Source organism: Ranitomeya variabilis, chromosome 3 (genome assembly GCF_051348905.1).
Source record: "Ranitomeya variabilis isolate aRanVar5 chromosome 3, aRanVar5.hap1, whole genome shotgun sequence".
In the NCBI taxonomy this organism is placed as follows: domain Eukaryota; kingdom Metazoa; phylum Chordata; class Amphibia; order Anura; family Dendrobatidae; genus Ranitomeya; species Ranitomeya variabilis.
Genome location: NC_135234.1, coordinates 224,427,744 through 224,499,832, shown reverse-complemented (window position 1 = coordinate 224,499,832; position 72,089 = coordinate 224,427,744).

Sequence of the window (72,089 nt, the reverse complement as noted above, 5' to 3'; positions counted from 1 at the left end):
ACTCTCAGTTCCCCCTCCCACTGGGCTGACCACTACAGTTAACCCTGTCTAAGCTAACTGCAGACACAGTGAGTATCATCCTTCTATAACATACTTAAGCATCAAATGCATTTAACCTTTGGAGTGTTAGAGAGCAAACAACCAGCTCCCACCACTGCTACATTTGCACAGTGTAACAAATCCTGTTTTGTTGATACTGGTGCTGATGCTGATCCATCAAACTGACAGCCCTTCTAATGGATAATATTGTGCTGTACTGTTTGTATCACATGCATTCTGCATTTAGTCCAGGGAGGATGAGGGAGTCGCATAGACAGTGGCTGAATACTGTCTGTAGGCAGGGATTAGGGCTGTGCTGTAGAGAGGAGAGTACCTTTCAAGGTTTGGTTCAGTTCAGACTCACCAAACAGATCTTCATTCGCCGAACAGTTTGCCGAATGGTCCGACGAAGGTTCCCGAACTCCATTAGATTCAGTGGGATGCAAATTCAAATGCATAAACAACACCATAAGGAATGACAAAAAGCTTCCCAAACAGCTAAAATTAGAGACAGACACCAGGAAAAGTGGCATCAATTGACTCACAGTAGAAATTTGCAAATGGTAGAGCAGCAGCAGTCAGCCATTGGCCATGCATGAGGTATCAGGACAAGGCCCAGCATTTATGACTTGCAATTGAAGTTTCATCGAGGACCTGATGGTTATGGGAGCGGCGTAAGCCTTCTCAGCTGTGAGACCTCACACCACATGCAACAACTCCAATTTTTTTTCTATTGAAGCCACATTCAGATGGCACAAACATCAGTTTCACAGACCACTATTGGTAGAAAATGTAAGAATAGTAACACAGGTAAATGACTTATCAATTGACCCAGAGTGGAACCTGTTATACTGGCACAAAAGCAGTGAGCCATGGGCCATGCATGAGGGATCTTGATGTGGCCCAGCATTTACAGATTGGAATTTAAGTTTTTACCCCTTTCTGACCTTGGACAGGATAGTACGTCCGAGGTCAGAAGCCCCACTTTGATGCGGGCTCCGGCGGTGAGCCCGCATCAAAGCCAGGACATGCCAGCTGTTTTGAACAGCTGACATGTGCCCATAATAGGTGCGGGAAGAATCGCGATCTGCCCGCGCCTATTAACTAGTTAAATGCCGCTGTCAAACGCAGACAGCGGCATTTAACTACCACTTCTGGCCGGGCGGCCGGAAATGATCGCATCGCCGACCCCCGTCACATGATCGGAGGTCGGCGATGCTTCAGAATAGTAACCATAGAGGTCCTTGAGACCTCTATGGTTACTGATCCCCGGCAGCTGTGAGCGTCACCCTGTGGTCGGCGCTCACAGCACACCTGCAATTCTGCTACATAGCAGTGAACATCAGATCGCTGCTATGTAGCAGAGGCGATTGTGTTGTGCCAGCTTCTGGCCTCCTATGGAGGCTATAGAAGCATGGAAAAAGTTTTAAAAAAAGTAAAAAAAATGTGAAAAAAATAAAAAAATGTAAAAGTTTAAATCACCCCCCTTTCGCCCCAATCAAAATATAAATCAATATAAAAAAATCAAATCTACACATATTTGGTATCGCCACGTTCAGAATCTCCTGATCTATCAATAAAAAAAAAGCATTAACCTGATCACTAAACGGCGTAGCAAGAAAAAAAATTGAAACGCCAGAATTACGTTTTTTTGGTCTCCACGACATTGCATTAAAATGCAACAAGGGGCGATCAAAAGAACGTATCTGCACCAAAATGGTATCATTAAAAACGCCAGCTTGGAATGCAAAAAATAAGCCCTCAACCGACCCCAGATCATGAAAAATGGAGATGCTACGAGTATCGGAAAATGGCGCAATTTTTTTTTTTTTTAGCAAAGTTTGGAATTTTTTTTCACCACTTAGATAAAAAATAACCTAGTCATGTTAGGTGTCTATGAACTCGAACTGACCTGGAGAATCACAATGGCAGGTCAGTTTCAGCATTTAGTGAACCTAGCAAAAAAGCCAAGCAAAAAAACAGTTTGAGATTGCACTTTTTTTGCAATTTCACTGCACTTGGAATTTTTTTCCTGTTTTCTAGTACACGACATGGTAAAACCAATGACGTCGTTCAAAAGTACAACTCGTCCCACAAAAAATAAGCCCTCACATGGCCAAATTGACGGAAAAACAAAAAAGTTATGGCTCTGGGAAAGAGGGGAGCGAAAAACGAACACGGAAAAATGGAAAATCCCAAGGTCATGAAGGGGTTAATGAGGACCCTGTGGTTAAGGGAGCTTTGTAAGACTTCTTAAAGGGGTTGTCCACTACTTTCAATTAACCCCCCTATGTATCCCCCCGGGGCCCCTGATGAATTGTGTAAATACCTTCTTTAGCCGTTTTCGCCTGTGAGCGGCGCTATGCTGGTGCCTGAGTCCGGGTCACGTGACCCCCAGGCTTCAGCCGCCGCTCATTTCCGCCGACGTCACGTCAATTTCCAGACTCTGGAAATTGACGTGACGTCAGTAGCAGGCGTGTCCCCAGGCTCCACAGACAGCAGTCACTCATAAAGAGTGACTGGGCTGTGGGCGGGGCTGAGGCTGCCTGCGGGGCTGTGTTGGGGGCGGGCGGGGCTAGGCAGGGATGTGCGGGCGGGCGCCGGTGCTGTGCGATCGCCGGCGCTTTGCGGTCCCGAGCGCCGGTGCTGTGCGGTCCCGGTCCCCGGCGCTGCGCGGTCCCGGGCGCCGGCGCTGTGCGGTCGCCGGCGCTTTGCGGTCCCGAGCGCCGGTGCTGTGCGGTCCCGGTCACCGGCGCTGTGCGGTCCCGAGCTCCGGTGCTGTGCGGTCCCGGGCGCCGTGCGGTCCCCGGCGCCGGCGCTGTGCGGGCCGGTATGTGCTGGGGGGTGGTGTGTGTGTGTGTGTGTGTGTATCCGTCTCTGTGTGCAGGCATCGTCCGATGGGACAACAAGTCCCATCGGGCTCTGCCTGCTACAGTGGCAGTGAGTGACACATTAGCCAATGATGGGACAGTAGTAGTCCCATCATCCGGCTAATGTGTTGAATGTAAAAAAAAACAACATATATACAGTACATACATACATAGAACACATACAGGACATGCGCCATGCAACGACATGCGCCATGCGACGACATGCGCCATGCGACGACATGCGCCATGCGACGACATGCTGCATGCGACGACATGCGCCATGCGACGACATGCTGCATACGACGACATGCTGCATGCGACGACATGCGCCATGCGACAACATGCGCATACAGTACATACATACAGTACATACATTACATACAGTACATACATATAGACATACAGTACATAAAACATAGAGTACATACTCACCATCACTTGTCACTTTGATCCCCGAAGCCATTGTCATCTGTAAAAAATATTAAAATAATAAACAAACACTATACTCCCTGATCCGCAGAAATCCAATTAAAACGAGTGTCCCACGACGATCTCCCGTGGAGAGCAGGAGCATCAGCTGATGCAACCACTCACCAGGGGCACCAGGAACACAATGAGGGGAGGAAGGTATCCTTCCACAATGTATTCCCCACAATGTATTCCTACGCCCCTGTGAGAAAATAGTCCCTAGTCTCACTTTATGGCATGCTGTATGAGAAAGTTCCCACGCAGCTTTTTGCCATAAAGTGAGACCAGTGAACTTTAGTAACCTCAGTGATACACTGCAGGAGCCATTGCCTCCTGTCAGTGTGTCACTGAGGGTCCTATAGAGCGGTGACATCAACCCTAACCGTAAACGTGACAGAAATACGTGGCACTTTAATACGTGACACTAAAATACGTGGCACTTACATACGTGGCATTTAAATCCGTGGCTGTTGTGATCCGCTTTTTGGGCTCCCCTGGTGGTGGCTGGTGGTACTGGAGGCTTGTGTGTGCTTTTCTCCCTCAGCTCACCTGTTTCCATCAGTTTTGGGAGTTCCCTATTTAGCCTTGCTCTCCAGTCACTTCCTTGCCGGTCATCATTGTAACCTGAGTCATTCAGTTGCATGTTCCTGCTACTAGTCTGCTGATCAGCTAAGTGGACTCTTGTCCTTTTTGTTTTGTATATTTTGTCCAGTTTACAGTTTTGTCTTTCCCTGTTACTGGAAGCTCTTGTGGACTGAAATTGCCACTCCTGTGTCATGAGTTGACACAGGAGTCTTAAAGTAATTTCAGGATGGGTTTTTGAAAGGGTTTTTCAGCTGACCGTGAAGTCCTCTTTTGTATCCTTCCTCTATCTAGTAAGCGGACCTCGCTTTGCTAAATCTACCTTCATACTGTGTATGTCTTTTCCTCTGAACTCACCGTTAATATATGTGGGGGCTACTATCATCTTTGGGGAATTTCACTAGAGGTAAGCCAGGTCTGTTCCTTCCTCTTCCAGGCGTAGTTAGTTCTCCGACTGGCGCGTGGCATATAGGAAGCCGTAGGCATGCTCCCTGGCTACTGTTAGTTGTGTGGTAGATTTACGTCACGGTCAGCTTGAGTTTCCATCACCCGAGAGCTAGTCTGTTATTTTGTGTTTCTGATGTTCCCATGCCATTGGGGAATCATGACAGTATGACCGGCCGCTGTTAAAGTAATTGGCAGAAGAAAGGAGAGTAAAAGAAGTCTGTAGATTTTTTTTTTTTTCCTCTCATGTTTGCTACTTAGTTGGCTCAGTTGTATTTCTGCTCTATTTACAGCCTTGCCTTTCTCTCCTTCTAATCCTTGAATGGCTCTGATCTCTCCGGTTTAAGGATGGACCCTCAGAGTTTGGCTGCAGGTTTTAATAATCTTGCTACGAAGGTTCAGGATTTACAAGATTATGTTATACGTACTCCTATTTCTGAACCTAAGATTCCTACACCAGAGGTATTTTCCGGAGATAGATCTCGGTTTCTGAATTTCAAATGTAATTGTAAATTATTTCTTTCTCTCAGACCTCACTCCTCTGGAGATCCTGTTCAGCAGGTTAAGATTGTGATTTCTTTGCTGCGAGGTGACCCTCAAAATTGGGCATTTTCATTGACACCAGGGGATCCTGCGTTGCTCAATGTGGATGCGTTTTTTCTGGCTTTAGGGTTGCTGTATGAGGAACCTAATTTGGAGATTCAAGCTGAAAAAGCTTTGATAGCACTGTCTCAAGGGCAAGATGAAGCTGAGATATACTGCCAAAAATTTCGTAAATGGTCTGTGCTTACTCAGTGGAATGAGTGTGCCCTAGCGGCAAATTTCAGAGAGGGCCTTTCTGATGCCGTTAAGGATGTCATGGTGGGGTTTCCTATGCCCACAGGTCTAAATGAGTCCATGACAATGGCGATTCAGATTGATCGGCGTTTGCGGGAGCGCAAATCCGTGCACCATTTGGCGGTATCTTCTGAAGGGACGCCAGAGAAAATGCAATGTGACAGAATTCTGTCAAGAAGCGAGCGGCAGAATTATAGGCGCAAAAATGGCTTGTGCTTCTACTGTGGTGATTCCGCGCATGTTATATCAGCATGCTCTAAACGTACTGGACTGGAAAACTATGTCTGTGTTAAGCTGGGGATGTCGGGGGGCTCATGGGGACATACCTTTGGTTTCTATCTCGTCATCTATTCCCTCTGAGATTCCGGCATTTTTGTCGGATTTTGGGGATATTTTTGAAGAGCCTAAAATTGGTTCTCTCCCTCCCCAAAAAGAGTGTGATTGCGCCATAGATCTGATTCCAGGCAGCAAATTTCCAAAGGGTCGTTTGTTTAACCTATCTGTACCTGAGCATGCTGCCATGCGAGAGTATGTTAAGGAGTCCCTGGAAAAGGGACATATTCGTCCTTCTTCATCACCTTTAGGAGCTGGGTTTTTCTTTGTCTCTAAAAAGGATGGCTCGCTGAGGCCTTGTATTGATTATCGACTCCTGAATAAAATTACAGTCAAATATCAGTATCCGTTGCCGCTGCTTACTGATTTGTTTGCTCGTATAAGGGGGGCTAAGTGGTTCTCCAAGATTGATCTCCGTGGGGCGTATAATTTGGTGCGAATTAAGCAAGGGGATGAGTGGAAAACCGCATTTAATATGCCTGAGGGCCACTTTGAGTATTTAGTAATGCCTTTCGGCCTTTCTAATGCACCTTCAGTTTTTCAGTCCTTTATGCATGATATTTTCCGTGAATATCTGGATAAATTTATGATTGTGTATTTGGACGATATTTTGATTTTTTCTGAGGACTGGGAGTCTCATGTTCAGCAGGTCAGGAGGGTTTTTCAGGTCTTGCGGGAGAATTCTCTGTGTGTAAAGGGTTCTAAGTGTGTTTTTGGGGTTCAAAAGATTTCTTTTTTGGGGTACATTTTTTCCCCTTCTTCTGTTGAGATGGACCCTGTCAAGGTTCGGGCTATTTGTGACTGGACGCAGCCTACTTCTCTAAAGGGTCTTCAGAAATTCTTGGGCTTTGCTAATTTTTATCGTCGATTTATAACTGGTTTTTCTGGTGTTGCTAAGCCTCTTACGGATTTGACTAAGAAGGGTGCTGATGTTGCCAATTGGTCCTCTGCCGCTGTGGAGGCCTTTCGGGAACTTAAGCGCCGCTTTTCGTCTGCCCCTGTGTTGCGCCAGCCCGATGTCTCTCTCCCCTTTCAGGTTGAGGTCGATGCTTCCGAGATCGGAGCGGGGGCGGTTTTGTCGCAGAAAAGTTCCGATTGCTCAGTGATGAGACCTTGTGCGTTCTTTTCTCGAAAATTTTCTGCCGCCGAAAGAAATTATGATGTCGGTAATCGGGAGCTTTTGGCCATGAAGTGGGCATTTGAGGAGTGGCGTCATTGGCTTGAGGGTGCTAGACATCAGGTGGTGGTTTTGACTGATCACAAGAATCTGATTTACCTTGAGTCTGCCAGGCGCCTGAATCCTAGACAGGCGCGCTGGTCGTTTTTCTCTCGGTTTAATTTTGTGGTCTCATATCTACCAGGTTCTAAGAATGTGAAGGCGGATGCCCTTTCTAGGAGTTTTGAGCCTGATTCCCCTGGTGATTCGGAACCTACAGGTATCCTTAAGGATGGGGTGATATTATCCGCTATTTCCCCAGATCTGCGACGTGCTTTGCAAGAGTTTCAGGCGGATAGACCTGATCGCTGTCCACCTGGTAGACTGTTTGTTCCTGATGATTGGACCAGTAGAGTCATCTCGGAGGTTCATTCTTCTACGCTGGCGGGTCATCCTGGAATTTTTGGTACCAGGGATTTGGTGGCTAGATCCTTCTGGTGGCCATCTCTGTCTCGAGATGTGCGTGTTTTTGTGCAGTCTTGTGATGTGTGTGCTCGGGCCAAGCCTTGTTGTTCTAGGGCTAGTGGGTTGTTGTTGCCCTTGCCTATTCCAAAGAGGCCTTGGACGCACATCTCTATGGACTTTATTTCTGATCTTCCTGTCTCTCAGAGGATGTCTGTTATCTGGGTGGTGTGTGACCGTTTTTCTAAGATGTTTCATTTGGTGCCATTACCGAAGTTGCCTTCCTCGTCTGAGTTGGTTCCTTTGTTTTTTCAAAATGTGGTTCGCTTGCATGGTATTCCTGAAAATATCGTTTCTGATAGGGGTACCCAGTTCGTTTCTAGATTTTGGCGGGCATTCTGTGCCAGGTTGGGCATTGATTTGTCTTTTTCGTCTGCCTTCCATCCTCAGACTAATGGCCAGACGGAGCAAACTAATCAAACTTTGGAGACGTATTTGAGGTGTTTTGTGTCTGCGGATCAGGATGATTGGGTTGCCTTTTTGCCGTTGGCGGAGTTTGCTCTTAATAATCGGGCTAGTTCTGCCACTTTGGTTTCCCCTTTCTTTTGCAATTCGGGGTTTCATCCCCGTTTTTCTTCTGGTCAGGTGGAGTCTTCGGATTGTCCTGGAGTAGATGCTGTGGTGGATCGGTTGTATCGGATTTGGGGACAAGTGGTGGACAATTTGAATTTGTCCCAGGAGAGGACTCAGCGGTTTGCTAACCGCCAGCGTCGAGTTGGTCCTCGCCTTCGTGTTGGGGACTTGGTGTGGTTGTCTTCCCGTTTTGTCCCAATGAGGGTTTCTTCTCCTAAATTTAAGCCTAGGTTCATCAGTCCCTATAGGATTTTGGAGATTATTAACCCTGTTTCCTTTCGTTTGGACCTCCCGGCATCTTTCGCTATCCATAATGTGTTCCATCGGTCGTTGTTGCGGAGATACGAGGTGCCGGTGGTTCCTTCTGCTGAGCCTCCTGCTCCTGTGCTGGTTGAGGGTGAATTGGAGTACGTTATAGAGAAGATCTTGGACTCCCGTATTTCCAGGCGGAGACTCCAGTATCTGGTTAAGTGGAAGGGCTATGGTCAGGAAGATAATTCTTGGGTAACTGCCTCTGATGTTCATGCCTCGGATTTGGTTCGTGCCTTTCATAGGGCTCATCCAGGTCGCCCTGGCGGTTCTTGTGAGGGTTCGGTGCCCCCTCCTTAAGGGGGGGGTACTGTTGTGATCCGCTTTTTGGGCTCCCCTGGTGGTGGCTGGTGGTACTGGAGGCTTGTGTGTGCTTTTCTCCCTCAGCTCACCTGTTTCCATCAGTTTTGGGAGTTCCCTATTTAGCCTTGCTCTCCAGTCACTTCCTTGCCGGTCATCATTGTAACCTGAGTCATTCAGTTGCATGTTCCTGCTACTAGTCTGCTGATCAGCTAAGTGGACCCTTGTCCTTTTTGTTTTGTATATTTTGTCCAGTTTACAGTTTTGTCTTTCCCTGTTACTGGAAGCTCTTGTGGACTGAAATTGCCACTCCTGTGTCATGAGTTGACACAGGAGTCTTAAAGTAATTTCAGGATGGGTTTTTGAAAGGGTTTTTCAGCTGACCGTGAAGTCCTCTTTTGTATCCTTCCTCTATCTAGTAAGTGGACCTCGCTTTGCTAAATCTACCTTCATACTGTGTATGTCTTTTCCTCTGAACTCACCGTTAATATATGTGGGGGCTACTATCATCTTTGGGGAATTTCACTAGAGGTAAGCCAGGTCTGTTCCTTCCTCTTCCAGGCGTAGTTAGTTCTCCGGCTGGCGCGTGGCATATAGGAAGCCGTAGGCATGCTCCCTGGCTACTGTTAGTTGTGTGGTAGATTTAGGTCACGGTCAGCTTGAGTTTCCATCACCCGAGAGCTAGTCTGTTATTTTGTGTTTCTGATGTTCCCATGCCATTGGAGAATCATGACACGTGGCACTTAAATACGTGGCACTTACATACGTGGCACTTACATACGTGGCACTGAAATACGTGGCACTGAAATACGTGGCACTTATATAGGTGGCACTGAAATACGTGGCACATGGCACTGAAATACGTGGCACTTAAATACGTGGCACTGAAATACGTGTCTCGTGGTACTTAAATACGTGGCACTTACATATGTGGCACTTACATACGTGGCACTTACATACGTGGCACTTATATACGTGGCACTGAAATACATGGCACTGAAATATCGTGGCACTATGTCAGAAAATGTTCATTAAATGGTTAGGGGTGAGGTTAGGGGTAGGGTTAGGGTTAGGGTTTGGATCCCTTTATCACCCTGATGGTGGTGGGTGGTGTTTCAGTGTTTTTTTTTAAGTTTTTTTCTATAAAAATGCATGCGTTTTTATCGCATACAAACGCATGTGCTTAAAAACGCATGCGTTTACATAGACAGCAATGCATTTTTTGCCGCAAATAAACGCATGCGTTTTTTTGCGGCAAAAAAACGCCGCTAAAAATTACTACAGGTTGCATTTCTGCAAATGAACGCGCGCCTACAAAAACGCATGCGTTGCCGAAAACACGTCAAAATGCATGCGAAAAAACGCATGCGTATTTAATGTTAAGTATAGGAAAAAAACGCATGCGTTTTTTAATGCTAAAACGCAGCGTCCAAAAACGCAAGTGTGAAACCAGCCTCAGTGCCGGAATTGGCGCATCTTACAGATGCGCCATTTCTGGGGTGGCTGCGGACTGGTATTTGTAGCAGGGGGGGGACCAATATCCATGGCCCCCCTCTAGGCTATGAATATCAGCCCGCAGCTGTCTGCGTAGCCTTTCTGGCTATAAAATATATGGGGACCCCACGTCATTTTTTGGGGGGTCCCCCTATTTTAATAGCCAGTAAAGGCTACGCAGACAGCTGCGGGCTGATATTCATAGCAGGCTACAAATATTGGCCCCCGGCCGTCGGCTTTCCCCCTCTTGCGCAGAAAATTGCGCGGGAGCCCACGCCGTTTTTTTCAGTTTTTTATTAAATTAAACGCTCATTAAGGCCTGTTTCACACTTGCGTCGGCACGGGTCCATCGCTATGCGTTGGGCCGACGTACCGACGCACGTTGTGAAATTTGTGCACGTCGTGGGCAGCGGATGCAGTTTTTCAACGCATCCACTGCCCATTCTGAAGTCCGGGGAGGAGGGGGCGGAGTTTTGGCCACGCATGCACGGTAGAAAATGGCAGACGCGACGGACGTGCCAACGGTCCGCCAAAACATGACGCATCCGTTGCACGATGGACGCGACGTGTGGCCATCCGTCACGATCCTTCACTAATACACGTCTATGGGTAAAAAACGCATCCTGCGAGCACATTTGCAGGATCCGTTTTTTTCCCAAAAAGACTGATTGCGGAAAACGCAAGTGTGAAAGTAGCCTTATAGAAACATCGGCCTTTCTATTATATATCTATGGATATATCTATCTATAGATATATTTATCTATAGATATATCTATAGATACATAGATGTATCTATCCATATATTTGGGTGCTTTCACACATCAGGTTTTTGCCGTGAGGCACAATCTGGCGAGTTTTGAAAACAACGGATCCATTTTTTTCCGTCGGATCCGTTTTTTTCTCATAGAGTTTCATCCGTTTTTTGCCGGATCCGTCAAAAAAGATGTTTCCGCCGGATGGAAAACACATACAGAGGAACGTTTTTTCTGTCCGGCGAAAAAACGCACAGCGACGGATCCGGCAAAAAAACGTATGAAACTGAGCTGTGAAATGATGAATCCGGCCTAGGAATCCGTTTTTTTTATGCATGTTTCCATTCAAATCATGCACATTTTCCGTTTATTTACTTATTTCCAAAAACGGTGTAATTCTCTCCTTGGAGGCCCGGATGGCATCCTGAGTGCAGTCCCAAATGTCATGTGCCTCCACAGCCCAGTCTGCCACCCTGGAGTCGGCGGAAGCCAAAAGGCATGGACACAGAAACCCGCGGATGCTGGCCGTAGTTAAGGAGGAATGGGGTCTGCCCGGTGGAGTCGGCTACGGTGTTGTTCAGCGCAAACTACACCCACGGTTGTGAGGATGCCCAGTCATCCTGCCTGGCTGAAACAAAATGTTGCAGATATGTAACCAGGGTCTGGTTGGCCCTCTCCACCAACCCATTCATCTCGGGATGGTATGCTGAAGAAAGATTCAGCTCGATGCTGAGTAGATGACAAAGCTCTCTCCAGAACCAGGACGCAAACTGAGGACCCCGGTCACTGACAATTTTGTCTGGCATACCGTGTAGGCAGAAAATCTGTTTAATAAACAAAGCTGCCGAGGCCCATGCAGAAGGTAGCCATGGAAGGGGCACCTAGTGCACCATTTTGGAAAAATGGTTGATGATTACCCAAATAATGGTGCAGCTATGGAACTTGGATAAGCCCACCACAAAGTCCATCCCGACCATCTCCCAGGGCCTGTCTGCCACTGGCAGGGGGTAAAGTGACCCAGCTGGCCATTGTCGAGGAGACTTATTCTTGGCGCAGGAGACACATACCCAAATATAATCTCTGATGTCAAAACGGCATTAAAACCGCGCATAAACCGCACCAAAAAAAGCATCAAAACTGCACCAAAAACTGCATCAAAACTGCACCAAAAACTGCATCAAAACCTGGTGCAGTTTTGCAGTTTTGCAGTTTTGGTGCGGTTTTGATACAGTTTTTGGTGCAGTTTTGATGCAGTTCTTGGTGTGGTTTTGGTGCGGCTTTTTCCGCAGCATGTGCACAACAAGTCTGAGGCTCCCATAGACTTACATTGGTTGTACACTACACTGCGGATTTGATGCAATTCAGTGCAGCAAAAAACGCTGTGGATCTGCAATCAGATCCACAACGTGTGCACACAGCCTTAGCATTTAGTGAACCTAGCCAAAAAGCCAAGCAAAAAACAAGTGTGGGATTGCACTTTTTTGCCATTTCATTGCACTTTGAATTTTTTTCACATTTTCTGCTACACGACATGGTAAAACCAATGGTGTCGTTCAAAAGTAGAACTTGTCACACAAAAGATCACATGGCCATATTGACGGAAACATTATGGCTCTGGAAAGAAGGGGAGCGATAAACGAAAACAAAAAAGCTCCAGGGGTGAAAGGGTTTAGAAACATGGATATGGACATACCTATGGAAATAGACATAGATATATAGATATATCTGTATCTATCTATCTATCTATCTATCTATCTATCTATCTATCTATCTGTCCATTTATCTGTCCATTTATCTGTGTGTAATGGAGTGTGGGTTGGACAAATGTAAAAGAGGAGGTTGGACAGAAATGACATCACAAATCTTTCTGAAGCTAGATGGGGGAGAGGAGGGAGGGGTTGGGGTGTGTTTTGGAGTGGGTGTGGTAGGTTCATGCTTAGTAGCAGTGCAATGCATCATGGAACTTGTAGTATTAGAGCACAGTAACTCAGGAGAAAGGAAGTTGTCGATTAACTCCATGAGAGCTGAATCCAGCACTAAAGATGTGCTGCTACAGCATGATAAAAGGTAATATTGCTAAAATAAACACAGTAGATGTTTTCAGTGGCCCATAATATCAAGATTTATGAAAAAAAAAAAAGGTTATAGTAGTGGACAACTTCTTTAACTGTGAGACCTGATAACTCATGCAACACCTCCAATTTTTTTTTTATTTCAGCCACACTAAGAAGGCACAAACATGAGTTTCATAGACTATTATTGACAGAAAAATGTATGAATAGTAATACAGCTAGTTGACTGATCAATTGACCCACAGTAGAACCTTATATAATGGCACAGAAGAAGTCAATCATTGGCCATGCATGAGGTATCAGTCTCTGGCCCAGCATTTACAGCATGGAACTGAAGTTTCAATGAAGACCTGGTGGTTAAGGGGGCGGTGTAAGCCTTCTTAGCTGGGAGACCTCATACCTGATGCAGCACTTCCAATTTATTTTTATTTTTTTATTCCAGCCACACTCAGATGGCATAAACAACAGTTTCATACAGTAATATTAGTGAAAAATGAAAGGAAAGTAACACAGGTAGTTGACTGAAAGTAAGTGCAGGCCTGCCTGTCTGGGAGACCTACAGACATGGCATCCCACCAGATGGAAACTGAACTTAAAGTCTCCACATTTCAAAAAATTATTGTTACACACCACTAAACTGGCATCAATTTCCACAAAGTAGAAATATTATCATTGGCCTTTGACACACCTTTCACCACAGGCAACCAACCAAATGGAGGCCCAACTTGGAGTCTCCACATTTAAAAAATAGTTGTCACACACCACTAAAGTGGCTTCGATTTCCAGTGTAGAAATGTAGACCTCTGACACACCTTCCAGCACATTCAACCCACCAGATGGATACCCAACTTGGAGTCTTCACATTTAAAAAAATGTTTTGTAACATCAACAGCAGCAGTAACAGCAGGCACAGAAGACACCTCAAAGATGGCACAGAATGCAATAACACAAGATCAATACATGACACTAAAAGACACTGTTAGGGCTGGCAGAACGCACCGAGTAAATATAACGATAGTACAGGTGCGTTCGCTGCCCAGGGTCCACTGTGCAGGAGTGGAACCTGCTGCTAGGTAATGGCGGCACTACCACAGAATAGACATGGGTTCCATCACCCGGTCTGTACAGGAGCGACCTCTGTTGCTTCAGAGTCACAGGAAATCAAGGAAACGCTGTGCCCTGTTTGCTGTCACAGGGAGCAGCAAATGAATACTAGTGGGATCCCTGCAATTCACCCCCACTATGCTGGTGCTTTATACCACTCTGACCCTTGGTGGCTTTTGAGCCTGCTCCTGAGGACACCCTGAGGCAGATGCAGAGATCGAGCAGGAGTTCCCACACTACACTGACCGATTGTCAGGAGTAATTATTCAAAAAAACGAGTCCAGATATACATCTTTTATGGTACTTCCTAAACATACAAAACACCAAAAGATAACGGTCAAATTACCGCCTTCTTAAAGAAGCCAACCATGAATAAAATTTCAATTACTTTTATTGAGTACAACAGGAACAGATAAACATACATACATATTAAAAAAGCTACTTCATTTTAATCAGAACCATACCCCATGGGGGAACCATGGAGAAAAACACCCAAATTGCCGTACCAAAACAAATAATCCAAAAGGAGTATTGAAAAACCACCTAACTATAGCATATACCAAATCATTGAAGCCCACAAACTCACATAGATCTCATATTAGGTGCTAATTGCATCCCATTTTATATCCATGCTGGAGTACTCTGTGCAATTCATAGCATGCAGTAATATTATATAAAGCCATAGCCCCCGGGGAAACCGAGGTAACACGCACGTCACAGGACATCCACTTATAGGTAACCTTGTTGTCCTTATGTAACCTTGGGTCCTTATTATTAAGTCTGAGATAGGGGAGTTTTGTTTACATTGGGATCACTACGCTATGGCTTGGGAATGCTCAGAAGGAGAAAAGCAGGACTTCGTCCCAGAAGCGCCTGCTCATCGCTGAACAGTACTGGCTATAATGGCTGAACCTGGAAGGCCAGCAGTAACCAGATGCACAGTATCTGTCTGAGCCAGGCGCTGGGACCGACGTCTCTTCTGAGCAGGCTCCACTGTGACTGGAGGAGAATGGGAGACCGCAGCTGAGGTGGTTCGAGATTCCCCCTGTGCAGCGGCGGGAACTTGACACCTAACATTACCCCCCTCTTAGGGCCCCCCTCCTTGGACCTCGCTATGCTCAAAGTCAGCAAGAAGCTGTGGAGCCCAAATGTGCTCAGCAGGCTCCCAGGACCTGTCCTCTGGGCCATAACCCTTCCAATCCACCAAATAGAATTTTTTGCCACGTACCACCTTTCACCCCCATATAGCGTTCACCTCATAATCATCCGTAGACGAACCCGATGTCCCGGCAGATGACTCAGAAAAGAGGGACATGTGAGCGGGCTTTAGAAGGGACACATGAAAGGTGTCGGTGATACCTAGGAGTGGAGGAAGGGCCAGACAGTAGACCACAGGGTTATCCTGTTCCAGGACCTTGAAGGGACCCAAGCAACGAGGTGCAAACGTAGTGGACTCAACTCGCAGCCTGATATTATGGGTGGATAGCCACACTAAGTCACTGGGAGCAAAGTTCGGGGGAGCGCCAATGTGCATCAGCGGAGACACTCATTCTCTCCTTGGAGGCCCGGATGGCATCCTGAGTGCAGTCCCAAATGTCATGTGCCTCCACAGCCCAGTCTGCCACCCTGGAGTCGGCGGAAGCCAAAAGGCATGGACACAGAAACCCGCGGATGCTGGCCGTAGTTAAGGAGGAATGGGGTCTGCCCGGTGGAGTCGGCTACGGTGTTGTTCAGCGCAAACTACACCCACGGTTGTGAGGATACCCAGTCATCCTGCCTGGCTGAAACAAAATGTTGCAGATATGTAACCAGGGTCTGGTTGGCCCTCTCCACCAACCCATTCATCTCGGGATGGTATGCTGAAGAAAGATTCAGCTCGATGCTGAGTAGATGACAAAGCTCTCTCCAGAACCAGGACGCAAACTGAGGACCCCGGTCACTGACAATTTTGTCTGGCATACCGTGTAGGCAGAAAATCTGTTTAATAAACAAAGCTGCCGAGGCCCATGCAGAAGGTAGCCATGGAAGGGGCACCTAGTGCACCATTTTGGAAAAATGGTTGATGATTACCCAAATAATGGTGCAGCTATGGAACTTGGATAAGCCCACCACAAAGTCCATCCCGACCATCTCCCAGGGCCTGTCTGCCACTGGCAGGGGGTAAAGTGACCCAGCTGGCCATTGTCGAGGAGACTTATTCTTGGCACAGGAGACACATGCCCAAATATAATCTCTGATGTCACGGGCCATATGCGGCCACCAGTACGTCCTCGCCAGCAGCTCAGATGTCCTCTTGATCCCAAAATGTCCACTCACCCTGGACAAGTGAGCCCAAGAGAGAACTTCCGGTCGCAAATTAGATGGCACAAAAGTCTTGCCCGGAGGCACAGACTCTAGCAAAACCGGGGCCATGATCCTCAGGCTCTCTGAAGGGACAATTAGCCAAGGCTCCTCCTTCTCTACTGAAGACACTACAGAGCAGGAGAGAGCATCGCATGGATGTTCTTCTCCCCAGAGAGATAATGGAGGATGAAGTGGAAACGGGAGAAGAACAAGGACCATCTAGCCTGGCAACAGTTTAGCCGCTGGGCAGTCTGCAAATAAACCACATTTTTGTGGTCGGTATACATTTGGAAAGGAAAATGAGCCCTCTCCAGGAGGTGTTTCCATTCCGAAAAGGCGAACTTCATAGCCAGCAACTCCCTGTCCCTAATGGAGTAATTCCTCTCCGCTGGTGAGCAGGTCTTGGAGAAAAAGAAGCAAGGATGCTTCTGACCTTGAGCATCCTTTTGGAAGAGGAGTGCTCCAGCACTGACGGACGAGGCATCCACCTCCATTATAAATGGTTTATCTACATCGGAGCGATGTAGGATGGGAGCGCTAGCAAAAGGAGAATTAATAGAGAGGAAGGCTTTGGAGACCTCCTCCGACCACAATTTGGAATTTGCTCCCTTCTTGGTGAGGGCTACAATGGGAGCTACCAGAGTTGAGAAGTGAGGAATGATCTGGCAATAATGGTTAATGAACCCCAAAAAGCGCTGCACCGCTTTGAGAGAATGGGGTTCCTGCCAGTCCATCACAGCCTGTAGCTTGGCAGGATCCATAGCCAATCCCTGGGTGGAGATAATATAGCCAAGGAAAGGCAAAGACTCCAGCTCGAACACACTCTTCTCCAACTTGACGTAGAGGGAGTTTGCCTGTAGGAGGTCGAAGATTTGCAAACATCTCTCCGGTGGGAATCCAAATCTGGAGAGTAGATGAGAATATCATCCAGATAGACTACCACCGAGGAGGAGAGCATATCCTGGAAGATATCATTCACAAAGTCTTGGAAAACGGCTGGAGCACTACAGAGCCCGAAGGGCATCACCAGGTATTCATAGTGCCCATCCCTCATGTTAAAAGCCATCTTCCATTCGTCCCCCTCACGGATGCGAATCAGGTTGTAAGCACCCCGCAGATCTAATTTAGTAAATACCCTTGCTCCCCGTAGCCTATCGGAGAGCTCAGATATCAGGGGCAAAGGTACTTATTCTTAATGGTGATGACGTTAAGACCCCTGTAGTCTATGCATGGATGTAGTTCTCCGTTCTTCTTCTGCATGAAGAACCCCACCCCTGCAGGTGACACTGACTTCCTAATGAACCCTCTTGCTAAATTCTCCTGGATGTATTGAGTCATTGCCTCTGTCTCTGGGAAAGGCAGGGGGTAGACCCGACCCCGGGGAGGCTCTGCCCCAGGCAAGAGATCAATAGAACAGTCATAGGGACGGTGAGGAGGAAGGGTCTCCGCAGCCCTCTTGGAGAACACATCCGCATAGGACCAATAGTGCTTGGGGAGAGAAGAAAAATCTGCGGGTACCTCTGTAGTTGCAACCTGAACACACTCCCTCAGACATCTGCCCTCACAAGATTCACTCCATCCCAAAATTCTCCCTGTGGACCATTCTATATGAGGGGAGTGGTAACATAACCAGGGTATACCTAGCAGGATCTCGTCTATTCCCTCGGGAATAACAAGAAGGGAAATAATCTCCTGATGGGATGGAGACATAGATAACGTAAATGGGATGGTCTGGTGTGTTATTTGTGATGGCACTGTCGACCCATTCCCCACTCGTACAGTCACCGGTTTGGCGAGCATTACCAGGGGTATTGCGTGGCGTTGGGCGAAGGCAGAGGACCTAAAATTCCCCTCCACCCCTGAATCCACACAAAGCTCGAATGTAAGAATGGATTAACCTAAAGTGATTGTCCCTTTAAAGGACAGTTTGGAGGAAAACGCCGCTGTGACTAGTGAACCTCCTCCTACGGTTTCTAGACGCGGTCGTTTCCCGACCGCTGGGGACATTTCTTGGATTAATGTCCTAACTGCTGGCAGACATTACAGACCACGGGTATTCGAGCGGCCTTGGACTTAGGGCCCGCTCGAGAAACCTCCATGGCCTCTTGGGACTCGGACGGCTGAACAGGAGATTCCAGAGGCCTGGCGAAGGTAGGAGCCAACAGGAACCTCTGCTTACACTGGGTTCGCTCCAACCTTCATTCAATAAAATGAAGGTCAATACAGGTGGATATAGTTATATGCTCTTCCAGTGTCGCGGAAATCTCCCTGATGGCGAAGGCGTCCTTCACATGGTCAGCCAGTCCCTTCCAGAACACTGGGATAAGGACTTTATCTGGCCACTCCAGCTCAGATGCCAAAGTCAGGAAGTGGACGGCGAATTGACTGACCATGGACGACTCCTGTGTCAATGCCAGCAGTTGGAGCACCATATCATGGGTGACACAAGGTCCTATAAAGACCTGTTTCAGAGATTCCAAGATGCGAGGAGCTCTCTGCACCACATGATCATCACGCTCCCACTGCGGTGTTGCCCATTCCAATGCCCTGCCCGACAGAAGGGATATAATTAATCCCACTTTAGCCCATTCTGTGGGAAAACGTGCAGCTAGCAGCTCTAGATGAATGGTACACTGGCTCACGAATCCCCGACACAGCTTACTGTCACCAGCAAACTTGTCTGGTAACGGGAGGCGGGATAATGTTGGAGCAGGGGTGGCAGTGGACAAACTGGCTGCAGCTAGGCTAGCAGCCTGAACAGTGAATGCGGTGACATCCAAGGCCGAGGTTGTGCGCTCAAGAGCCGCCAACCTACCCTCCAGCTGCTGAATGTACCGCTGCAGAGGCTGATCATCCGCCATTACTAGCCAGACCCTGGCGCTAGTATACTGTTAGGGCTGGCGGAACGCACCAAGTAAATAGAACGATAGTAAAGGTGTGTTCGCTGCCCGGGGTCCACCGTGCAGAAGTAGAACCTGCTGCTAGGTAATGGCGGCACTATATGGCGGTACTACCACAAAATAGACATGGTTCTGTCACCCGGTCTGTACAGGAGCGAACTCTGTTGCTTCACAGAGTCGCAGGGAATCAAGGAAATGCTGTGCCTTGTTAGCTGTCACAGGGAGCAGCAAATGAATACTAGTGGGATCCCTGCAATTCACCCTCACTATGCTGGTGCTTGATCCTGCTCTGACCTTCGGTGGCTTTTGAGCCAGCTCCTGAGGACGCCCTGAGTCAGATGCAGAGATCGAGCGGGAGTTCCCACCCTACACTGACCGATTGTCAGGAGTAGTAGAAGATAGCCGCACAGAGTGCGTACAGCACCGCACTGGCGGTCACTGCTGTTTAGACGCAGTACAAATCGTGCTCTTGTGTATAGATTAGCCCTGTCAGGTGCTAGTTAACTCCAACATTCGCGAGCATTCAACATCACTAGGAATGGGAATGATTAAGGAGCAATCACCAGAACAGGCATACAACCACACACACACACGATAACAGGTTTACACTAGCGCATGGCCGTGCGGCCATGCAAACCTTTTATAGCTGTATATGAGAGGTCTTCCCTTGGGCATACTCAGAAGGAGAAAAGCAGGACTTAGTCCCAGGAGTGCCTGCTCACCGCTGAACAGTACTGGCTATAATGGCTGAACCTGGAAGGCCTGCAGTAACCAGACGCGCAGTATCTGTCTGAGCCAGGCGCTGGGACCGACGTCTCTGCTGAGCAGGCTCCACTGCGGTTGGAGCAGAATGGGAGACTGCAGCGAAGGTGATTCGAGATTCCCCCTGTGCAGCGGCGGGAACTCAACACCTAACAGACACCATCGCCTAGTCTGCCAAATCTGTGATTGGGGTGTAAAAGTCATCGGAGTCCATAACATGTTCATTTTGATGAAAGTTAGGCGATCTACACTTTGAGGGGACAGCCGGATGCATTTATCCATCAGGACACTACCAGCAGCACTGAAGACATGTTCTAAGAAAACGCTAGCTGCTGAGCACGACAAAATCTCAAAGGTGTGACAAGTGAGCTCAGGCAACTCTTCCATTATTGTAGAACAAAATGTAAAAGGGTCCAAACCCCCCTCCCCCCGATGGCATTGATTTTGAGCTCCATATACTTCTGCACTTTCCTCTCCAGTCGTTCACAATGTGTCAGACTGGTACTCTGTTCCACTGGTGCATGGGCTGGTCTAAAAAATGTGTTAAACGACTCACAGAAATTGCTTATGCTACTTACACTGCTGCTGTTGCTAATGTTTTGGCGATGACACCTTGACGTTTTTTGAGTTGGACAGCGACCCAGAAGTCAGTACAATTTATTACCCTAAATATACGGACCTAGTGTTGAAGATACAGCAGCAAGAATGCACTCACGTGTCGGGCCCTTCCATGAGGTCCAAGTCCATGCTGTGTTGGTGGTAGTAAAACACTTAAGGTTGCTTCCTCTGTCTCCTCCCACCAACTACAGAAAGCAGAGAGCGCATCATTATCCTCTTCATCTCCTCACTATTGCTCAGCCATCACCTCGTCCTCCTCAATTTGTTCCTTGGATCCTGCATCTTCACTAGCAGTTTACCTTGTACCAAGAGCTACCCTTTGATCATTGTATGCCACCCTCCAATTGCACCCACCTGTGCGACGAAAGTACAGAAATTTGAGATGTTGCTATCCCTTCCGCATCCTCCTCTGCTTCCAACTCTTTTTCTGGGAACATCACCTCCACATACAGACTATTCAAAGTGTGCTCCAGCATGTAGATGACTAGAATTGTGATGCTGTTGACAGCATCGTCAGCGCTAGCCATCTTAGTAGCCATTTCAAAACTGTGCAGAAGGATGCAGAGGTCCTTCAGCTGTGCACACTCCACAAGCGTGATTTGCACCACGTCCAAACTGCGTTGGCTCATGCTATGCAAAAGGACATACGGCACCAGGGTTCATCGCTACTGCCACAGCCAGTGCAACATGTGCAGAGTTGAATTCCACCATGTCAGAACATCACTAATCAAACAGTTAACTGGTAGGCCAAAAAAAATCTGTAGCGATGCAAGTCGATGACCTGCGGGTGCAATAGTCGAAAGTGAGCACACATCAACTGTGCTTTCTGCAGCAGAGCATCCAGGCTGGGATAGTGGTGAAGAATTTGCTGTACCACCAGATTGTGGACGTGATCCATGCAAGGCACATGTGTGAGGTTCCCACATCACTGGGCAGCCACCAGGTTTGCACCGTTATCGCCCACAGCCTTCCCTGGCTTCAGGTTTAAAGGGAACCTGTCACCCCCCCAGGCGTTTTTAACTAAAAGAGCCACCTTGTGCAGCCTTAATGCTGCATTCTGACAAGGTGGCTCTTTTAGTTCTGGTTGCTGTAACTGCCGAAATAATCAGTTTTATAATTTGTCCTAAATACCTTGTCTTCAGTCAAGGAGGCAGGCCTTTCCTCCCTGCTTCAGACACCACACAGCCGTCACTCAAATCTTCTTGGCGGCGCGGGGCGCCGCCTCCTCAGCGCTGTTTTGGAAATAGCCGGCGCCTGCGCTCTTTTCTCCTGCCTTGGGCAGGCGCAGTGAGCTCTGCCCGTCTTTCCTCATATGCAGTCTCGGTGACTGCGCCTGTGCAGCCGCCCTGCTTGTGAATCCCAGCCCCGCAGTGACTTATGATTTATTCACATTGCAGGGCACACACTCCTGGTTTTGGCTTACAAATACTGAGGTAAAATACTGACCAAATACTGCTAGTGTGACGGCAGCCTTACTCTGCAGTCACCAACAAAATGGCTGCTCACTGGGTTCCTGAATATCATCCTCTCTTATCCCTTAGCAAACACCTAGAAGGGGAGGAGAGGAATGATATCACACACGTCAGCAGACTCCGCCCATATTTACTGCAGTGCAGTAATGTGAGCTAGTTGTACACTAGGTTTTTGTCAAATTTCATTAGCTGCCCCCCCTAGTGTTTAAAAGTGGAAATGCCAAACCTCTTAAAATTATTTTTCATATTTTACTAAATTATAAACAAATGATAATATTTTTTAAGAAAATTTAAACATTAATTCTTTACATTTTTTCAATTGCTGGAAATTATTTTTTTTATGGCACCTTCCCTTTAAATCAGTATTTACATGTAATAGCCTCTTAAAATTGAAGTTTATGTGAAGTTTTGTTGCATTTTTTTGGGTTCATTATTGTACATACCTAACTGACTATGCAGTCATTGCTCTTAACTTTTATTTCTTTATCATGACTATTGGTGAACTGCTGCAGAAAATGTAACATAAAAAGTCCTTTTTTTGTAAAGGCAAAGTAAAAAGTATCATACTTAGTTCCAAAAGTATTAAACACCATGTAGCAAAAGTAGGTTCTGGCTGTGCAGCTTTTCTATAATAAACACAAACTATTACCATCCTGACAGTTCCCTAAAGGTGCGTGCTGGACTTCCAGCATGTTCACAACATCCGACAAGCATTTCCTTCAATGTCCTAACACTTTAGTAAATGACTGAGCATCCCAGATGGCAGATGCTGACAGCAAGGGTGATGGTGTCACTTGGTTTGAATTATCTTACATTCCTGCAAGAGACTTACTTTGAAGACTTGAACACAAGAGATACTCTGCTGGTGATTGTTACAGAATAGAGGGCACTTCAAGGTCACATTTTGTCTATGTAGCATCAGCCTAGAAGTAAGTTGCTACAAGAATAAAATTAGATTTTTAGTGTCTGGTATGTACTTAAAAGAAAAGGAATCACAATGTGTACATTAAGATAATGTCAAATCCTCCTCAGAGTATACAGTATGGGAGAAACATATCTAGACAGGCAAACCATATCTATGCAGTCAATATTCACATATGAGTGAAAACTGCAGGGGAAATTCAATTTGCATCAACGTATATAATTGCAGATTGAATGCTCCCTGTTATGCTCTATGGTTCCTTCAGCTATGCTGTAAAAAAAATACAAGTAATAATACCATGCAGAGTTCTAATTGGGTCACTCCAACCCTGAAAAAAAAAAAAAAAAAAAAAATATATATATATATATATATATATATATATATATATATATATATATATATATAATGTATATTTGGCCGAGTCATAACTCACAACTTTTATAGACCAGGAGAAGGACATGTGGTGTTTCACATACACAGTAATTGTGTTCCTATTGAAGCCCTTCAGTGATCTCACCAGCAATACCCCCTGTATGGCCTTTCTACAATATTACAGTGGGTACGTAAAGTATTCATACTCTTTTAAAGTTGTAACTTTGTTTCATTGCAGCCATTAGGTAAATTCAAAAAAGTTAATTTTTTTCTCATTAATGTACACTGTGAACCCCATCTTGACCGAAACCCCCCAGAAATGTAGACATTTTGCAAATTTATTAAAAAAGAAAAACTGAAAAATCACATGGTCATAAGTATTGAGTAGAAGCACCCTTTTGAGCTAGTACAGCCATGAGTCTTCTTGGGAATGATGCAACAAGTTTTTCACATCTGGATTTGGGGATCCACTGCCATTCTTCCTTGCAGATTCTCTCCAGGTCTGTCAGGTTGGATGGTGAACGTTGGTGGACAGCCAGTTTCAGATTTCTCTAGAGATGCTCAGTTGGGTTTAGGTCAGGGCTCTGGCTGGCCAGTGAAGAATGGTCACATAGTTGTTCTGAAGCCACTCCTTTGTTTAACTGTGTGTTATTATGGTCATTGTCTTGTTGGAAGGTGAACCTTTGGCCAAGTCTGAGGTCCAGAGCACTCTTGAAGAAGTTTTCATCCAGGATATCTTGGTACTTGGCTGCATTCATGTTTCCTTCAATTGCAACCAGTCATCCTGTCCCTGCAGCTGAAAAACACCCCTATAGCATGATGCTGCCACCACCATGTTTCACTGTTGAGAATGTGGAGTGGCCCCCTGTCATGATTCTCAATGGCGAAAGAACATAGCCCAGCATATATGAGAACTAGCTCTTGGAAGATGGAAACTATACTGACCATGAACTAAACCTGCCGCACAACTAGAAGTGGCCGGGTAGCATGCCTACGTTTTTTAACCCTAGATGCCCAGCGCCAGCCGGAGAACTACCTAATCCTAGCAGAGGAAAAGACAGTCCTGGCTCACCTCTAGAGAAATTTTCCCAAAAGGCAGACAGAGGCCCCCACATATATTGGCGGTGATTTTAGATGAAATGACAAACGTAGTATGAAAATAGGTTTAGCAAAATCGAGGTCCGCTTTCTAGATAGCAGGAAGACAGAAAGGACACTTTCATGGTCAGCAGAAAACCCTATCAAAACACCATCCAGAAATTCCTTTAAGACTCTAGCATTAACTCATAACACCAGAGTGGCAATTTACGATCACAAGAGCTTTCCAGACACAGTAACGAAACAGCAGCTGTGAACAGGAACAAAATGCAAAAACACACAAGGACAAAAGTCCAACTTAGCTGGGAGTTGTCTAGTAGCAGGAACAAGCACAGAAGGCTTCTGATTACATTGTTGACCGGCAAGAAACTGACAGAGGAGCAAGGTTATATAGCGACTCCCACATCCTGATAGGAGCAGGTGAACAGAGGGGATGATGCACACAAGTTCAATTCCACAAGTGGCCACCGGGGGAGCCCAGAATCCAATTTCACAACAGCCCCCCCAAACGCAGGGCAGCGGGGTACTCTGTACCGGGTCTCTCGGTTCTGGGGATGTCACGGTGGCCTGACCCGGTCCGTGGCCCTGCTAAGGGGCGCCCAATTAAAGATGTAGGTGACGGTGTAGGTCGCAGTAAATGACGAGGACACAGGGTTGCAGTCTCTTTACCTCTTTACTGAAGGCTTCGGCATCCGCAATCCAGAGCACTGCTAACAGGGCTGGCTGAGACCAGCCGGTCCGAAGGCACATCCAGAGTTCCCTTTGCAGGTGGAAATCAGTAGCCTACCTACTAGCGCCTGGGTGTTGTAGTACTTCCCTGCTGAGCACCACGGGATAGTCCTCACAACTGTTGTGTATGTTTCTGTTCTTTCTCTCCGTCCCCCAGATGATATGGATAGGACGCACCCATATGACAGGGTAGGCCTGGAGTTATTTTATAAGGACCCTAGAGACGCACCTCTACCACAATTGCCTCCGTTGTCTTCATTAGGTGTAAAAGGTGAGACAGCCAACTTAAAGTTAACTGCCCTGCCATAGTTCAAAGTAATGCGTAGAGTCTATTACTTCCTCGGCGTTCCGGCCGCCGGCTACGCGCCTCAGAAGGATGTTGCCGATCTCGGGGCACGACTCCTTCTGGTTCTATTGCCTTTGTGCTGTGATCTCGTTTCTCACTTCTCCACAATATACTTCGCTTTGTGTCCTTTCTTAGGATGCCGCCGCAATGAGGTGCAGGCACGGCTCCGTAACGATCTGTCCTTTGCTAGGCCTCTGCCAGGATTCCACCCCTGACAGGGACCCCCCTGAATCTTCCCAAGCAACGCTCTCCTCTCACTAGATGTTACCTGGGCAAAACCCAGTCAGCTTCTCTCTAACTTCCTATCCAACCCCTAGTTTTACTAGAGTGTGAGGAGTGACCTAATACATAGAACCTTTTGCTCCCCCTGGTGGCCAGAGTGTGAAGTGTAACGTGTGACTGTGATACCTGGTCAGGTGAACTCTTTTAGTGCAATCAGACGTACCATCACTCCCCTTAGCGGCAGAGCGACGTTACTGCAACGACCAGGTCTCTGGGGCGCTGCAAATGTATTGGGTGTTAGCAGATACAGTATGCAACAAATACAGACTTATTTGTGTACACTTTTCTGTAAGTAGATGGTGTTGTTGCTGCTGTTATATGCTTAGTTGAATGTAATGCATATACTTGTTGTACTTTGGTTTTGTTTTCTCTCTGGTAAAAGGTCCTTTCAGACTTTCTCTTATGCTGTATTAAGAAGCTGATGTATGTACCTCATGTTTTGTGAAGATAAAGTTGAAAAATCCTATATAATCTACACTCACATGTTTCTTTTGTGACCAAACTATGCAACATTGTGCAGGTGATGAGCAGTGCCTGGTTTTCTCCACATGTACCACTTAGAATTATCACCAACAAGGTATATCTTTGTCTCATCAGACCAGAGAATCTTATTTCTCATAGTCTGGGAGTCCTTCATGTGTTTTTTAGCAAACTCTATGTGGGCTTCGTATGTCACAGAGGAGAGGCTTCCGTCTGGCCACTCTGCCATAAAGGCCCGACTCGTGGAGGGCTGCAGTGATAGTTGACTTTGTGAAACTTTCTCCCATCTTCCTACTGCATCTCTGGAGCTCAGCCACAGTGATCTTGGGGTTCTTTTTTACCTCTCTCACCAAGGCTCTTCTCCCACGATTGCTCAGTTTGGCTGGCCGGCCAGATCTAGGAAGACTTCTGTTGGCCCCAAACTTCTTCCATTAAAGGATTATGGAGGCCACTGTGCTCTTAGGAACCTTGAGTACTGCAGAAATTCTTTTGTAAACTTGGCCAGATCTGAGCCTTCCCACAATTCTGTCTCCGAGCTCCTTAGCAAGTTCATTTGACCTTATGATCAAGTCCTATCATTTTAGTTAAACACAGCTGGACTCCAATGAAGAAGTAGAACCAACTCAAGGAGGATCACAAGGAAATGAACAGCATGTGACCTAAATATGAGTGTCTGAGCAAAGGCTCTGAATACTCATAACCATGTGATATTTCAGTTTTTCTTTTTTAATAAATTAGCAACATTTTCTACATTTCTGTTTTTTTTCAGTCAAAATGGGGTGCAGAATGTACATTAATGAGAAAAAAATGAACTTTTTCGAATTTACCAAATGTCTGCAATGAAACAAAGAGTGAAAAATTTAAAGGGATCTCAATACTTTCCGGACCCACTGCATGCTTCCAAAAATATCCCCACCCACACACACTCAAGTATGGTATCCCCATAGTGAATCCCACTACCCCACTGTTTCACTTTACACATACAATATAGAATGTGATGACTCCAGAGTACCTCCAGCAAGGTATGATGTCACCATGTTGCCACCAACATAATACAATACCCCACAACATGATGTCCCTAATGAGCCCCCTATAATATGATATCTCTTTAGTCCCCACACCACACACACACAAAGTATCAAGATCCTCACACAGATGTGCTGAGGCTTTAGCACAGCAGGCACAATGTAGTGACATCATCACACCTGCAGTGTACAGAGTCTCAGTTTCATACACTGAAGAGCAAGAGGGTAACAATGTTTTGAACGTTTGACTGTCAGGCTCCAAATCTCACAATCCACTGCTGCTTAGAACGTGAGACTACCATCATTTTTTAGACAATCATCTTGGCTATAGCATACATAAGTTTGACTTGCAAATATTTAGCATTTGATTAGTTATGCAGATTCTTGTCATGTCACTGCATTGTTACTGTTTTGCTCCTAAAAAATTTAATTTTTATTATTTTGTTTGTATTTTCTAAATCCACCTTTTGGCTTTAAACACTGCCTGAATCCGTCTGGCATGCTCCCAATCAGATTCAAGCATGTTTCTACCAAAATTTGCTCCTAGGTCTGTTCTGAAGGTGTCAAGGGTGAGTCAAGTGTGACGGACAGTCATCCTGGATCTGGCTGTAGAATGTCATTACGATTAGTTCTACAAGCACCTTCTTGATTTTAGCATCTCTGTTATGAAGTGATATCCTTCTGCCTCTAGGACCTAACAGTTACCTCCATCTTCTGCTGTTAAGTAACGCATTCTTGCAGAAAGTTTAAATACCTGCAGACTCTTCAGCAGGGTGCTAGTGTTGGTTTAATTTTCCTCTGTTTGGTTGGAAAGTACTAGCAGTCAGCTAGCATCTTCTTTGAAGATTGCTGGCATGATATCTTGGTGGTCTTCTCAAGCTAAGTGTGTCCCCCCATTTGTCCACCCTCTCTCTCTTTAGTTGTAGTGGTTGCTGATTAGTGCACACCTTGTCCCCTCCCTATCCATGGCCCATTGCCAGGGTCAGGTGTAGTTTAGGTTCCTCCCCATTGTTGTGTACCTTGCTTCTCCCTCACAAAGTGTGACAGCAGGTTTCCAAAGTTGGTACACACTGGTCCACTTAATTGGGTATGCCTACAGCTATTTCTTCAACTCTACCCAAAAGTGTTCAATTGGGTTGAAGTCTGGGGACTGTGGGGTCAAATTCTGTACCTCTACTTCATTGTCATTGAGAAGAAGAAGGAAGCAGATGCAACCATGAAGACCCAATACATGAGATAGTGAAAAAATCTATTTATTTTAAATCAGGTGATAAACAATGGGATAAACAAAACAATTCCTAAAGGTATATAAAAACAGGAAATAAAAACAAGGCATGCACACCCGGATGGGTATAGATTAGTATCCAGAGGAAGAGCATTATTTAAAAAATCCAATACAAGACAGGTAGTGTAAGATCCATACAATTTTGCACAGTATGAGTATCGTGAACCTATTAAGCATAATATTTGTGAGACAAATGTTGTAGGTAGGTGTTCTGGCACCCTCAACTTTGTGCTTAAGAAAAGCGAGTTGACAGACAGCTAAACTCTTTCCTATCGATGCATAGAGGTAGACGCAGGGGGTCCTTTACAAATTTTATTAATAGGATAGTGTAAAACAACTGTGCTATGTAGAGGTAAACAACCAGATGGGCTGAAAATCAGGGAGAGATAATCAGCATGTCAGTATCCATGAGGCCAAAATGGCTGCTGGAGAAGAAAGGGGCAAGGCTAATGCAGAGGCTGATGGGAAACTACCAAAGCATTGATGAGCCTTAAAGACAGAATTGCACAGGAAGCAATGAAACAGAAAGCAAACTACAATGAAACTGTCAATAGGTGGCGTTGTTGGATAAGTTATCACAATACACCACACTTCAATAATACAAAGCATTGTAAACTGATTATATGCATTTGTATAAAGGCATGACACTCCCCGTCTGATATCCAGTGGATGTCAAATAAAGTTTAACTAGAGAGCAATACAATAAGTTCAGAGACAGGTCTAAGAAACAGCTTTCCGTTTTGCTTGGGGATCTTGATCTCAGCCATTTTTTGGAATTGACATGAGCCACAGAGTTTTTGGCAAATAATTGTTGTGAATTCCGCTCTTGGGCTCCCTCCGGTGGTTGTGAGTAGCACTTTTGTGAGTTCTGCTCTTGGGCTCCCTCCTGTGGTTTTGAGTGGTATAGCTGCTTCTTGGATTTAGCATTAGCAGCTGCTTCCACTGATCGTCTTTCTGGCTCGGCTATTTTAGTCTGGCCTTAGCCCTCAATCAATGCCAGTTGTCAATTGTTCCTGCTTGGAGCCACTGCTCTTTTGGATTTCCCTGACACTCTGTCCAGTTCAGCAAAGATAAGTCCTTGTTTGTCCTTTTGCAGTCCATTTGTTGTGGACTTTATTGTTCAGAACATTCTATGTTTTGCTAATTTGTCCAGCTTATCAGTATGGATCTATTTAGCTAAGCTGGAAGCTCTGGGCTGCAGATTTTGCCCTCCACACCTTTAGTCAGGTGTGGAGATTTTTGCATATCTCTGCGGTGGACTTTTTCTAGTTTTTATTACTGACCGCACAGTGTTCTTTCCTTTATATGTATATAGCTAGAAGTGGCCTCCTTTGCTAAATCTTGTTTCATACTACGTATGTCATTTCCTTCTCCTCTCACAGTCAATATTTGTGGGGGGCTATCCTATCCTTTGGGGATTTTCTCTGAGGCAAGATAGCTTTCCTCTTTCTACCTTTAGGGGTAGCTAGTTCTCCGGCTGTGACGAGGTGTCCAGGGAGTGACAGGAACATCCCACGGCTACTTCTAGTGTTGTGTTAAGATCAGGAACTGCGGTCTGTATAGTTACCACCTGCTCAGAGCTAGTCGCATGTCGCTCCTAAATTACCAGTCCATAACAGTACAACTGGCCAAAAATGAGTTGAATGCATCTCAAAAGAAGGAAAAGAAAAAGAGTTCTGAGACATTTTTTTTTTCTTTAGTCTGTTTTGTCTTTTTCCTTCCTCTTAATCTCTGGGTGGATTTGGGCGCGGACATGGATGTTCAGGGTCTGTTTTCTCGTGTGGATCAGCTTGCTGCAAGAGTTCAGAGTATCCAAGATTATGTTGTTCAGACTCCAGCCTTAGAGCCTAGAATTCCTACTCCAGATTTGTTTTACGGGGATAGATCTAAGTTTTTGAACTTTAAAAATAACTTTTTAACTTTTGCTCTGAAACCCCGTTCCTCTGGTGACCCCACTCAGCAAGTTAAAATAGTTATTTCTCTGCTGCGTGGTGACCCTCAGGACTGGGCATTCTCCCTTGAGTCAGGGGATCCGGCATTGCTTAATGTAGATGCATTTTTTCAATCGCTCGGATTATTGTATGACGAACCTAACTCTGTGGATCATGCGGAAAAAACCTTGTTGGCTCTGTGCCAGGGTCAGGAAGCGGCAGAATTATACTGCCAGAAATTTATAAAATGGTCTGTGCTCACTAAATGGAATGAGGACGCTCTGGCAGCAATTTTCAGAAAGGGTCTTTCTGAAGCCCTTAAAGATGTTATGGTGGGGTTCCCCACGCCTGTTGGCCTGAGTGAATCTATGTCTCTAGCCATTCAGATCGATCGGCGCCTGCGTGAGCGCAAAGTGGTGCACCATATGGCAGCATCCTCTGAGCGGAGTCCTGAGCCTATGCAATGTGATAGAATTCTGACTAGAGCGAAACAGAGGGGATACAGACATCAGAATGGGCTGTGTTTTTACTGTGGTGATTCAGCTCATACTATCTCTGATTGCCCTAAGCGTATTAAGAGGGTCGCTAGATCTGTTACCATTAGTACTGTACAGCCTAAGTTTCTCCTGTCTGTGACCCTGATTTGCTCATTGTAATCTTTCTCTGTCATGGCATTTGTGGATTCAGGCGCTGCCCTGAAGTTAATGGACTTAGAATTTGCCAGGCGCTGTGGTTTTTCTTTGCAACCTTTGCAGAGCCCTATTCCTTTGAGGGGTATTGATGCTACACCATTGGCCAAGAATAAACCTCAGTATTGGACTCAGTTGACTATGTGCATGGCTCCAGCACATCAGGAAGATTGTCGTTTTCTGGTGTTGCATAATTTACATGATGTTGTTGTACTGGGTTTTCCATGGTTACAAGTACACAATCCAGTGTTGGATTGGAAATCGATGTCTGTGACTAGTTGGGGTTGTCAAGGGGTACATAATGACGTTCCTTTAATGTCAATTTCCTCCTCCCCCTCTTCTGATGTTCCTGAATTTTTGTCAGATTTTCAGGATGTATTCGATGAGCCCAAGTCCAGTTGCCTTCCTCCACATAGGGACTGTGATTGTGCTATTGACTTGATTCCAGGCTCTAAGTTCCCTAAGGGCCGACTTTTCAACCTGTCTGTGCCAGAACATACCGCTATGCGGAGCTATGTTAAGGAGTCCTTGGAGAAGGGGCATATTCGGCCGTCTTTATCACCATTGGGAGCGGGATTCTTTTTTGTTGCCAAGAAGGATGGCTCCTTGAGACCCTGTATTGATTATCGCCTTCTTAATAAGATCACGGTCAAATTCCAATACCCTTTACCTTTGCTCTCTGATTTGTTTGCTCGGATTAAGGGGGCTAGTTGGTTTACCAAGATTGACCTTCGAGGGGCATATGATCTTGTTCGTATTAAACAGGGTGACGAATGGAAAACTGCATTTAATATGCCTGAAGGCCATTTTGAATACCTGGTGATGCCTTTCGGGCTTTCTAATGCTCCTTCTGTATTTCAGTCCTTCATGCATGACATTTTCCGCAATTATCTTGATAAATTCTTGATTGTGTATTTGGATGATATTTTGATTTTTTCCAATGATTGGGAGTCTCATGTGAAGCAGGTCAGGATGGTATTCCAGATCCTTCGTGTTAATGCTCTATTTGTGAAGGGCTCTAAGTGCCTATTTGGAGTTCAGAAAGTCTCTTTTTTGGGGTTTATTTTTTCTCCTTCGTCTATAGAAATGGATCCTGTTAAGGTCCAAGCCATTCATGACTGGATTCAACCCACATCTGTGAAGAGCCTTCAGAAATTTTTGGGCTTTGCTAATTTTTATCGCCATTTCATTGCTAACTTCTCTAGTGTGGTTAAGCCCCTGACCGATTTGACGAAGAAACGCGCTGATGTGACAAATTGGTCCTCTGAGGCTGTTGAGGCCTTTCAGGAGCTTAAGCGCCGATTTACTTCTGCCCCTGTCTTGCGTCAGCCGGATGTGTCTCTTCCTTTTCAGGTTGAGGTTGACGCTTCTGAGATTGGGGCAGGGGCCGTTTTGTCACAGAGGAATTCTGATGGTTCCTTGATGAAACCATGTGCCTTCTTTTCCCGAAAGTTTTCGCCTGCGGAACGCAATTATGATGTCGGCAATTGGGAGTTGCTGGCTATGAAGTGGGCATTTGAGGAGTTGCGACATTGGCTTGAGGGGGCCAAGCACCATATTGTGGTCTTGACCGATCATAAGAATCTGATTTACCTCGAGTCGGCCAAGCGGCTGAACCCTAGACAGGCTCGATGGTCCCTGTTTTTCTCCCGTTTCGATTTTGTGGTTTCATATCTTCCGGGATCTAAGAATGTTAAAGCGGATGCCCTCTCTAGGAGTTTTTTGCCTGATTCTCCTGGAGTTCTTGAGCCGGTTGGCATTCTTAGGGAAGGGGTGATTCTTTCTGCCATCTCCCCTGATTTATGGCGGGTGCTTCAGGAATTTCAGGCTGATAAACCTGACTGCTGTCCTGTGGGGAAGCTGTTTGTTCCTGATAGATGGACAAGTAAGGTAATTTCTGAGGTCCATTGTTCGGTGTTGGCCGGTCATCCTGGGATTTTTGGTACCAGAGATTTGGTGGCTAGGTCCTTTTGGTGGCCTTCCTTGTTGCGGGATGTGCATTCTTTTGTGCAGTCCTGTGGGACTTGTGCCCGGGCTAAGCCTTGCTGTTCCTGCGCTAGTGGGTTGCTTTTGCCTTTGCCTGTCCCTGAGAGGCCCTGGATGCATATTTCCATGGATTTTATTTCGGGTCTTCCTGTGTCCCAGAGGATGTCTGTTATCTGGGTGGTTTGTGACCAGTTCTCTAAAATGGTCCATTTGGTACCTTTGCCGAAATTGCCTTCCTCCTCTGATTTGGTTCCATTGTTTTTTCAGCATGTGGTTCGTTTGCATGGCATTCCGGAAAATATTGTGTCTGACAGAGGTTCCCAGTTTGTTTCCAGGTTTTGGCGGGCCTTTTGTGCTAGGATGGGCATTAATTTGTCTTTTTCTTCGGCGTTCCATCCTCAGACAAATGGCCAAACTGAGCGAACTAATCAAACCTTGGAAACCTATTTGAGATGCTTTGTGTCTGCTGATCAGGATGATTGGGTGGCTTTCTTGCCGTTGGCCGAGTTTGCCCTTAATAATCGGGCCAGTTCGGCTACTTTGGTTTCGCCTTTTTTTTGTAATTTTGGTTTCCATCCTCATTTTTCTTCAGGGCAGGTTGAGCCTTCTGATTGTCCTGGTGTAGATTATGTGATGGACAGGTTACAGCAGATTTGGACTCATGTTGAAGACAATTTGACGTTGTCTCAGGAAAAGGCTCAGCGTTTTGGTAACCGCCGTCGGTGTGTTGGTCCTCGGCTTCGTGTGGGGGATTTAGTCTGGTTATCTTCTTTCTCGTCATGTTCCTATGAAGGTTTCTTCCCCTAAGTTCAAGCCTCGGTTTATTGGTCCTTATAAGATCTCTGAGATTATCAATCCAGTGTCTTTTCGTTTGGCCCTTCCCGCCTCTTTTGCCATCCACAATGTTTTCCATAGATCTTTGTTGCGGAGATATGTGGTGCCCGTTGTTCCCTCTGTTGATCCTCCTGCCCCGGTGTTGGTTGAGGGGGAGTTGGAATATGTGGTTGAGAAAATTTTGGATTCTCGTTTTTCGAGGCGGAGGCTTCAGTATCTTGTTAAGTGGAAGGGTTATGGCCAGGAGGATAATTCTTGGGTGGTTGCCTCCGATGTCCATGCTGCCGATTTGGTTTGTGCTTTTCACTTGGCTCGTCCTGATCGGCCTGGGGGCTCTGGTGAGTGTTTGTTGACCCCTCCTCAAGGGGGGGTACTGTTGTGAATTCCGCTCTTGGGCTCCCTCCGGTGGTTGTGAGTAGCACTTTTGTGAGTTCTGCTCTTGGGCTCCCTCCTGTGGTTTTGAGTGGTATAGCTGCTTCTTGGATTTAGCATTAGCAGCTGCTTCCACTGATCATCTTTCTGGCTCGGCTATTTTAGTCTGGCCTTAGCCCTCAATCAATGCCAGTTGTCAATTGTTCCTGCTTGGAACCACTGCTCTTTTGGATTTCCCTGACACTCTGTCCAGTTCAGCAAAGAACTTTTGGTGATTGTTGTGTAGTGTAGAAACTTGAGGCCGGATCTCTACATCTGATTTGGGCTCGAAGAGTTCATGTGTATGTGTCTCGCGAGCAGTGGGTACTGGTTGATACAGAAATGCAGGCCCGATGAGCCAGGTAGTGTCTTTAAGGCATGATGCCGGTACCGCTCTGGTTGCATGGTCTGCAGAATTCTAGTCAGTCAGTACATATCTCTGCTGAGAAGGCTGTGAAGACTTCCTAATTCTGAGTACTCGGTTGTTTACATAGATATAGAATCTCCTAGTCTCATTATGAATGTAGCCTAGCACTACTTTGCTATCAGTGAAGGATTCTGTGTCTTCAAGCTGTAGGTCGAGTTCTGATAAGTTTGCCAATTCTGTGGCAAGAACAGCAGTGCAGAGTTCTAGTCTGGGTATGGTAGATGCAGGACATGGTGCCAGCCTGGCTTTACCCATGATGAACCCTATGTGGACATTACCCATAACATTTATAGCTCTCAAGTAGGCAACTGCGGCTATGGCTTTCACTGAGGCATCACAAAATACATACAGCTTCCTAGAGAAAACTTCCTCTGAGGAGATATATGTTTACATCCTGTGTATTTGCAGGTCAGATAATGACTTTAGGTAATCCCTCCAGGTTATCCTCAAAATTTATTTCTCAGGAGAAAGTGGGGTGTCCCAAACAACCGAGTCTACAATTAATTTGCGCGCAAAGTCTTACCTTGAATGATCACTGATGAAGCGAATCCAAGCGGATCATATAGACTATGGATTGTGGACATGACGGTTCGTTGTGTGAAGGGTTTTTGGTCTAGATTGACCTGAAATGCAAAAGTATCAGAGTTTAAGTCCCAATTGAGCTCTAGACTGCGTTTATCAGGAAGAGAGAAGCTGCGATTCAAAAGGGCAAGGTGCTTTAGTGCAGGCTCTTTGTTGTTAGGAAGACGAGGCATCTGTGGCTTGAACGGTAGCGGAGCCACCCAGCTGTTTTCATCCTTGTGAAATCCTTGATCCATAATTTCCAGGAAGGTCTCATCTTTGATGGAATTGGCTAATGTATAATCTTCTTTAGTCCTTTGGAAGACAGCACACCCTAGGTGATCTTTGTCTCCATCACACAGGTGTTGTGGATTCTGTTTGTGGGCTCCCTCTGGTGGTTACTGCTGGTACTGGGTGACTTTGGTGGGTTGCGGCCTTTGGTTTCCACCTGTCCATCAGTGGCTGGGTGTTTCCTATTTTACCTGGCCTTTCTGTCATTTCCCTTGCCGGCTACCAATGTATTCAGATGTGCTCTGTTTGGTTCCTGCCTACCTGCTCCCAGATCTTTCAGGATAAGCTAAGTGCTGATTTTCAGTTGTTTGGTTTTTTGTCCAGCTTGCTTATTATGTCTCTATGCTAGCTGGTAGCTCTAGTGGACTGAGGTTCTCCCCATGTGCCATGAGTTGGCACATGGGTTCTTGTAATCTCAGGATGGTTTTTTTGATTAGGGTTTTTTGCTGACCGCTCAGTCCCCTTTTGTATCGTTCTGCTTTCTAGTTTACAGCGGGCCTCAATTTGCTAAAACTATATATATCATCTCTGTGTGTGCCTTCCTCTCATTTCACCGTCAATACATGTGGGGGGCAACTATATCTTTTGGGGTTCATTCCGCTGGAGGCAAGTGAGGTCTTTATTTTCTCTGCAGTGCTAGTTAGCTCTTAGGCTGGTGCGTGGCGTCTAGAACCAACGTAGGCACGCTCCCTGGCTATCTCTAGTTGCGTTTGTCAGGTGTAGGGCAGCGGTCAGCCCAGGTTCCATCACCCTAGAGCTCGTCCGTAATTTATTTGTACTTTGCTTGTTCTGTGCTATCCCTAGCCATTGGGATTCATGACAGTATAGCCGGCCCACAAAGTGTTAATTGTTTGGGCTGAAGCAGGAGAAAGAGAAGTGTTTAAGGAAATTTTTTTTTTTTTTCCCTTCAGAGTTTTGCTGCCTAGCCCTTAATTGCTGTCTAGCTGCTTCTTACCTCCTCTTAACCCTTGAATGGCTCTGATCTTAGCTGTTTAACATGGATGTCCAGAGTTTGGCTTCCAGCCTGAGTAATCTCGCGGCAAAAGTTCAAAACATACAGGATTTTGTTGTTCACACTCCCATGTCTGAACCTAGAATTCCTATTCCACAGTTCTTTTCTGGAGATAGATCTACCTTCCTGAATTTCAGGAACAATTGTAAATTGTTTCTTTCTTTGAAATCTCGCTCCTCTGGAGACCCTGCTCAACAGGTCAAGATTGTAATATCTTTCCTGCGGGGCGACCCTCAGAGTTGGGCATTTGCATTGGCACCAGGGGATCCTGCATTGCTCAGTGTGGATGCGTTTTTTCTGGCATTGGGATTGCTCTATGAGGAACCTAACCTGGAGATTCAGGCTGAAAAGGCTTTATTAGCCCTCTCTCAGGGGCATGATGAAGCGGAGATATATTGTCAGAAGTTTCGGAAATGGTCGGTGCTTACTCAGTGGAATGAGTGCGCCCTGGCTGCAAACTTCAGAAATGGTCTTTCTGAGGCCATTAAGGATATTATGGTGGGGTTCCCTACGCCTACAGGTCTGAATGAGTCTATGGCTATGGCCATTCAGATTGATCGGCGTTTACGGGAGCGCAAACCCGTGCACCAGTTGGCGGTGTCTTCTGAACAGGCACCTGAGACTATGCAATGTGATAGAATTCAGTCCAGAAGTGAACGGCAAAATTATAGGCGGAAAAATGGATTGTGTTTCTATTGTGGTGATTCAGCTCATGTTATATCAGCATGCTCTAAACGCACAAAAAGGGTTGATAAATCTTTTGCCATTGGTACTCTGCAGCCTAAGTTCATTTTGTCTGTGACTCTGATTTTTTCACTGTCTTCCATTTCCGTCGATGCCTATGTGGATTCGGGCGCTGCCCTGAGTCTTATGGATTGGTCATTTGCTAAACGCTGCGGTTTTAGTCTGGAACCTCTGGAAGTTCCTATTCCTCTGAAGGGAATTGACTCTACACCATTGGCTATGAATAAACCGCAGTATTGGACACAAGTGACCATGCGCATGACTCCCGTTCATCAGGAGGTGATTCGCTTCCTTGTACTTTATAATTTACATGATGTACTAGTGCTTGGTCTGCCATGGTTACAAACTCATAATCCTGTCCTGGACTGGAAAACAATGTCTGTGTTAAGCTGGGGATGTCAGGGGGTTCATGATGATGCACCTCCGATTTCAATCGCTTCATCTACTCCTTCTGAGATCCCTGCGTTTTTGTCTGACTATAGGGATGTTTTTGAGGAGCCTAAGCTCAATTCGCTCCCTCCGCATAGAGATTGTGACTGTGCTATAGAATTGATTCCTGGCAGTAAGTTCCCTAAGGGTCGTTTATTTAATCTGTCACTGCCAGAGCATACTGCTATGCGGAATTATATTAAGGAGTCCTTGGAAAAGGGACATATTCATCCATCTTCGTCCCCTCTGGGAGCAGGTTTTTTTTTTCGTGGCAAAAAAAGATGGTTCCCTTAGGCCTTGTATAGATTATCGCCTTCTGAATAAGATTACAGTCAAGTATCAGTATCCATTGCCATTATTGACTGATTTGTTTGCTCGCATTAAGGGGGCTAGGTGGTTCACTAAGATAGATCTTCGCGGTGCGTATAATCTGGTGCGGATAAAACAGGGTGATGAGTGGAAAACCGCATTTAATACGCCTGAGGGCCATTTTGAGTATTTGGTAATGCCTTTTGGACTCTCCAATGCTCCGTCAGTCTTTCAGTCCTTTATGCACAATATTTTCCGTGAATATCTGGATAAGTTTACGATTGTGTATTTGGATGATATTTTGGTGTTTTCTGATGACTGGGAGTCTCATGTTCTACAGGTCAGGAAGGTGTTTCAGGTTCTGCGGGCCAATTCTCTGTTTGTGAAGGGCTCAAAGTGTCTCTTCGGAGTCCAGAAGATTTCTTTTTTGGGGTACATTTTTTCTCCTTCTACTATTGAGATGGATCCCGTCAAGGTTCAGGCGATTTGTGACTGGACACAACCTACATCTGTTAAGAGCCTTCAGAAGTTCTTGGGGTTTGCTAATTTTTATCGTCGGTTCATTGCTAATTTTTCCAGTATTGTTAAACCTTTGACTGATTTGACTAAAAAGGGTGCTGATGTTGCTGATTGGTCTCCTGCGGCCGTGGAGGCCTTTCAGGAACTTAAGCGCCGGTTTTCTTCTGCTCCTGTGTTGTGTCAACCAGATGTTTCACTTCCTTTTCAGGTTGAGGTTGATGCTTCCGAGATTGGAGCGGGGGCGGTTTTGTCACAGAGAAGTTCTAATGGCTCGGTGATGAAGCCATGTGCATTCTTCTCTAGAAAATTCTCGCCCGCCGAGCGCAATTATGATGTGGGTAATCGGGAGCTTTTTGCCATGAAGTGGGCATTTGAGGAGTGGCGTCATTGGCTTGAGGGTGCTAAACATCGTGTGGTGGTCTTGACTGATCACAAGAATCTCATTTACCTTGAGTCTGCCAGGCGTTTGAATCCTAGACAGGCTCGTTGGTCGTTGTTTTTTTCTCGTTTCAATTTCGTGGTTTCATACCTGCCAGGTTCAAAGAATGTGAAGGCAGATGCTCTTTCCAGGAGTTTTGTGCCTGACTCTCCTGGAGACTCTGGGCCTACTGGTATCCTTAGGGATGGGGTAATATTGTCCGCCGTATCCCCAGACTTGCGACGTGCATTGCAGGAGTTTCAGGTGGATAAACCGGATCGTTGTCCACCAGAAAGACTGTTTGTTCCGGATGATTGGACCAGTAGAGTCTTCTCCGAGGTCCATTCTTCTGTGTTGGCTGGTCATCCTGGAATATTTGGTACTAGAGACTTGGTGGCCAGGTCTTTTTGGTGGCCTTCCTTGTCTAGGGATGTGCGTACCTTTGTGCAGTCTTGTGAAGTGTGTGCTCGAGCTAAGCCTTGCTGTTCTCGGGCCAGTGGGTTGTTGTTATCCTTGCCCATCCCGAAGAGGCCTTGGACGCACATTTCCATGGATTTTATTTCTGATCTCCCGGTTTCACAGAAAATGTCCGTTATCTGGGTTGTGTGTGACCGCTTTTGTAAGATGGTTCATTTGGTGCCCTTGCCTAAGTTGCCTTCCTCCTCTGAGTTGGTCCCTTTATTTTTTCAGAACGTGGTTCGTTTGCATGGGATTCCGGAGAATATCGTTTCTGACAGGGGATCCCAGTTTGTGTCTAGATTTTGGAGGACGTTTTGTGCCAAGATGGGCATTGATTTGTCTTTCTCGTCTGCATTCCATCCTCAGACGAATGGCCAGACGGAGCGAACTAATCAGACCTTGGAAACTTATTTGAGGTGTTTTGTTTCTGCTGATCAAGATGACTGGGTTGCTTTTTTGCCACTGGCCGAATTTGCTCTTAATAATCGGGCTAGTTCGGCCACGTTGGTCTCTCCTTTTTTTTGTAATTCGGGGTTTCATCCTCGTTTTTCCTCTGGTCAGGTGGAGCCTTCGGATTGTCCTGGAGTGGACGTGGTGGTGGACAGGCTACATCAGATTTGGAATCAGGTGGTGGACAATTTGAAGTTATCTCAGGAGAAGACTCAGCAGTTTGCTAATCGCCGTCGCCGCGTGGGTCCCCGACTTCTTGTTGGGGATTTGGTGTGGTTGTCTTCTCGTTTTGTCCCTATGAAGGTCTCTTCTCCTAAGTTCAAGCCTCGGTTCATCGGTCCTTATAGGATCTCGGAGATTCTTAACCCTGTATCTTTTCGTTTGGATCTCCCAGCATCGTTTGCTATTCATAATGTGTTCCATCGGTCGTTGTTGCGGAGGTATGAGGTGCCCGTTGTTCCTTCGGTTGAGCCTCCTGCTCCGGTGCTGGTGGAGGGAGAATTGGAGTATGTTGTTGAGAAGATCTTGGATTCTCGTGTTTCCAGACGCAAACTCCAGTATTTGGTTAAGTGGAAGGGTTATGGTCAGGAGGATAATTCCTGGGTGGTCGCCTCCGATGTTCATGCGACTGATTTGGTCTGCGCCTTCCATAGAGCTCACCCTGATCGCCCTGGGGGTTCTCGTGAGGGTTCGGTGACCCCTCCTCAAGGGGGGGGTACTGTTGTGGATTCTGTTTGTGGGCTCCCTCTGGTGGTTACTGCTGGTACTGGGTGACTTTGGTGGGTTGCGGCCTTTGGTTTCCACCTGTCCATCAGTGGCTGGGTGTTTCCTATTTTACCTGGCCTTTCTGTCATTTCCCTTGCCGGCTATCAATGTATTCAGATGTGCTCTGTTTGGTTCCTGCCTACCTGCTCCCAGATCTTTCAGGATAAGCTAAGTGCTGATTTTCAGTTGTTTGGTTTTTTGTCCAGCTTGCTTATTATGTCTCTATGCTAGCTGGTAGCTCTAGTGGACTGAGGTTCTCCCCATGTGCCATGAGTTGGCACATGGGTTCTTGTAATCTCAGGATGGTTTTTTTGATTAGGGTTTTTTGCTGACCGCTCAGTCCCCTTTTGTATCGTTCTGCTTTCTAGTTTACAGCGGGCCTCAATTTGCTAAAACTATATATATCATCTCTGTGTGTGTGCCTTCCTCTCATTTCACCGTCAATACATGTGGGGGGCAACTATATCTTTTGGGGTTCATTCCGCTGGAGGCAAGTGAGGTCTTTATTTTCTCTGCAGTGCTAGTTAGCTCTTAGGCTGGTGCGTGGCGTCTAGAACCAACGTAGGCACGCTCCCTGGCTATCTCTAGTTGCCTTTGTCAGGCGTAGGGCAGCGGTCAGCCCAGGTTCCATCACCCTAGAGCTCGTCCGTAATTTATTTGTACTTTGCTTGTCCTGTGCTATCCCTAGCCATTGGGATTCATGACACACAGGTACTCCTTGGCATACCTGTCTTCCCTGTTGTTCAAGTGTGCCGAGTTGGCACGCTTCTCCTTTACAACGAATATGTTGGGACAAGGTAGGAAAAGAGATGGACGCCCACCCTCTAATGTGTTCGTGTACAGAGGATTCACGTTGTTTGGTTTGTGAGCGTTCCATAGGCAAATGTCCCCTATGATGACCCATCCCAGATCTAGCTTCTGAGCGTAGGGCGAGTTATGAGGACCCTTTATCTGCTTCCTCACCTTGTGGATGATATCTCTCCCCAGGAAAAGGACCAACTTGGCTTGGCGCTGTGTATCGCTGTTTGGTGCAGGCGCAGAGAGCTCTGGCCATCTGAAGTCACAGCCAGGCTTGCAGACTGCGCCTGTGCGGCGAGTGCGGCCACCCACCTTGGTAATCCCAGCCCCGCAGTGTGTTATGCATTATGCAGAGTGCGGGGCTGGGATTCACAAGCAGGGCGGCCGCACAGGCGCAGTCTTCAAGCCTGGCTGTGACGTCAGACGGCCAGAGCTCTCTTCGCCTGCACCAAACAGCGATACACAGCACAAGCGCCGGATTTCATGGGTAAACAGCGCAGAGGGGGCCGTGCCTGGCACCCCTGAACATTTGAGTGACGTCAATGTGGCGTTACAAGCAGGGGGGTGAGGACCTGCCTCCCTGGCTAAAGAAAGGTATTTTGGCGAAAATATAAAACCCTTTATTTTGGTAATACATGCACCTAAAACTAAAAGAGCCACCTTGTTAGAATGCAGCATTACTGCTGCACAAGGTGGCTCTTTTAGTTTATAATGGCTGGAGGGGGTGACAGTGGCCCTTTAATGTTTGTAAACCTTGTAGTGGTACAGGACTTTTTCTATTTTATCAGCTCCTGTGTAAATGTGTGTGAATGCTTCTTATCTCCTATTTTTCTTATTAGGCTGGCCACCTAATAGACTTTTCCTTCTCTTTCTGAGTTGTCAGCTAGGAGCAATGTACAAATACTAAGGAAAATATATATGTATAACAATCTGATAAATAATACTGTTTGTACACAACAAATTTACATGCCAGCACTAGTCCAACTGCAGCAGTGTGAGTCTGCTCTGACATTATAAGACACAGGCTAGGAGCCTTCTGATGTTATATAGTTAATACTGCAAATAAGTTTCTGAGTTTATATGTTGTGACTGAGTCACTGATAAGGTGATAGAGGGGAGATATGTGTCACTGTGCTTAATGGTGTCAGTGATGCAAAACCAGAGCTTTTTTCTCCAGCACACTATGTGCTGAGAGGGTTAAGTTGCATTAAAAGGGCTGGTTTTATGTGGACCTTCATAGAGCAGGTGGGAGAAGGTCCATTTTATCTCCCCTGGAAGACCTGCCAGGACCTGCATGAGGTCATGATCATGTGATCTATCACATCAAGGGGAAGTTACAGGCTTAGGTTGAAATAACCGAGCTCTACAGGCAGTCTGGGTTTGGCTAGCCTGGAGCGAGGAGTCTCCAAAGGCTTTGAGGCTCGTCGAGCACAGATTGATCCTGTGCTACTACAGAGCTGGGTGCCCCCCGCAACATATGTACTGTTTTTCAAAATTTTGCTTTCTTTTGTTGTTTTATTCCTGTTTTATCTGGAAAGGCTGAGTTTGTTTTCCCCACTAGTTGGTTTATGCTGCCTTACAATAAACCATTGACGACTTTAAAGAGACGGTATTCCAATTTTTCCTACCTCTGTGTGCCACCACGTGAGTGAACTACCACAATGTGTATCAAAGGTCACAATTAACCCCTTAAGCCCCGAGGGTGGTTTGCACGTTAATGACCGGGCCAATTTTTACAATTCTGACCACTGTCCCTTTATGAGGTTATAACTCTGGAACGCTTCAACGGATCCCAGTGATTCTAACAATGTTTTCTCGAGACATATTGTACTTCATGATAGTGCTAAAATTTCTTTGATATTACCTGCGTTTATTTGTGAAAAAAATGTAAATTTGGAGAAAATTTTGAAAATTTCGCAATTTTCCAACTTTGAATTTTTATGCTCTTAAATCACAGAGATATGTCACACAAAATACTTAATAAGTAACATTTTCCACATTTCTACTTTAAATCAGCACAATTTTGGAACCAAATTTTTTTTTTAGGGAGTTATAAGGGTTAAAACTTGACCAGCAATTTCTAATTTTTACAACACCATTTTTTTTAGGGACCACATCTCATTTGAAGTCATTTTGAGAGGTCTATATGATAGAAAATACCCAAGTGTGACACCATTCTAAAAACTACACTCCTTAAGGTGCTCAAAACCACATTCAAGAAGTTTACTAACCCTTCAGGTATTTCACAGAAAATTTTGGAGTGTTTTAAAAAAAATGAACATTTAATTTTTTTCGCAAAAAATTTACTTCAGCTCCAATTTGTTTTACTTTACCAAGGGTAACAGGAGAAAATGGACCCCAAAAGTTTTTGTAAAATTTGTCCTGAGTAGCTGGATACCCCATGTGATGGGGTAAACCACTGTTTGGGCTCATGGCAGAGCTTGGAAGGGAAGGAGTGCCATTTGACTTTTGAATGCAAAATTGGCTGGAATTGAGATGGGATGCCATGTTGCGTTTGGAGACCCACTAATGTGCCTAAACATTGAAACCTCCCACAAGTGACACCATTTTGGAAAGTAGACCCCCTAAGGAACTGATCTAGATGTGTGGTGAGCACTTTTACCCACGAAGTGCTTCACAGAAGTTTATAATGTAGAGCAGTAAAAATAAAAAATAATATTTTTTCACAAAAATGAATTTTCGCCCAAAATTTTTTAATTTGCCAAGGTTGCCAGAAGAAATTGTACACCAAACTTTGTTTTGAAATTTGTCCTGAGTATGCTGATACCTCATTTGTGGGGGAAAACCACTGTTTGTGTGAATGGCAGAGCTCGGAAGGGAAGGAGCGCCGTTTGACTTTTCAATGCAAAATTGGCTGGAATTGAGATGGGACGCCATGTTGTGTTTGGAGAGCCCCTGATGTGCCTAAACATTGAAACCCCCCACAAGTGACACTATTTTCAAAAGTAGACCCTCAAAGGATCTTATCTAGATGTGTTGTGAGAGATTTGAACCCCCAAGTGTTTCACTACAGTTTATAACTCAGAGCCGTGAAAATAAAAAATATTTTTTTTCCACAAAAATTATATTTTAGCCCCTAGTTTTGTATTTTCCCAAGGGCAACAGGAGAAATTGGACCCCAAAAGTTGTTGTGCAATTTGTCCTGAGCACACTGATACTCCACATGTGGGGGGTAACCACGATTTGGGCGCATGGCAGAGCTCGGAAGGGAAGGAGCGCCATTTGGAATGCAGACTGAGATGGATTGGTCTGCAGGCGTCACGTTGCATTTGCAGAGCCCCTGATGTACCTAAACAGTAGAAGCCCCACACAAGTGACCCCATATTGGAACCTAGACCCAAAAGGAACTTATCTAGATGTGTTGTGAGAACTTTGAACCCCCAAGCATTTCACTACAGTTTATAACACAGAGCCGTGAAAATAAAAAATCATTTTTTTCCTACAAAAATGGTTTTTTAGCCTCCAAAATGTTCATTTTCCCAAGGGTAACAAGAGAAATTGGACCCCAGAAGTTGTTTTCCAATTTATTCTGAGTACAGTGATACCCCATATATTGGGGTAAACCCCTGTTTGGGTGCACAGGAGAGCTCGGAAGGGAAAGAGCACTGTTTTACTTTTTCAACGCAGAATTGGCTGGAATTGAGATCGGTCTCCATGTCCCGTTTGGAGAGCCCTGATGTGCCTAAACAGTGGAATCCCCCAATTCTAACTGAAACCCTAATCCAAACACACCCCTAATCCCAACCACACCCCTAACTCCAACACACCCCTAACCCTATTCCCAACCATAACCCTAACCACACCACAGGATTAGGGAATCCTGACACACCCCTAACCCTAATCCCAACTGTAAATGTAATCCAAACCCTAACCCTAGCCCCAACCCTAACCCTAGCCCCAATCCTAACCCTAGCCCTAACTCTAACCCTAACTCCAACCCCAACCCTAGCCCTAACCCTAGCCCCAACCCTAGCCCCAACCCCAACCATAACCCTAGCCCTAACCCTAATGGGAAAATGGAAATAAATACATTTTTTGTTACTTTTCCTTAACTAAGGGGGTGATGAACGGGGTTTGATTTACTTCTATAGCGGGTTTTTTAGCAGATTTTTATGATTGGCAGCTGTCACACACTAAAAGACGCTTTTTATTGCAAAAAATATTTTTTGCGTTACCACATTTTGAGAGCTATAATTTTTCCATATTTTGGTCCACAGAGTCATGTGAGGTCTTGTTTTTTGCGGGACGAGTTGACGTTTTTACTGGTACCATTTTCGGGCACGTGACTTTTTTGATCACTTTTATTCTGATTTTTGTGAGGCAGTATGACCAAAAACCAGCTATTCATGAATTTCTTTTTTTGGGGGGTTTATACTGTTCCGCATTTGGTAAAATGGATAAAGCAGTTTTGTTCTTTGGGTCAGTATGATTACAGCAATACCTTATTTAGATTTTTTTTATGTTTTGGCGCTTTTATACGATAAAAACTATTTTATAGAAAAAAAATATTATTTTTGCATCGCTTTATTCTGAGGACTATAACTTTTTTATTTTTTCACTGATGATGCTGTGTGGTGGCTCGTTGTTTGCGGAACAAACTGACGTTTTCAGCGGTACCATGGTTATTTATATCTGTCTTTTTCATTGTGTGCTATTTCACTTTTTGTTCAGCGGTATGATGATAAAGGCTTGTTTTTTGCCTCTTTTTTAATTTTTTTTACGGTGTTCACTGAAGGGGTTAACTAGTGGGACAGTTTTATAGGCCGGGTTGTTACAGACGTGGCAATACTAAATATGTGTACTTTTATTGTTTTTTTATTTAGATAAAGGAATGTATTTATGGGAACAATTTTTTTTTCTCTTTATTTAGGATTTTTTTTTTTTAACATGTGAATACTTTTTTTTTTATTTATAACATTGCCCCAGGGGGGGCATCATGTTAAAAGGTCAGATCGCTGATCTGACACTTTGCAGAGCACTGTGTCAGATCAGCGATCTGACATGCAGGGCTGCAGGCTTACCAGCGCCTGCTCTGAGCGGAGCAGCGGAGTCGCAGGCACCCGGCTGGTTGGAGCTGCAGGTGTCGGAGATTTTAGGCGATGCCAGCGGGGTGAGGCCGGAAGATTCCCCCGGTGTGCGGCGTTCACGCCGAGCTAGGCCCCCGGAGCGGTTATCCCCGGACATGGCTCTTCGGACTCAGCGTCGGCGCAGTGCCCCTCCAGGGACCCTCCAACCCAGGTTCCTGGCTGCCCGTGCTCTGGCAGGTCCCAGGCTGGGAGGAATCCACATGCCAGGCTGGGTCCAGCGGTATGTAGGCCTTCGCCTCAGAGCGGAAAAGGGGCAGGGCCTACACGTGCCAGAACGGCGACTTCCGGTGACATCATGGCGGGTAGCCATGGCAAAGTCCCAGTCGAGCGGCCTGCTTTTTCTTCTCTGGACAATGGGGGGATTATCCAGAATGTTGTGGCAGCGGGCGGCACCCCTCCCCAGCCGGGGTTACCGGCCCTGTCCTGGGCCGCAGGAGCTGCTTCAGCAGGAGCTGTTGGGCACATGGAAACCTTCAGCGTCAGTTGTCGGCCAGTGGATTGGGCAGCAGACTTACACCTGGGGGTTTATCTTCTCAGGTGCGGTTGGCTGGCCCAGGATTTGTCAGCGGGCATGTACAGTTCAGAGTGGAATAGCCAAGCAGCATTTTTTGCGGCAGCCGCAGGAGCTGGGGGCTTCGGATCTCTGGTCCCAGAGGATCCAGTGGGAAAGACAACACAGACGGGCAGCAGGATGCAGGATTTGCGGCTGGAGGGATTACAGCTTTCTCACAGCCCAGTGAGTATGATTCCATGTCTTGTGTGCTTCCCCCTCTAGTTAGGTCCCCGGTAATTGGGAGCGGTAGTGGGTTGCAGTCGGTTAAGATGTGGGGACTCAGGTGTTGCCAGGGGTCGACAGGATTAGTGAGATCCTTAGGAATGTTTCAGGAGTTACTGTCTCTTTTGGAAGGTGGGAGAATGGCCCCAGCGCATTTAGCTGCGTGGGTGGGTTCACAGTATCTGGGTCCTGGTCTGGCTAGTGGGGGTCCTTGTGCACCAAGTAGAATTTTGGACCCGGTGTCGGTTTCGGTGCAGACGGAAAAAGACAAGGGATTTCGCATACATTTAGATGACAGGGTACATGGCGTGGTTTATGTTTGTTTTGAGGGTCCATTGGGCTCATCTTAAGAAGGTAAAAATGCGCAAAAAAATATGGAAAGATGAAAGATGAATAGGTTGAGATTTTTTTCATTGCTTCCTTTGGAGAAGTTTAATTTAGATAAAGGGAAAAAAGATGATAGCAAAAAAGAGGATGAGGAGAAGCGTGGGTGGCGCCTAATCCCTCAAACATTTGTATATTGGTTTCAGGTGTTTGCGATTTTGGCAAGTGTGATTGGGGAGATTGTGCCTGAGAATTGCTCTCCTCTTTTCTGCTATATGGATTTTATCGGGGAGGCTCATAGGGTATATGGGGGTCAGGCAAGGCTTCGTTATGATGAGCAGTTTTGGCAGAGGAAGGCTGTTCGTTCGGTGATAAGGTGGGATCAGAAAGACATTGGTTTGTGGCTGAGGGTTATGGCCATTCCTTTCCAGGGGGGGGCTGGCCAGCATACCAATCAGGGGAGTACTTAAGGGGCAGGTGGACAGGCAGGGCAGCCCGGAAATAAGAATCTCGGTCTTTGCTGGCAATTTAATGATGGTCAGTGCTCACACTGCAGTGGTTCGTCATATGGCATAGCCAAATACTTTAGAAAAGGCAAGGCTAAGGCAAACAGTAGTAATGCCAAAGGGGAAATGCTAGTGGCCCCTTATCTAAGTAGATATCCAGATAGTGTTTCGGTAGAATTGTTCTCTGGTTTTCGGGATGGTTTTAGAATTTCTGCTTCTCCTTTTGAAATACCTCAGGTACTTAAGAATCTTTGGTCGGCAGACCAATTTGCGGAGGTTGTGTCGGAAAAACTTAGCAAGGAGGTCATGCTAGGTCGTATGTCTGTCCATTTAGTGCCCTTCCGTTTGAGGATTTAGTTGTTTCACCGCTAGGTGTTGTTCCTAAAAAAGAGCCGAATGAATTCAGGCTGATTCATCATTTGTCTTTTCCTCGTGGGATGTCCGTGAACGATTAGATTCATCTGGAGCTTTGCTCAGTGGTCTATACATCTTTTGATGAAGCGGCACATTGAGTTCGGACTTGTGGAAGAGGGATTCTTTTGGCTAAGACAGATATTGTATCGGCTTTTAGATTGTTATCGGTTCATACAGACTGTGTTAAATTGTTGGGTTGTTATTGGGGAGGGGAGTTTTTTGTTGACAGATGTTTGCCGATGGGTTGTTCTTTATCCTGTGCATTTTTTGAGGCCTTCAGCTCGATTCTCGAATGGGTCGTCCGTGAAGTGTCGGTTTTTGATTCCTTGATATATTATCTGGATTTTTTTTGTGTATAGGTCCTGGTGATTCCAGGTGTTGCGAGAGGATTCTGAGGGCGGTTGAATTTGTGGCGGATCGTTTTGGTGTCCCGTTGGCTCCGATGAAGATGGAGGGGCCTTGCACATGCCTTTCATTTTTGGGAATCGTGATAGATTCGGTTGCATGGGAATTCAGATTGCCGGCAGACAAGGTTAAGGTTTTGTGTGAAGAGGTGGCTCGGGCCCGGCGTATTAATAAGTTGTCATTGCGGGTGGTCCAGTCGCTTCTAGGGAAGTTGAATTTCGCTTGTCACATCATCCCGATGGGCAGAGTATTTTCTCAGCGCTTGGCAAGCGCCACTGCTGGTGTCCGCGCTCCACATAATTTTGTTGGCTGTCCAGTGAACACAGGGCTGATTTGGAGGTGTGGGATAGGTTCTTGGAACATTACAATGGCCGTTCGTTGCTCATGGAAGAGGCAATCGAAAATGGTGATTTGGATTTGTTTACTGATGCATCTGGTGGTGTCGGCTTTGGGCGTATTTTAGAGGTCAATGGTGTGCGTCAAGCTGGCCTGAGGAATGGTTTCAGTCAGACCTTGTCAAGAATATCGCCTTGTTGGAGATATTTCCGATTCTGGTGGCTGTGTATTTGTGGAGGAAGGAGTTTCAGGACAGGAGGGTACGTTTTAACTGTGACAATATGGGGGTAGTGTGTGCTATTAACAGTCTGACTGCTTCTTCGCCTCCTGTGATTAGTCTTAGGCAGCAGTTGGTTCTGACATGTTTGTCTTTAAATGTGCATGTGACGGCCTCCCATGTGCCGGGTGCTAAGATTTCAATTGCTGATTCTTTATCTCATTTGCAGTGGGAACGCTTTCGGTCTCTGGCCCCGGATGCGGAGGAAGAAGGTTTGGAATGCCCGGCTGGGCTTTGGAATGTGGTCTCCGGGCTGCATATCATTCAGTGTGGTGTTCCTTGGAGAAATGGTTGGTAGCATGTATGGTTGACGGTTCTGTTTCAGATCAGGTAGGAGCTTTATTGTTGTGGTTGAGTCAAGGGGCGCCTGAGGGTTGGTCTTTGATGAAAAGTTTTGCAGATCTGTGCGGGTTTGGCTTTTGGTTTCAAATTAAGGGGACAGAAGGACTTGCCAAAATATTTTTTGGTTAAATGAGCTTTCAAAGGGTTCAGCAGAAGGGGTAATTGAGGGGGGATTTAAGGTGCCCGGTGTCTTTTAATATTCCAGAACGGTTAGGCGGGTGTTTGGCTACGGTTTGTGTTTTGGTTTTTGAGGCTTGTCTTTTTCGTTTAGCTTTTTCCCTTGCCTTTTTTGGGGCCTTATGGGTGGGTGAACTCATGTCTCCCAGTGGAAGCAGGGGGAGGTCTGCTGGCAAAGGACGTGTTGATTGTCAATGGAAGTTTGGTGTTTTGGATCAGGTGGTCAAAAACCGATCAGGAAGGGAAGGGTAAGCGGGTTGTGTTAGGTTCGGTCCAGGGATCCTTGTTGTGTTCGGTGTGCTGCTTAAGGGGTTATAATGTTTTTCAGCCTTGTAGAAATGGGCCGTTGTTGTGTCATGCTGATGGTTCCTTTTTATCGCGGTTCCAGTTTGTTTCAGTGTTCCGGAAGTCTTTGGTGTGTCTTGGTTTGGATGCTTCAAGGTTTGCTTCTCATTCTTTCAGAATTGGGGTGGCAACAGAGGCTGTGGCTGGTGGCTTAGGTCCCGATGTAGTTCAGTGTATCGGGAGATAGGATTCCAGGCATTAAAGGTTTTATATTCGGCCTCAAGGGGCTGAGGCCGATCTGCACTTGTGAAGGGTGTTGTTTTGTTCTGTTGTGAAAATTTTATGGTGTTAAATTGCTGTGTTTTTTATTGTAGGTTCCGATCCATTGTTGGTCTGGATTCTGGGCCACTCTTATGTCCACTGGGGAGCCCGTCATGCAGACATGCAGTGCAACGGGAGGCAGCTTGGGTTTTCAAGAAGCATGGCGTGATCAGGTGGCTGGGCTTTAGGGGGATGGGTTGGAGCTGAGTCTTGTAGGAGGTACGTGGTAGCGCCCAGCTGGATAAGTCACCGGATATATTGGTTCTTCATGTTGGTGGAATGATTTGGGGGTTTGCCCGTTTCGGGAATTAGTAAAGGTCATTAAGCATGATTTGCTTTGGTTGTGGTTATCTTTTAAAGGATTGACCGTGGTTTGGTCAGAGATTGTTCTGCATAAATGTTGGCGGAATGTGAGGTCAGTTGAGAAAATTAACAAGGCATGGATCAAGGTTAACCAAGCTTTATCCAACTTTGTGGTTAGGAATAGGGGTGTTGCTGTTCATCGTTTTGATTTGGAAAAAGGGGATGGCGAGTTTTGGTTAGCTGATGGACTGCATTTGAATGCTGTGGGCATTGATTTATGGGCACTGGGTCTGCAGGATGGTAATGAGAGGGCCATAGCATGTCATGCTGGTGGGGTCTCTGGCATTTGAGGTGTTCAAATGCCATCATTGTGGCGGTTGAGGGGGGGGTCCTTGAAGTTGGTGTTAAATTGGTTTTGGGGATCTGTGGGATATGGATTCCTAAATTGTTGTTATATGGTTTTGGTCTGGTGATTTTGGGGGGATTTCAGCAGTGGTGTCAGATCTCCTGGGTTTAAGTGGACAATGGAACCCCGTTGGGGTATTGGTGCCCCCGAACCATTGGGGGTATCGGCTGGGAGTAATTTATGGTCCGTTATGTGTTCACTAAATAGTTTGTTACGGTTAATCACCAGATTTTGGGAGCTTCAAGGACCCTCCTTAATGCTATTTGCTTTACTGTTGAATATTTTGTATGTTGTTTAAGTAAAAGGCTGCTGTGGCCATTATTATCCAAGTCACTGTGTTATTGTCTTATTTGGGCTATGGGTTGGGGGGTGGTTTATCTTATTGACAAAGGGTTTTAATCTAATGTGTAAGCCCACCGGATCATCAACAATGCCAATGTCAAGGAAAGGCCAGAGCAAGCCGCCCCCTCCCCCCACAGCGTAAGCAAAGGCTTGCATGACAGGGGTTTGGAGGGGGTGGGGCACTGCAAAAAGGGGAGGGGTATGTAAATTTGGGGGGGTATTTAAAAGTCAGTTGCTGGGGCAGTTACATCAGTTCCCGCTCCGGTGATATCAAGAGCAGTCCTGCCCGCCCTTGTTTTGTCTATTTGGGTTTATAAGGCGCTTTATTTTATTGGGTCATGGTGGCTGGGTTGCGGTTGAGGGGGGTCCTTGAAGTTGGTGATAAATTGGTTTTGGGTATCCGTGGGGATATGGATTCCTAAATTGTTATTATATGGTTTTGGTCTGGTGATTTTGGGGGGATTTCGGCAGTGGTGTCAGATCTCCAGGGTTTAAGTGGACAATGGAACCCTGTTGGGGTATTACGATACGATACGATACACTTTATTGATCCCAGGGGGAAATTACAGTATTACAGCAGCAATACAAACAGCAGTCAGAGGAGATAACACGGCGCCGTGCTACTGGCAGCCCATTGCAGCAGCAGCTACTCTTTTGTTTCTTTTGTCTCTGTATGTTGTCTTTTCTTTTGGACATTCTTATGGACTTTCTACTGGCTTTGGTACTTTTATGGACTCCTAATTTGTAACTGCGGATTGATGGATGGTTTATACTCTGTGGATCGCACTGTTCCTGTATGAAAGACCATTGTGGGAAGGCGGAAACCATTCACCCATACAACCAACAGCCTCTGGACACGCAGCGCTGGATCAGCAACTCCTAAATGGATACCTGTAATGCGACGCACCCATGGACATGTATCTAATGCAACCACTACCAGCTACAGTTCCACAATACACACAGGTTCTACCTTGTTGGTTACTGATGCAGCCATCTGTGAACAGAGGAGAACACTGGAAACAGTCAGATATGGTGCGGACTGGAGGAAAGGACAGGGTCACTGATCTCTCGAGTCCAGCATTGGATTACTACAACCATATTAAAGGTTGTTTGGTTCTCGGTTCTGTTTGGTAGCCATTTGGCTCTTTTTAAATGTTTTTAAATTGTTGTGTTTTTTTCTTGTTGTCTATCATGCTTCAATAAAATGTATTCTATTTGGTGATCCCTGTTTTTGCTTACCATTTTCTTTTGGTCCTTATCCTGATATGTAGAGTAGCATGTGGGATTAGGTATATTATATTTGAGAAGCGCTGTTGAGTCAGAAATAGGTGTAGGTGTTGATTCACACTGTAAGTCACTAATAGGGTAGAAACGATCGGGAGGGAGATGTCACTCCTGCACTACTGATAATGAATCCACAATGGTTTCCAATGGATAAAAGTTTATTGGTAAAACAGTTTTACTGGGTCCAACAACAACACCTTAGACCATTGAGCAACAGTCCAGTTCTTTTTCTCCTTGGCCCAGGTAAGACACTTCTGGAGTTGTATATTGGTCATGAGTGGCTTGACACAAGGAATGCGACCCTTGTAGCCCATGTCCTGGATATGTTTGTGTGTGGTAACTCTTGAACAATGACTCCAGCAGCAGTCCACTCCTTGTGAATCTCCCCAAAATTTTTGAATGGCCTTTTCTTAACAATCCTTTCAAGGCTGTAGTCATCCCGGCTGCTTGTGTACCTTTTTCTACCACAATTTCTATTTCCACTCAACTTTCCATTAATATGCTTGGATACAGCACTTTGTGAACAGCCAACTTTCTTTAGCAATGACCTTTTCTAGCTTATACTCCTTGTGGAGTGTGTTAATGACTTCCTTCTGGACATTTGTCAAGTCAGCAATCTTCCTCATGATTGTGGAGCCTACTGAAACACACTAAGGGACCTTTTTAACCCATTATCTACCAATGTCCTTTTTTGGGACACCTAATCTTTAGCTTCTAGCAACTAAGATTTTATAATTCTTATAATTGGGTCCAATTTTTTGTGTTGTGCTTGTAAAATGAATGTTTTCAAAATAGGAAATCATGTCATTGTCATTTTTAATTGAATATTGGGATGCCCGTTTCTGAAAAATCCGTACTTGAAAAAATTTTGCAAATTATGTTTCTGATTCATTTGGACCCAAATCATTAAAAATCTGTCATTAAAAAAAAAATGAAAAATGAAAATTGCTAATTTGGAAAGTAATGGGTTAAACACTTAGGAAGCCTTTGCAGGTCTTTTTTGCTAATTATTCTAATTTAATGAGATAATGACTTTGGGGTTTTCATTGGCTATAAGCCATAATCATCAACATTAACAGAAATAAATATTTCAAATTAATCACTCTACTTGTAATGACTCTATATAATATATTACTTTCACTTTTTGTATTGAGGAACTGAAATAAATTAACTTTTTGATATTATTCTAATTTTGTGAGAAGCACATGCATGCCTGTTTAACCCCTTCTGCTATGATCTATTATCCTCCTGGTATTCTGACCTTAGAATGTTACCTGACTATGCCATTGTCTCTTCCTTCTTTATATGACGTACCCTTCAGGTTTCTGACCTCAGACTCCTTGACTATCCCATCTCACGGCTTATCTTTGAAACGTAACTCAGCGTCACAATTGCCATTTGTTTTTAACTACTTCTGGTTTTAGAGCATATCAATAAATAATGATTTAAATCAAATAAGAGAGTTTTTTGGGTGGATGCAAGATATTTGTTTATACATACTGAATTTCTTAAGTCAATCTAGTGAGAGCATCCAACGGTTAAAAAGGAAAATGGTCAAGAAGTCCGAGGGTCAGAATACAGAATAGCATTCCAAAAATGCACCAATGTAGTATCAAAATGTATACCAAGCAACTCTGATCACTTCTTTGAACCCTTTCACAACTGTTGATGTACATGAACGTCATTGACAGTTTCTTTGTCTTTGATATGGACTCGCACGCTGAGCCCACATCTTTGCACGCACTCAGCCATTTGATAAATCAGCCAATAAATGCCTCTAACAGCCACTGGTGAATAGGAGATTCAACCGTGGCTGTTCTCCAGTTAAATGCCACTGCCAATCACAGACAGTGGAATTTAACACTTACAGACAGAAAGCGCGTCATTGATCCCACTCATCGGCACACCTGTCACATGGTCGAGGGTCCCCAATGGGTTCACATGACAGCCGGGGGTCTGCTGAAGTCCCCTGTACCCATCTTCCTGTGAATGCCGGCCAATGACTAGGGATCATAGGAGTTTGTGATTTCTGCTATACATAGCAGTGCTGAAGCAGTTCTATGTTTAGCACAGGCGATCAGACGATCACAACTTCAAATCTCCTATGGGACCAAGTGAATACAGTAAAAACTAAAAAAAAGTTTTAAAAAATATAAAAAAAAATTAAAAACACATGTTCTTATCATCCACCTTTTGCACAGTTTTTTTTTGGTCGCCGCAACATTGCAATAACATGGAAGAAGAGGCGATCAAAACATCACATCTACCTCAAAATGGTATCAGTAAAAACGTCAGCTCAGGGTGTAGAAAATAAGCTCTCAGCTAGCTCCAGATTCCAAAACATGAGAACGTTATGGATCTCAGAAAATGGAGACAAAAAAGAGAATACAATTTTTGACAAGTTTAAGAATTTTTTTTCTCCACTTAAATGAAAAAAAATATACAATATTGGTATCTGCGTATTTTGTACTGACCTGGGGAATTATATTGCCTGTCACTTTGCGATATGTTGAACATGGTAAATTAAAAGCTCAAAAAACAATTGTGGAATTGCGATTTCTTTTGCAATTTCACCGCACTTGCAATTCTTTTCCCGGTTTCCAGTACACTATGTGGCCGAATGAAGGGTGTCATTCAAAAGTACAACTTGTTCTTCAAAAAACAAGCCATCATATGGCTATATGGTCGGAAAAATGAAAAAAAATAAGGCTCTTGGAAAAAAGGGAAGAAAAAATGAAAAATGAAAAATCGCCCATGGTTGAAGGGGTTAATCCCTGGTCACCCAGACCACATAAATGGCCATTTGAACTGTCCATCATACTAGCAATGTTGGTGAACATTTTCATCTCTCAACATTTCTTTTAGCATTATAAGTGGTGTAACAATACTAATCACTTGAGAGCAATGTGAGATATCAAAGTAACTGTTTCTATTTATAAGTCCAGCTGGTTTATTTCAGTCCTCATAAACCACATCACAGGCAAAAGTAAATACAGCCCTTGTCAAGCACAAAATGAAACATAAATCAAAAATCCACACAATAGTGCTTGTTTGCCCTCTTTGTTTAGAGTCCAGTTTCTTAGTACTTTAGAAAAGTCACACTATCCATGAGGTCTACACAACTTCATACACAGAGTTATGTGTGAGATAAACAGGCCTCATTTTACAATGTGACCCACACTCAGGGGTGGAGATACAGTCAGCATCCATCCTGTTCAGTTGTGCAGTCCGTTTCATTCCAGGTCAGGTTTTCCATGTGGCTGAAGGCCACAGATTCAAATTAAAAACTATGCAGTATAGGGTTTGGTTGTGTCAGGTTCAGAGTCAGTGTCAGTCTGGTGTTTGGAGGAGTACAGATCCGAGGCTCTGCAGAACTCCACCTGTGTGTGAGGCAACATAGGCCAGTGGAGCCAAACGGCCAAGGTAGCTGAAAATCCTGGCACCCACAGCATACACAGCGGTGCAGGTGCCCATGGCAAATGGTCTCAGGAAGTGGACTGGCATGTCTAGTGACTGTAAACTGAAGGATTTGGTTCCCGGTTGAGATCCATAGGATATCGTGCACTGGGTAATGCTGTGAGTAGAAAATTAACACGGTGGTGCAGTCGCCCATGGCAACAGGTCAGAGGTGGACTGGCATGTTTAGTGACTGTAATCCAGAGAATATGGTTCCCAACTGCGATTCAGGTTTCACATCACAGAGGACATTCACCTCTGTGATACATATCACCTATCCACCTTGTGTCCGGCAGCCACCTTACAGTGAGGACAAAGTAGTGGTGCCTTATAGAGAGGGTAGCAGGTACAGTAAGTGTATATTAATCAGCTTTCAATATTGCTTTAAACAGTGTCTTCTCATTATCCTACTTGATAGAGGAACATACTGTATTTGCCATGTAGTTTTTTTATTATTACATATATTGTTGATTTACCATATGTTTTTTCTTAGGAAATAGCAGTTGAGTAATCAAGTTAAATTTATATCCTACATTTAATCAGTAAAAATATTCCTATTAATTGTCATTTTACTTCACTTTTAAAGTGAACCAGTTTGGCAGTGTTATAATTTTAGTGTCACCTTGGGACTATCGTCTATTAGAAATTAGTCAAACGGCTGTTTTTGAGAGTCCATGCATTCTTTGGTACAACTCATAAAACCTTACTTTAAAAACCATTAGAAGTTCAGGCCAATTTTAATGATTCTCTAACATTTTATTTAATGTGCATTTAAAAAATATTTCATTACCTGCCAAAGAACATGTTACTGCCATTAACATAACTAACCTTTTGAAACCTGTTCAGCATTTTTATTAGCATACACAATTCTCTCTTAAGGCTCAAGGTTATCATATGTCTATCCAGACAATTCAAAATATTTTATTTGGTTTGCCAAGAATGACACTTATAAAGCAACAGTCATGTAAAGAAAATATAAATTTTATTAAAACATCTTTAATATAAGATATAAAAAATAGTCAACTTTAACTTTGAATTTTCTTATATTGTTACATCTTTGAATAAAAGAATCAATGTACTTGATCACTAATCAGTACTTAATCACTCATTTTTTTGGCATTTTTCTGGTGTCCTGAAACCACTGAGCATTGATCAGTGATGGAAATCACTGATCAACATCCGTACTCACTGTGCTACAGGACTTTTCTTGTCACTGCCTATTTTTTCTCTCCCCCTTGCACCACCTCAGTACGTGCATCCTGCAGCTACTTAGTGTTGATCAACCACTCAAATTACTGATCCACACTTATGCTCATTCTTTTCCATGACTTTTTTCTCCCCCCATCTTTGTACCACCTCAATGTGCAGTGTAAAGCATGAAAAAAGGTAATTTAGATTAGTTGATAGGACTAGATTAGGGACAATAAAAATACACCATAGTACGCAATTGTCATCTACTAGAGTATTTTTTACTGAATTTAGTTAGGGTTAGTGTCAGCGTGGAAAAAAAGAATCATTCATGCATCCTACAGCCGTTGAGTGCTGATCACTGATGCACATCAGTGATCTACCACCGGTTGTTGTTTTTTTTTAATTAAAAAATAATTTACATTGCGGACAGCAAAAATATACTGTAGTACTCATAATCTACTACAGTATTTTTTACAGAATTGAGTTAGTGTCAGTGCGGAAAAAAAGGAATTATCCGTGCGTCCATCTTACATTATTTGAAAGTTGAAGCACATGAGATATTAACCTCCAGTTGTTGTTTTCTTTTTTTAAAGAATAAAAAAATATTTTTTTATTAAAGACAATAAAAGTATAACATAATAATTGTCATCCAATACAATATATTTTACTGAGTTGAGTTAAGGTAAGTGTCAGAGCAAAAAAATGAATCACATCTATGCATCCATCCTACAGCTTTTGAACGCTGATCAGCAACACATCACTGATCGACCTCTGGCTGTTTTTTTTGTGAAAAGAGAGTAAAAAATGATTTTTAATTAGTTGATAGAATTAGATTTTTTTTTTTTTTTAAATAAAAAAGTTTACACCAAACACTCACACACACATACACACACACACACCTGAATACACGGTACACATACAAACACCTTATATGTAAAAAAAGGACTCCCTCTCATCCCAAACCCGGTAATCAGCAGAAGAGGCATATGCTTTCCATTCTTCCAACACTGATAGTGAGGAAGAGGATCTTACCTTTCTTTAGTGTTCTGACTCATCATCTTCCTCAAGTGATACTGAACCGCCACGTAGACACCCAAGGACAGAAAATAAACCAGCCTCACCATTCATGACCCCGTATGGACTTCACCTTCTAAAAACTATGAGCCACAGATTAATGATTTTGTGACCCAATCAGGAGTCCAATTTGACAACCTCAACCTCTCAGAAATAGACTTTTTCAAAGTCTTTTTCTCTGAGGATTTTGTAAACTTAATTGTGGCCAAGACAAATTTGTACACCCTGCAAGTTTTAGCACAAAACAGCCCTTCATCATTTTTTAACTGGACTTCTGTAGATGCAGTAGAAATGACATTTTTAGGCCTGGTTCTTCACATGGGGTTAGTGATGAAGCTAGAACTTCGGCAATATTGGAGTGTTGATGTTTTGAATAACACTCCACTGTTCCGCTTCTGCTATTGTAGTCAGTGCTGGGCAGCGGCGAGCAGACGCTTTTGGGACTAAGTCTTGTTTTTCTCCTTCTGAGCATGCCCAGGGTAAGATCTCTCATTGGAGATCGAGGGTCACATGCTTGGATACTGCAGCAAGGTCCTGAAGGTGCTCAGGCTTTGCGGCAGCTTCTCATTGGTCCTTCTTGGAAGGTCCTGTTTGGGCTGCAGCTATAAAAGGCTCGCATGGCCGCACGGCCATGCACTCGTGTCTTTCTAAATTATGTGCTTTGCGCCAGTGTGGTCATGTGTAATTGTGTTTAGGGACCCAGCTGAAATAAGCCCCTAGAATGCTGGCACCTCCGTCGAGGAGTTTGTGTGTCTGTGTACATTCAGGGACCTGGCTGAAATAAGCCCCTAGAATGCTGGCACCTCCGGCGAGGAGTTCTGTGTGCATGCATGACCACTGACTGCTCTCTCTTGGGTAGTTAGCCTGTGCTCCTGTGAAGTTAACAGGGCACAGAGCTTTGCTTTCACGGCTGCTCTGTGAGTTAACCGAGCTAGCCAATACCGCCATATAGTGCTGCCATTTGTCTAGCAGCAGGTTCTCCTGCACGATGGACCCCGGGCTGCGAACGCACCAATAACAATAAAAACTATTTTCCTCGGTGCGTTCCGCTAGCCCTAACAGTACACTAGCGCCAAGGTCTGGCTAGTAAATGGCGGATGATCAGCGTTTACAGCGGTACGTCCAGCAGCTGGAGGGAAGGTTGGCGGCTCTAGAGCGTACAACCTCAGCTGTGGATGTCACTGCTGTCGCTGTTAAGGCTGCAAGTGCAGCTGCAGCCAGTTTGTCCGCAACCACCCCTGCTCCAACTATATCCCGTCTCCCGCTTCCTGACAAGTTTTCTGGTGACAGCAAACTATGTCGCGGATTCGTGAGCCAGTGCTCCATACATCTCGAGCTCCTGGGATTGGGATTCATTTTGTCTCTTTTGTCGGGCAGGGCATTGGAGTTGGCAACGCCGCTTTGGGAGCACAATGATCGTGTAGTGCAGAGTGCTCCTCTCTTCCTGAACGCTCTGAGGCAGGTCTTTTTAGGACCTCGTGTCACTCATGATACCGCGCTCCAATTGTTGGCAATTTCTCAGGGTTCGTCCATGGTCAGCCAGTTTGCCATTCAATTCCAGACTCTAGCCTCTGAGTTAGAATGGCCGGATAAAGTCCTTATTCCGGTGTACTGGAAAGGACTGGCTGATCACGTAAAGGATGCCTTGGCCACCAGGGATATTCCCGCCACACTGGAGGAGCTCATTACAATTTACACCCGCATCGACCTCCGTTTTAACGAGCGGAGATTGTAGCGGACCCAGTGTAGGCAGAGGTTTCGGCTGGCTCCCACCTTCGCCAAACCTCTAGAATCTCCCGTCCTGGCATCCGACTCCCATGAGGCCATGGAGGTTTCTCGAGCGGAACCTAAGTCTCAGACCGTTCGAGTACCTGTGGTGTGGAGAAATTGTCAGCAACTGGGACATTATGCTAACAAGTGTCCACAGCGGTCGGGTAAACGATCGCGTCTAGTGACTATAGGAGTAGGTTCACTGGCCCCAGCGGCCTTTTCCTCCAAGTTGTCCTTTAAAGGGACAATTCTGTTGGACTCATTCACTCTTTCAGTTGAGCTTTGTGTGGATTCAGGAGCTGAGGGAAATTTCATGTCCTCTACGTTTGCTCTGCACCACAATGTACCTCTGGTGATGCTCACTAAACCAGTAACTGTTAGAGTGGTGAATGGGTCGACACTTTCATTACAGATCACACACCAGACTGTCCCTTTCACATTAGCCATGTCCCCATCCCACCAGGAGATTATTTCCCTTCTTGTTCTTCCCGAGGGAATGGATGAGATCTTGCTGGGAATACCCTGTCTCCGTTTTCACTCTACACTTATTGAGTGGTCCTCTGGGAGGATATTGGGTTGGAGTGAGTCTTGTAAGGGCAGATGTGTGAAAGAGTGCGTTCAGGTTTCCACCACTGAGATACCCGCAGATCTGTCTTCTCTTCCTGAATGCTATCGGTCCTATGCAGACATTTTCTCCAAGAGGGCTGCAGAGACCCTTCCGCCTCACCGTCCCTATGACTGTCCTATAGATCTCTTGCATGGAGCAGAACCTCCTAGGGGACGTGTCTATCCCCTCTCTCTCTCGGAGACTGAGGCTATGTCCCTATACATCCAGGAGAGCTTGGCAAGAGGGTTCATTAGGAAGTCAGTGTCACCGGCAGGGGCGGGATTCTTTTTAGTCCAGAAGAAGAATGGAGAGTTACGTCCTTGCATAGATTACAGGGGTCTTAACGCCATCACCGTTAAAAATAAATACCCGCTGCCCTTGATTTCTGCACTTTTTGATAGGCTACGGGGAGCAAGGGTATTTACCAAACTGGATCTGCGGGGTGCGTATAACCTGATTCGCATCCGTGAGGGGGACGAATGGAAGACGGCCTTTAACACCAGAGATGGGCACTATGAATATCTAGTGATGCCCTTTGGGCTCTGTAATGCCCCAGCCATTTTCCAAGACTTTGTCAACGACATTTTCCAGGATATGCTCTCCACCTCGGTTGTAGTCTATCTGGATGATATTCTCATCTTTTCTCCTGATATCGACTCCCACCGGAGAGATGTTGGCAGAGTCTTCGACCTCTTACGGGCAAATTCCCTGTATGCTAAGTTGGAGAAGTATATGTTTGAGCAGGAGTCTTTACCTTTCCTGGGCTATATCATCTCAGCCCAGGGATTGGCTATCGATCCTGCCAAACTACAAGCTGTGATGGACTGGCAAGAACCTCATTCTCTTAAAGCGGTGCAGCGCTTTATGGGTTTCATTAATTATTACCGCCTGTTCATTCCCCACTTCTCAACTTTGGTAGCTCCCTTGGTAGCCCTCACCAAGAAGGGAGCAAATCCCAAATTGTGGTCAGAAGAGGTCTCCAGGGCCTTCTCTTCTATCAAGTCTCATTTTTCTAGCGCTCCCATCCTACATCGTCCCGATGTTGATAAGCCGTTCATAAGCAGGAGTCTTTACCTTTCCTGGGCTATATCATCTCAGCCCAGGGATTGGCTATTGATCCTGCCAAACTACAAGCTGTGATGGACTGGCAAGAACCTCATTCTCTTAAAGCGGTGCAGCGCTTTATGGGTTTCATTAATTATTACCGCCTGTTCATTCCCCACTTCTCAACTTTGGTAGCTCCCTTGGTAGCCCTCACCAAGAAGGGAGCAAATCCCAAATTGTGGTCAGAAGAGGTCTCCAGGGCCTTCTCTTCTATCAAGTCTCATTTTTCTAGCGCTCCCATCCTACATCGTCCCGATGTTGATAAGCCGTTCATAATGGAGGTGGATGGCTCATCTGTTGGTGCAGGAGCAGTCCTTTTCCAAAAGGATGCTCAAGGTCGGAAGCATCCTTGCTTCTTTTTCTCCAAGACCGTTACACCTGCGGAGAAAAATTATTCCATCGGGGACAGGGAGTTGCTAGCGATGAAGTTGGCTTTCTCTGAGTGGAGACATCTCTTGGAGGGGGCTCGTTTTCCCTTTCAAGTCTTCACAGACTACAAAAATTTATTATATTTGCAAACAGCTCAGCGGCTAAATTCTCGCCAGGCCAGATGGTCCTTGTTCTTCTCCCGGTTCCATTTCACCCTCCATTATCTCGCTGGGGAGAAGAACATTCGTGCTGATGCCCTTTCTCGCTCTGTTGTGTCATCTGAGGAGGAGGAAGGAGAGCCTCGGCTTATTGTCCCTTCCGAGAGTCTGAGAAACGTAGCTCTGGTTTCGCTAGAGTCTGTGCCTCTGGGCAAGACTTTTGTGCCCATTAATTTGAGGTTCTCTCTTGGGCTCATTCGTCCAGGGTGGGTGGACACTTTGGGACAAAGAGGATGTCTGAGCTGTTGGCGAGAACGTACTGGTGGCCACATATGGTCCGTGATGTCAGAGATTATATTCAGGCGTGTGTCTCCTGCGCCAAAAATAAGTCTCCTCAACAATGGCCAGCTGGGTTACTCTATCCCTTGCCGGTGGCAGACAGGCCCTGGGAAATGGTCGGGATGGACTTTGTGGTGGGTTTGCCAAAGTCTCATAGCTGTACCATCATTTGGGTTATCACTGATCATTTCTCGAAAATGGTGCATTTGGTGCCGCTACCACGGTTACCTTCTGCACGGGCTTTGGCAGCGTTGTTCATAAAACACATTTTCCGCCTACACGGTATGCCGGACAAAATTGTCAGTGACCGGGGTCCCCAGTTTGCGTCTCGGTTCTGGAGAGAGCTTTGTCGTCTTCTCAGCATTGAGTTAAATCTCTCTTCCGCATATCATCCCGAGACGAATGGGTTGGTAGAGAGGGCCAACCAGATCTTGGTCACATATCTGCGACATTTTGTCTCAGCCAGGCAGGATGACTGGGCATCCTTGCTACCATGGGCGGAGTTTGCGCTGAACAATGCTGTAGCCGACTCCACTGGTCAAACCCCATTCCTCCTCAACTGTGGTCAGCATCCGCGGCTACCTGTGTCTATGCCCGTGTCTTCCGCCGACTCCAGGGTGGCAGACTGGGCTGTGGAGGCACGGGATATTTGGGACTGCACTCAGGATGCCATTCGGGCCTCCAAGGAGAGAATGAGGTCTTCCGCCGATGCACATCGGCGCCCCGCTCCAACCTTTGCTCCTGGTGACTTGGTGTGGCTCCCCGCCCGTAACATCAGGCTGCGAGTTGAGTCAATAAGTTTGCACCTCGCTACTTGGGTCCTTTCAAGGTCCTCGAACAGGTTAACCCTGTGATCTATCATTTAGCCCTTCCTGTCATGATTCTCAATGGCGAGAGAACATAGCCCAGCATATATGAGAACTAGCTCTTGGAAGATGGAAACTATACTGACCATGAACTAAACCTGCCGCACAACTAGAAGTGGCCGGGTAGCATGCCTACGTTTTTTTATCCCTAGATGCCCAGCGCCAGCCGCAGAACTACCTAATCCTAGCAGAGGAAAAGACAGTCCTGGCTCACCTCTAGAGAAATTTTCCCAAAAGGCAGACAGAGGCCCCCACATATATTGGCGGTGATTTAAGATGAAATGACAAACGTAGTATGAAAATAGGTTTAGCAAAATCGAGGTCCGCTTACTAGATAGCATGAAGACAGAAAGGGCACTTTCATGGTCAGCAGAAAACCCTATCAAAACACCATCCAGAAATTACTTTAAGACTCTAGCATTAACTCATAACACCAGAGTGGCAATTTCCGCTCACAAGAGCTTTCCAGACACAGTAACGAAACAGCAGCTGTGAACAGGAACAAAATGCAAAAACACACAAGGACAAAAGTCCAACTTAGCTGGGAGTTGTCTAGTAGCAGGAACATGCACAGAAAGGCTACTGATTACATTGTTGACCGGCATGAAACTGACAGAGGAGCAAGGTTATATAGCGACTCCCACATCCTGATAGGAGCAGGTGAACAGAGGGGATGATGCACACAAGTTAAATTCCACAAGTGGCCACCGGGGGAGCCCAGAATCAAATTTCACAACAGTACCCCCCCCTCAAGGAGGGGGCACCGAACCCTCACCAGAACCACCACGGCGATCAGGATGAGCCCTATGAAAGGCACGGACAAGATCGGAGGCATGAACATCAGAGGCAGTGACCCAAGAATTATCCTCCTGACCGTATCCCTTCCATTTGACCAGATACTGGAGTTTCCGTCTGGAAACACGAGAGTCCAAGATCTTTTCCACAACGTACTCCAACTCACCCTCAACCAACACCGGAGCAGGAGGCTCAACGGAAGGCACAGCTGGTACCTCATACCTGCGCAACAATGACCGATGAAAAACATTATGAATCGAAAAGGATGCAGGGAGGTCCAAACGGAAGGACACAGGGTTAAGAATCTCCAATATCTTGTACGGGCCGATGAACCGAGGCTTAAACTTAGGAGAAGAAACCCTCATAGGGACAAAACGAGAAGACAACCACACCAAGTCCCCAACACAAAGCCGAGGACCAACACGACGACGGCGGTTGGCAAAAAGCTGAGTCTTCTCCTTGGACAACTTCAAATTGTCCACCACCTGCCCCCAGATCTGATGCAACCTCTCCACCACAGCATCCACTCCAGGACAATCCGAAGATTCCACTTGACCGGAGGAAAATCGAGGATGAAACCCCGAATTACAGAAAAACGGGGACACCAAGGTGGCAGAGCTGGCCCGATTATTGAGGGCGAACTCCGCCAAAGGCAAAAAAGCAACCCAATCATCCTGATCCGCAGACACAAAACACCTCAAATATGTCTCCAAGGTCTGATTAGTCCGCTCGGTCTGGCCATTAGTCTGAGGATGGAAAGCAGACGAAAAAGACAAATCTATGCCCATCCTAGCACAGAATGCCCGCCAAAATCTAGACACGAATTGGGTCCCTCTGTCAGAAACGATATTCTCCAGAATACCATGCAAACGAACAACATTTTGAAAAAACAGAGGAACCAACTCGGAAGAAGAAGGCAACTTAGGCAAGGGAACCAGATGGACCATCTTAGAGAAACGGTCACACACCACCCAGATGACAGACATCTTCTGAGAAACAGGCAGATCCGAAATAAAATCCATCGAGATGTGCGTCCAAGGCCTCTTCGGGATAGGCAAGGGTAACAACAATCCACTAGCCCGAGAACAACAAGGCTTGGCCCGAGCACAAACGTCACAAGACTGCACAAAGCCTCGCACATCTCGTGACAGGGAAGGCCACCAGAAGGACCTTGCCACCAAATCCCTGGTACCAAAGATTCCAGGATGACCTGCCAACGCAGAAGAATGAACCTCAGAGATGACTCTACTGGTCCAATCATCAGGAACAAACAGTCTACCAGGTGGGCAACGATCAGGTCTATCCGCCTGAAACTCCTGCAAGGCCCGCCGCAGGTCTGGAGAAACGGCAGACAATATCACTCCATCTTTAAGGATACCTGTGGGCTCAGAATTACCAGGGGAGTCAGGCTCAAAACTCCTAGAAAGGGCATCCGCCTTAACATTCTTAGAACCCGGTAGGTAAGACACCACAAAATTAAACCGAGAGAAAAACAACGACCAGCGCGCTTGTCTAGGATTCAGGCGCCTGGCAGACTCAAGGTAAATTAAATTTTTGTGGTCAGTCAATACCACCACCTGATGTCTGGCCCCCTCAAGCCAGTGACGCCACTCCTCAAAAGCCCACTTCATGGCCAAAAGCTCCCGATTCCCAATATCATAATTCCGCTCGGCGGGCGAAAATTTACGGGAAAAAAAAGCACAAGGTCTCATCACGGAGCAGTCGGAACTTCTCTGCGACAACACCGCCCCAGCTCCGATTTCAGAAGCGTCGACCTCAACCTGAAAAGGAAGAGCAACATCAGGCTGACGCAACACTGGGGCGGAAGAAAAGCGGCGCTTGAGCTCCCGAAAGGCCTCCACAGCATCAGGGGACCAATCAGCAACATCAGCACCCTTCTTAGTCAAATCAGTCAATGGTTTTACAACATCAGAAAAACCAGCAATAAATCGACGATAAAAGTTAGCAAAGCCCAAAAATTTCTGAAGACTCTTAAGAGAAGAGGGTTGCGTCCAATCACCAATAGCCTGAACCTTGACAGGATCCATCTCGATGGAAGAGGGGGAAAAAATGTATCCCAAGAAGGAAATCTTCTGAACCCCAAAAACACACTTAGAACCCTTCACATACAAGGAATTAGACCGCAAAACCTGAAAAACCCTCCTGACCTGCTGGACATGAGAGTCCCAGTCATCCGAAAAAATCAGAATATCATCCAGATACACAATCATAAATTTATCCAAATAATCGCGGAAAATGTCATGCATAAAGGACTGGAAGACTGAAGGGGCATTTGAAAGACCAAAAGGCATCACCAAATACTCAAAATGGCCCTCGGGCGTATTAAATGCGGTTTTCCACTCATCCCCCTGCTTGATTCGCACCAAATTATACGCCCCACGGAGATCAATCTTAGAGAACCACTTGGCCCCCTTTATACGAGCAAACAAATCAGTAAGCAGTGGTAACGGATATTGATATTTAACCGTGATTTTATTCAAAAGTCGATAATCAATACACGGCCTCAAAGAGCCGTCTTTCTTAGACACAAAGAAAAAACCGGCTCCTAAGGGAGATGACGAAGGACGAATATGTCCCTTTTCCAAGGACTCCTTTATATATTCTCGCATAGCAGCGTGTTCAGGCACAGACAGATTAAATAAACGACCCTTAGGGTATTTACTACCCGGAATCAAGTCTATGGCACAATCGCACTCCCGGTGCTGAGGTAGTGAACCAACCTTGGGTTCTTCAAAAACGTCACGAAAGTCAGACAAGAATTCAGGAATCTCAGAGGGAATAGATGATGAAATGGAAACCAAAGGTACGTCCCCATGAGTTCCTTTACATCCCCAGCTTAACACAGACATAGCTCTCCAGTCGAGGACTGGGTTATGAGATTGCAGCCATGGCAATCCCAGCACCAAAACATCATGTAGATTATACAGCACCAGAAAGCGAATAACCTCCTGGTGATCCGGATTAACACGCATAGTCACTTGTGTCCAGTATTGTGGTTTATTACTAGCCAATGGGGTGGAGTCAATCCCTTTCAGAGGTATCGGAGCCTCCAATGGCTCCAAATCATACCCACAGCGTTTGGCAAAGGACCAATCCATAAGACTCAAAGCAGCGCCAGAGTCGACATAGGCGTCCGCGGTAATAGATGACAAAGAACAAATCAGGGTCACAGATAGAATAAACTTAGACTGTAAAGTGCTAATTGAAACAGACTTGTCAGGCTTCTTAGTACGCTTAAAGCATGCTGATATAACATGAGTTGAATCACCACAATAGAAGCACAACCCATTTTTTCGTCTAAAATTCTGCCGCTCGCTTCTGGACAGAATTCTATCACATTGCATATTTTCTGGCGTTTTCTCAGTAGACACCGCCAAATGGTGCACAGGTTTGCGCTCCCGCAGACGCCTATCGATCTGAATAGCCATCGTCATGGACTCATTCAGACTCGCAGGCACAGGGAACCCCACCATAACATCCTTAATGGCATCAGAGAGACCTTCTCTGAAAATCGCCGCCAGGGCGCACTCATTCCACTGAGTAAGCACAGACCATTTGCGGAATTTTTGGCAGTATATTTCAGCTTCATCTTGCCCCTGAGACAAGGACATCAAGGCCTTTTCCGCCTGAAGCTCTAAATGAGGTTCCTCATAAAGCAACCCCAAGGCCAAAAAAAACGCATCCACATTGAGCAACGCAGGATCCCCTGGTGCCAATGCAAAAGCCCAGTCTTGAGGGTCGCCCCGGAGCAAGGAAATTACAATCCTGACCTGCTGTGCAGGGTCTCCGGCAGAGCGAGACTTCAGGGACAAAAACAATTTGCAATTATTTTTAAAATTTTGAAAGTGAGATCTATTCCCCGAGAAGAATTCAGGCAAAGGAATTCTAGGCTCAGACATAGGTGCATGAACAACAAAATCTTGCAAATTTTGTACCTTTGTGGCGAGATTATTCAAACCTGTAGCTACACTCTGAAGATCCATTTGAAACAGGTGAACACAGAGCCATTCAAGGATTAGAAGGAGAGGAAGAGAGGAAGGCTGCAGTATAGGCAGACTAGCAAGTGATTCAATTAAGAGCACACTCAGAACTAGAGGGAAAAAAAAAAAATAATTGTAGCAGACTTCTTTTTTCTCTCCTTTCTCAGCCAGTAATTTAACCCTTTTTTGGGCCGGTCAAACTGTCATGATTCTCAATGGCGAGAGAACATAGCCCAGCATATATGAGAACTAGCTCTTGGAAGATGGAAACTATACTGACCATGAACTAAACCTGCCGCACAACTAGAAGTGGCCGGGTAGCATGCCTACGTTTTTTTATCCCTAGATGCCCAGCGCCAGCCGGAGAACTACCTAATCCTAGCAGAGGAAAAGACAGTCCTGGCTCACCTCTAGAGAAATTTTCCCAAAAGGCAGACAGAGGCCCCCACATATATTGGCGGTGATTTAAGATGAAATGACAAACGTAGTATGAAAATAGGTTTAGCAAAATCGAGGTCCGCTTACTAGATAGCATGAAGACAGAAAGGGCACTTTCATGGTCAGCAGAAAACCCTATCAAAACACCATCCAGAAATTACTTTAAGACTCTAGCATTAACTCATAACACCAGAGTGGCAATTTCCGCTCACAAGAGCTTTCCAGACACAGTAACGAAACAGCAGCTGTGAATAGGAACAAAATACAAAAACACACAAGGACAAAAGTCCAACTTAGCTGGGAGTTGTCTAGTAGCAGGAACATGCACAGAAAGGCTACTGATTACATTGTTGACCGGCATGAAACTGACAGAGGAGCAAGGTTATATAGCGACTCCCACATCCTGATAGGAGCAGGTGAACAGAGGGGATGATGCACACAAGTTAAATTCCACAAGTGGCCACCGGGGGAGCCCAGAATCAAATTTCACAACACCTTCCGCCACGCCTGGGTATCACCGACACCTTTCATGTGTCCCTCTTGAAACCCGTACACTTGTCCCGGTTTTCTGAGTCATCTGCTGGGACATCGGGTTCGTCTACGGACTATTACGAGGTGAACGCTATTTTGGGGTGCAAGGTGGTACGTGGCAAAAAGCTTTATTTGGTGGACTGGAAGGGTTATGGTCCTGAGGACAGGTCTTGGGAGCCTGCTGAGCACATTAGGGCTCCGCAGCTTATTGCTGCCTTCGAGCGTAGCGAGGCCCAAGGAGGGGGGGTAATGTTGGGGTTCGAGTTCCCGCCTCTGCACAGGGGGAATTTCGGGCAATCTCCGCTGCGGTCTCCCATTCTTCTCCTGCCGCAGTGGAGGCTGCTCAGCAGAGACGTCGGTCTCAGCGTCTCGCTCAATCTGACTCTGTGAGGAGGATTACTGCTGCTCTTCCAGCTTCTGCTATTGTAGTCAGTGCTGGGCAGCGGCGAGAAGACGCTTTTGGGACTAAGTCTTGCTTTTCTCCTTCTGAGCATGCCCAGGGTAAGATCTCTCATTGGAGATCGAGGGTCACATGCTTGGATACTGCAGCAAGGTCCTGAAGGTGCTCAGGCTTTGCGGCAGCTTCTCATTGGTCCTTCTTGGAAGGTCCTGTTCGGGCTGCAGCTATAAAAGGCTCGCATGGCCACTCTTGTGTCTTTCTAAATTATGTGCTTTGCGCCAGTGTGGTCATGTGTAATTGTGTTCAGGGACCCAGCTGAAATAAGCCCCTAGAATGCTGGCACCTCCGTCGAGGAGTTTGTGTGTCTGTGTACATTCAGGGACCTGGCTGAAATAAGCCCCTAGAATGCTGGCACCTCCGGCGAGGAGTTCTGTGTGCATGCATGACCACTGACTGCTCTCTCTTGGGTAGTTAGCCTGTGCTCCTGTGAAGTTAACAGGGCGCAGAGCTTTGCTTTCACGGCTGCTCTGTGAGTTAACCAAGCTAGCCAATACCGCCATATAGTGCTGCCAATTGTCTAGCAGCAGGTTCTCCTGCACGGTGGACCCCGGGCTGCGGACGCACCAATAACAATAAAAACTATTTTCCTCGGTGCGTTCCGCTAGCCCTACCAGTCGTGTACCCAAACAGTGGTTTTCTCTCACATATGAGGTATCATCGTAGTCATAAGAAATTGCACCCTAAATTAGCCTGTTAGTGTTATGACTTGTTCATGATCATCGTTAGGAAAGGCCAGGTGATGCAAATGTTTTAGCTTTATAAAAACCTATCCTCCTCTAACCTTGTGCCAAAAACAGCAGACATGGGTTTTCCTAGGCAGCTGCCTAGCACTCTGAAAATGAAAATGGTGGAGGCCCACATAGCAGGAGAAGGCTATAAGAAAATAACAGAGTGTTTTCAAGATAAGGTCTGGAAGACCAAGCAAAATTTAAGTGAGAACTGCTAATAGGATTGCTAGAAAGGCAAATCAGAGCCAACACTTCACTGCAAAAGATCTTCCGAAAGATTTAACAGAGTTGTGGTACATTGTTCTACTGTTTAGAGACATTTGCACAAATATGGCCTTCATGGAAGAGTCATAGCAAAAGTACCTCTCCTGCATCCTCATCATAAAATTCACTGACAGGAGTATGCAAAAGAACATCTAAGCAAGCCTGATGCATTTTGAAAACAAGTCCTGTGGACTGATGAGGTTAAAATACAACTCTTTGTTCACAGTGATCAAAGGTATGTGTGGTGAAAAAAGGGTGCAGAATTTCAAGAAAAGAATATATCGCCAAGAATCATGGGGGTGAATTAATCATGTTTTGGAGCTATGATGCAACCAATAGCATGGGGAACATTTAATGGGTAGAGGGAAGAATGTATTCAATGAAACTTGAACAAAAATATTGATGCAAAATAACACCATCTGTAAAAAAAAAGCTGTAGTTGAAAAGAGGAAGGCTTCTACAAATGGATAATGATCCTAAACACATGTCAAAATCAACAATAAACTATCTGAAAAGGCACAAGCCGAAGGTTTTGCAGTCCCCTGATCTGAACATCATTGAAAATCTGTGGCTAAACCTCAAAACAGCAGTGAATGTAAGGCAACTCAGGAATCTCACAGAATTGGAAGAATTTTCCAAAGAAGAATAGATGAAAAACCCTCAAATCAGAATTGAAAGACTCTTGGCTGGCTACAAAAAGCGTTTACAGGCTGTGATAATTATAAAAAGGGGTGTTACCAGGTACTAACCATGCAGGTTGCCCAAACTTTGCTTAGGCCCGTTTTCCTTTTTGTACAGTATATATATTGTCT